Genomic DNA, 57,556 nt, shown 5'->3' on the forward strand with positions numbered 1-57,556 from the left:
AAAATGATCAAACAGAATAAAATAATAATAAACCATTAAACTAAGTCAAGAGTATTTAGTCCCTCCTCAAGGGCTATGTCTGATGCTGTAAAGAGCAATATTGCATAGGAACCTGGAATGTTAGGTCCATGAATCAAGGCAAATTGGAAGTGATCAAACAGGAGATGGCAAGAGTGAATGTCGACATTCTAGGAATCAGCGAACTAAGATGGACTGGAATGGGTGAATTTAACTCAGATGACCGTTACATCTACTACTGTGGGCAAGAATCCCTTAGAAGAAATGGAGTAGCCATCACAGTCAACAAACGAGTCCAAAATGCAGTACTTGGATGCAATCTCAAAAATGATAGAATGATCTCTGTTCGTTTCCAAGCAAACCATTCAATATCACGGTAATCCAAGTCTATGCCCCAACCAGTAACGCTGAAGGAGCTGAAGTTGAATGGTTCTATGAAGACCTACAAGACCTTCTAGAACTAACACCCAAAAAAGATGTCCTTTTCATTATAGGGGACTGGAATGCAAAAGTAGGAAGTCAAGAAACACCTGGCGTAACAGGCAAGTTTGGCCTTGGAGTACAGAATGAAGCAGGGCAAAGGCTAATAGAGTTTTGCCAAGAGAACGCACTGATAATAGCAAACACCCTATTCCAACAACACAAGAGAAGACTCTACACTTGGACATCACCAGATGGTCAACACCGAAATCAGATTGATTGTATTCTTTGCAGCGAAAGATGGAGAAGCTCTATACAGTCAGCAAAAACAAGACCGGGAGAAGACTGTGGCTTGGATCATGAACTGCTTATTGCCAAATTCAGACTTAAATTGAAGAAAGTAGGGAAAACCACTAGACCATTCGGGTATGACCTAGATCAAATCCCTTATGAGTATACAGTAGAAGTGACAAATAGATTTAAGGGACTAGACCTGATAGACAGAGTGCCTGATGAACTAGGGACAGAGGTTTGTGACATTGTACAGGAGACAGGGATCAAGAAAATCCCCAAGGAAAAGAAATGCAAAAAAGCAAAATGGCTGTCTGAGGAGGCCTTACAGATAGCTGGGAAGAGAAGAGAAGTGAAAAGCAAAGGCGAAAAGGAAAGATATTCCCATCTGAATGCAGAGTTCCAAAGAATAGCAAGGAGAGATAAGAAAGCCTTCCTCAGCGATCAGTGCAAAGAAATAGAGGAAAACAACAGATTGGGAAAGACTAGAGATCTCTTCAAGAAAATTAGAGATACCAAAGAAGCATTTCATGCAAAGATAGGCTCGATAAAGGACAGAAATGGTATGGACCTAACAGAAGCAGAAGATATTAAGAAGAGGTGGCAAGAATACACAGAAGAACTGTACAAAAAAGATCTTCACGACCCAGATAATCATGATGGTGTGATCACTCACCTAGAGCCAGACATCCTGGAATGTGAAGTCAAGTGGGCCTTAGAAAGCATCACTACGAACAAAGCTAGTGGAGCTGATGGAATTCCAGTTGAGCTATTTCAAATCCTGAAAGATGATGCTGTGAAAGTGCTGCACTCAATATGCCAGCAAATTTGGAAAACTCAGCAGTGGCCACAGGACTGGAAGAGGTCAGTCTTCGTTCCAATCCCAAAGAAAGGCAATGCCAAAGAATGCTCAAACTACCGCACAATTGCACTCATCTCACACGCTAGTAAAGTAATGCTCAAAATTCTCCAAGCCAGGCTTCAGCAATACGTGAACCGTGAACTTCCAGATGTTCAAGCTGGTTTTAGAAAAGGAAGAGGAACCAGAGATCAAATTGCCAATATCCGCTGGATCATCGAAAAAGCAAGAGAGTTCCAGAAAAACATCTATTTCTGCTTTATTGACTATGCCAAAGCCTTTGACTGTGTGGATCACAATAAACTGTGGAAAATTCTGAAAGAGATGAGAATACCAGACCATCTGACCTGTCTCTTGAGAAACCTGTATGCAGGTCAGGAAGCAACAGTTAGAACTGGACATGGAACAACAGACTGGTTCCAAATAGGAAAAGGAGTACGTCAAGGCTGTATATTGTCACCCTGCTTATTTAACTTATATGCAGAGTACATCATGAGAAACGCTGGGCTGGAAGAAACACAAGCTGGAATCAAGATTGCTGGGAGAAATATCAATAATCTCAGATATGCGGATGACACCACCCTTATGACAGAATGTGAAGAAGAACTAAAGAGCCTCTTGATGAAGGTGAAAGAGGAGAGTGAAAAAGTTGGCTTGAAGCTCAACGTTCAGAAAACTAAGATCATGGCATCTGGTCCCATCACTTCATGGCAAATAGATGGGGAAACAGTGGAAACAGTGTCAGACTTTATTTTTGGGGGCTCCAAAATCACTGCTGATGGTGATTGCAGCCATGAAATTAAAAGATGCTTACTCCTTGGAAGGAAGGTTATGGCCAACCTAGATAGCATATTTAAAAGCAGAGACATTACTTTGCCAACAAAAGTCCGTCTAGTCAAGGCTATGGTTTTTCCAGTGGTCATGTATGGATGTGAGAGTTGGACAGTGAAGAAAGCTGAGTGCCGCAGAATTGATGCTTTTGAACTGTGGTGTTGGAGAAGACTCTTGAGAGTCCCTTGGACCGCAAGGAGATCCAATCAATCCATCCTGGAAGAGATCAGTCCTGGGTGTTCATTGGAAGGTCTGATGTTGAGGCTGAAACTCCAATACTTTGGCCACCTCATGCGAAGAGTTGACTCATTGCAAAAGACCCTAATTCTGGGTAGGATTGGGGGCGGAAGGAGAAGGGGACGACAGAGGATGAGATGGTTGGATGGCATAACCGACTCGATGGACATGGGTTTGGGTAGACTCCGGGAGTTGGTGATGGACAGAGAGGACCTGGCATGCTGCAATTCATGGCGTCACAGACAGTCGGACACGACTGAGTGACTGAACTGAACTGAACAAGGGCTATGGACTTTCCTGGTGGCTCAGACGGTAAAGTGTCTTGCTTACAATGCGGGAGACCTGGGTTCGATCCCTGAGTCCGGATCCTCTGGAGAAGGAAATGGCAACGCACTCCAGTACTCTTGCCTGGAAAATCCCATGGAGGAGGAGCCTGGTAGGCTACAGTCCATGGGGTCTCAAAGAGTCGGACACGACTGAGCGACTTCACAAGGCCTATAGATAATACTGTGTCATATGCTTGGAGCTGTTTTGCGGACACCAAACCCCTAGGTGGGGGAAACTAACTACATGATGACCAGACTGTAGCCATAACATAAGCTGCTACATCTTACACAATTTCAGAAACTGGCCTCAAGGAAATGGGAAAAATCCAACCCTGAACCTGAAGATTAAGTGTACTTAAAACAATCAAGATGACACTGATCACACCACTGCATAAGCAACTTCAGGATGATTGTCAGAGCTGATGTACTGTTTCTGCACACAGCCCCCTCCCTCCACCTATACACTCTTAAAACTCCCCTTAAAACTCTTGCCCCCGATCGGCAGTTGGGAGATGACTTTTGGACATGCCATATGTACACATGAGCAGATGTGCAACTGGAAGTATTCAGGTATGTATACACACACACACATACACACACACAATGGAATATTACTCAGCCATCAAAAAGGATAAAGTTCTGCCATTTGCCGCAACATGGATGTACTCAGAGGGTATTATGCTTAGTGTGGGCTTCCCAAGTGGCTTAGTGAGTAAAGAATTCACCTGCAGTGCAGGAGACGTGGGTTTGATCCCTGGATCAGGAAGATCCCCTGGAGGAAGGCATGGCAACCCTCTCCAGTATTCTTGCCTGGAAAATTCCATGGACAGAGGAGCCTGGCGTGCTACAATCCATAGGGACACAAAGAATAGGATGTGGCTGAAGCAACTGAACATGTACACATGCACATGCTTAGTGAAGTAACTCAGATCGAGATACAAATAGTTGTACGTCATGTTAGTGTATGTTATCACTTGTATGTGGAATCTAAAAACAATTTTTAAAGGAATGTATATAACAAAATGGAAACGGACTCACAGACAGGACAAACTAGTGGTTACCAGTGGAGAGAGGGGAGAGAAGAAGGGCAATATAAGGGCAAGAGATTAAGAGATACAAACTAATATGCATATAGTAGATTAGCAACAAGGATATATTTTACAGTACATGGAAATATATCCATTATTTTGTAATAACTTTAAATGGAGTATAATCTACAAAAATATTGAACCACTATGCTATACACCTGGAGCTAACATAATATTATAAGTCAACTACATTTCAATTTTTAAGAACCCTGCCAGGGACTTCCCTGGTGGTCCAATGGTTAAGACTCTGTGCTCCCAGTGCAGGGAGCATGGGTTCTATCCCTGATCAGAAACTAAGATCCAGGTCAGTGCAGCCAAAAAAAAAAAAAAAAAAAAGGAAAAAAAAAAAATACCCTGCCAAAACCCCAGGTGTTTCACATTATATTTACTTCTGTCAGAATGCAAGTGCTCTAGACTGAAAGAGAAAAGTCCTTGTATACTTTGCCTCATTTTAATCCCCAGTTTTCAAGGTCAGATAGACACAAGGAAAGCTTTAAAAATACCTAGACAGAGTGGAGACAGTGTGCGCACATGAGTATGTGTAAGCATGCAAATGAGCATGCCATATGTACAGTGTACATATGTGCGATTGGGGGTATTCAGAAGTGTGAGTCTGCAAGTCTGTGTGTGGGGGTCTGGGTAGGTGAGCTGATGCGTGGATGAGTGTGAATGTGTTTCTGAGTGTTCCTTCGCCAGGGGTCTCCAGGTGGAAGGGGAACTGCTTCTGGGTTAGGTCAAGGTGACATCTGGCCTCAGCCCCAGATGTGGGAGTGGACTTCCAGTGGTTAGCCCCATTGCCTCATATCCATTCTTCTCCTCCAAAGGGCCTTGGAGAAGTAGAACTTCTCCGGGTGGAGCTGAGGGATGGGACTAGGGCAGAGGGAAGGTAGGTGTGGGGACCTAGGAATCTTGCCCCAAAAGGTGGGGTGCCATAGTATCGCCCATGAAAGCAAGAGATGGGAGGATGAGGTTCATCCAGGTGGACACATATATACAAACGGAAAGCTTGCTGTAAAGTTCCTGACCATCCTATTTTCAAAATTATTTTTATTGAATATAATTGACTCATGGTTTTGTGTAAGTTTACGATGTACAATATGTTGATTTGATACATTTTTCGACTGCAGCGTGACGATCCCCATGGAACTCAGGTCTCCTGCATTGCAGGCAGAATCTTTATCATCTGAACTACCAACAAGGCATTAGTTAACACCTCTACCATAAGTTGCTGACCATCTTCTTCTATTTCTGGGTCTGTGCGAATCTCTTCTTGTCCCTCCCAAGACCTCTGGGCTCCTAAGACTTTTTTTTTTTTTTTAAAGCTGTGACCGTTCTTTTTTTAAAACAAGGTCTTCTTTTTTAAAAAAATTTTGTTGGCTGCACTGGGTCTTCGCTGTTGTGCAGGTTCTCTGTGGCGAGTGGGGGCTACTCTCCAGTTGTGGTGGGAGGGCTTCTCATAGTGGTGGCTTCTCTTGTTGTGGGCTCCCATAGTTGTGGCTCCTGGGCTCCAGAGCACAGGCTCAATAGTTGTGGCACAGGGGCTTAACTGCCAGATCTTCCCGGATCAGGGATCCAACCTGTGTCTCCTGCATTGGCAGGTGGATTCCTAAGACTCCTGCTGAGCCGGGGTTGGGGTGAGGATGCCCCAAGGGTGGGGGGTTCCTAGATCTCTGAAAGCAGGAGGCCTACATTCTCCTTCCTCTCCTCCACCTCAACCCAGAGATTTCCTCATCTCCCCAGACACTTTCCGGTGGGTGGGGCTGTGTGAAGACAAATTTGCTGCCGGGGACCATAAAGACTGAGGAAATCTACATAAACCAGAAGGTCAAGATGCAGGCAGTAACCTTCAAAGACAAGAGACGGGGATCCTCAGGCAATAAAGAAGGTTAGGCATCTTGGGTGAGGAGGGGAGAGGTTGGGATGGGAAGAGTGAGGAGCTGACAGTGAGAGCTGGAGGGCTCCTCCCCCCCCAAAAAAATGTGTGTGTGTGTGTCACCCAAAGGCTCACACGCATTAAGATGAAGTTCAGAGTTCCCTACTCCTTATCTTTGCCCCGCGAAATCTGTTGTGTGGAGGATTCAGTAAACCAAAATGTCTGAGCTCCCTCTCCCATACTCACCCCTGCCCCAGAGCTCCGGGCAGGTTTCTTCAAGCCCTCTCAATGACTTGCCCACAGCTGCAGATGACCCTAACTATGAGAATATCACCTTTACCTTCAAAAACCAGAAGCAGCCAAAGGGCAGTCATTCACCACCCAAGAATAAAGGTAAGAAGCTGCTCCCCGCCCCCCAGCCCCCATCACACAGCCCTGGGAGAGGTCTGTGGGAGGGCACTGCAGGGACAAAGGGCAGTGTGTGAAGGTCAGGGTCAGTGGTGTGGGGGTGTGGTGGCGTCGAGGCTTTGTGTGACAGTGGTAGGGGGTAGCTGTGTAGGCAGTGATGAAGATGACAATGTGATTGTGTTGGTGGACGTGTTGGTGAAGGTCTGGGTGTCGGTGGTGCTGGTGGATCGGGACGGGATCATCTAGACAGAGCTGATGAAAGTATTGATGAGGTCCCGATGACCTGTTGATAGGGACAGTGCTGGCAAGGACAAGCATTGATGTTGGTGATGGGGATCATAAGAGGACATCATGGGGACAGTGCTAGGGACAACGGCTGGTGGTGCTGGCTGGGGTGCATGCTGGTGGCAGTGTTTTCAATGGCCACAGCTGCTGATGGTATTGAGAACAGTAGGTAGAGGTGAAGAGCTGTCAGTGGTGTTAGAGTCACTGCCGATGGGCTGAACAGTGGTGTTGGGCCCTGGAGATGAGGTGTCCTACCTCTCTCCCAGTGCCAGCCGAGTCCAGGCCACCCTCGGACACTGCCCAGGGACACCACTGGTTGCCTAAAGCCATGATGAGTCTGAATGCCTTCTTGATTCTGTCCTGCGTGGTCCTCTTAGCTGTGGTCTTCGTGAAGAGTGAGTGGTGTGTTTCTTTCTGTGGGAGGAGGAAGGGGCTGGGGGCAGTGTGCAGGGGTCCCCAAAGGCTGGGGAGGTCCAGTGTTGCTCCCGACTGCAGAACTCAGGTGATTTGAAAGTTTTTCTAAGGTTTTCTTGCCTTCCCCCTCCCCACATCCTGAACAGATTCCGAGATGTCCAGGGAGCTGGTGGTCTTGAAAGAGGCACTCTGGAATGGTGAGGGGAAGAGCTGGGTCGGGGTTGGGGGAGTAGGGGGAGCAAAGGTGACACTGACAATTCCAATCCACACCCTCAGTCTCCATTTCAGTGCAAAAGTACCAGGAAGAGCAGAAGACTCAGTTGGGCAACGTGAATCAGAGCATCATGGCAGCCAAGAGCAGCATCAACATGGTCATGAGGAAGATCCAGGAAGGGAACCCAAAACAGAGGCAGCTGGCCACAGGTGCCCTGGCAGACCTCCCTGGGGCGAATATGCCTCCATGCCCAGTATTGGGCTGGGTGCTGGGCAATCTGGGGAGGGGACAGCAGGGGTCCTGCCCTCCCCGAGCACAAAGTTTGGAGGGGTGATGGATGTCACCCCCCACAAACACACCCCGAGTCACTCAGGGAGTATATATATGCTGCTGGGAACTCCAAGTACTTTGGGATTGTGTGGCATCTTTTTTTGGGGTGGGGGTCGGGCAGGGAAAAGGCTTCCAATAAAGTTAAGAGTGTCCCACCTCAGCTTTTTCCTGTCTCCCCACCACTCCAGTCCCAAACATAGACGAAGTCAAGAAAATATTACAGGAAATCCTCAATATGCTGAAGATGTCAAAACCAAGTAAGCTGGGGCCAGGGGCGGCAAATGAGGGGATACCCCGGATTTGGCTCCAGTTTCTCTTCCAAGAATGGGATCTGTCTGATCTCGGGTCTCCATCCTTCACCCCCACTCCTACTCTGTAGGTCCCACACCTCAATGAGTGAGAAGATCTCACAGCCCTGGCTGCACCGTAGAGGAAAGACAGCACTTCTTAGTGAAGATGGAAAATGGGGACCTACGCTGGTCTGAAGCTGCCCTTCATCCCACATGTAGAAAATCACATGTCTTGCGAATGAGTGTTGCAGAGTTGCATGTGTGCATGTGCGTGCGTGTGTCAGGGTAAGCTCTTCAAGGAGGGTGGGTATTTCAATGTGTCCCACAGGAGGGTGTTATGGGTGAATGTTGATGGTGAATGTGGTGTGCTTCCGAGTCACTGTACATGGGCACACACGTGCGTGTTGTGGCGTGGTGTGAGTGTAATTCATGTCACCATGTGTGGCTGTGGGGACCACAAAGGCACATCACTCTAGGTGTGGGTGTCAGTGACACGTGTTGCAGACACCCATTTCACCGTCAGTGTAAACATATGCATGTGTCCTGCTGGGTGTTGTGTGATGCAGGTGTGAGGGGGTGTGGTGGTGGGTACAGGTATCACTGTAATTGTGGGTGAGTGTCCTGTCACGCTATGCTGGTGTGAACAGGTGCGTGTCAACAGGAGTGTGCCTGATTACACCACCAAGGGTGTTCAGAGGAGTACCCACATGTGTCCATTTGTTTCTGCACTCACATTTTGTGATTCATGATGATAAAGACCTAAGGGAAACCACATGGCTTTCCAATCTGTTTGGTGAGGCTGGGGGGCCTGGTGGGAGAGGGTCCGTAAGTGTGCAGACTTGGAGAATGGGAAAGGTGATGTGGGGAACACGTGGACCTGATGCCAGGAGCTCTGGGGGCAGGAGCAGGTGTGAGAACCAAGGCACCCAGTGGATCCCTGTGTGTCCATGAACCTGCACCCAGGGGTGACTGAATCCCTGCACCCCTAAGTGTTTGTGGACTGAGAGGTCCAATGCTCTTGGACCAAAACAGAAATGAAGGTTTTCTTCTGATAACAAGGAAAATATAGGGAACAATGAACAGACTAGAGAAGTAGCATAAACGACCCTGAAAGAGTTAATTAATCCTAGCTTTATTTTAAATGTTACTAATCTGTAGTGTCTGTAACTGTCCTTCACAAGATGAACCTCTAACACTCTGATTCTGTGAATTACATCAGGCACCTAACACTCTAATTCTGTGTGAATTACACCCTGTTCCTGGTGTCTTACACTCCCTTGTAGCAAATCACCGCTTGCAGCATTCTGCATTTCAGAAAGAAGGTCGCAGTTCAATAACCGGGAGAGCAACGGACCCAATTACTGGGTTGCCTCAGACTGTGTACTTCGTCGCTCAGTCGTGTCCGACTCTTTGCGACCCCATGGACTGTAGCGCTCTAGGCTCCTCTGTCCATGGGGATTCTCCAGGCAAGAATACTGGAGTGGGTTGACATGCCCTCCTCTAGGGCATCTTCACAACCCAAGGATTGAACCCAGGTCTCCGGCGTTGCAGGCGAATTCTTTACCTTCTGAGCCACCTGACACTAGCTCTGACTGTTTTGAAATAATGCAGGAAGAAGAAAAACGCAAGACCTTCGCCATTTTGATCCTTGCCACCAACCCGCACCCCCGAACTTCGAGCCCCGCCTATAAGACTTCTCCTGATTCCCCAGGGCGGGAGATGGAGTTGGGCAGGTGGGGAATGGTCTTGAGGCTCCAAGCAGCTGCGTTCCCTCTTTGCCTGGCAAAAAATAAAACTCCTCTTTTTTTCTCCTCCAAACGTAGTCTCCGTGCTTCTGTTAAACATCAGTGCATAGAGAATCAAGATATTGGCATTAATGTCTCCCTAAATGTGCATGGCCTCACGGATATATAACCCCCTGAGTACGGTACTGTGCTCCGGAATGTTATCTGTCCATAAAGCATGTATTCATGAGCGCACATGCCCCTAAGTGTACTATGCCCATGGCTCATGGGTGTACCGGAGAAGGCACTGGCGACCCACTCCAGTAGTCTTGCCTGGAAAATCTCATGGATGGAGGAGCCCGATGGGCTGCAGCCCATGGGATCACGAAGAGTCGGACACGACTGAGCGACTTCCCTTTCACTTTCCACTTTCATGCATTGGAGAAGGAAATGGCAACCCACTCCAGTGTTCTTGCCCGGAGAATCTCAAGGATGGCGGAGCCTGGTGGGCTGCCGTCTATGGGGTCGCACAGAGTCGGACACGACTGACGTGACTTAGCAGCATGGGTGTACCTCTCCTCAAAGAACTTGTGCCCACAGGCATGCACATGAATATGTTTGTCCGGAAGGTGAGCGTACATGTGACCCGAGACGAGCAGACGCACATGTGCCTGACACAGAAACCTGTGTTTATCATCAGACGTGCACTCCTGAGCAGGGGATGACCCATGGCCCTGTCCCCTTTGGGCCAACCAAGGCCAGCGAGGCCCCTGCCCGGGTACCTGAGCCCTTAAGTCGAGTTCCACGGATACGCGCGCCCCCCTGCGGCCGCTCTCCGGAATCGCCTCACGCGCCCGGCCCACACACCCGTCCCGTCACTGCGCCTGCGCACGCCCCCTTTTACGGCGCCGTAAAGCAGCTCGGCCAAATCGGCGGCCGTAGGTCCGGGTGAGACCCCGCCCGCCACGACCCTTCCCTGGCCCGGGCCGTGTCCATTTCCCGACCCCCTCCCCTCGGTCTTTGGGTCCTGGGCCAGGGTCTCGGTGTTCGCGATCCCCGGTCATCCTCCACCTCGTCCCATCCGCCGGGGGTGGGGGGCACGAGGAGGGTGGGCTCCTCCCGGGTCCCGTTGCCTGGTCCACACCCGCGCCGAGGTCACGGGATACCGGTCTTTCCGTCGCTTAGCTCACCAACCCCATGGCAGCCGGGTGGAGGAGTTTCTACGCTCTCCTTCCCATCTCGCGCGCTGGGCCCTCCCCATGTAGGCGGCTGCGCAGCGGGGCAGGGACGTCCTGGAGTTCCTAAAATGCCGTGGTGCTCTTTTCATCCTCCACACAGACCCAAGTTGGGGCCCTGTCTCAGCCTCCCCAGACCCTTCCGGCCTCTGCTCCCGTCCCTGCGTAGTGGCGGGTCAGGGCTCTCAGCTACCCCTCCTGACGTGTGTGTGTGTGTGTGTGTGTGTGTGTGTGTGTGTGTGTGTGTGTGTGTGTGTGTGTGTGTGTGTGTGTGTGTGTGTGTGTGTGTGTGTGTGTGTGTGTGTGTGTGTGTGTGTGTGTGTGTGTGTGTGTGTGTGTGTGTGTGTGTGTGTGTGTGTGTGTGTGTGTGTGTGTGTGTGTGTGTGTGTGTGTGTGTGTGTGTGTGTGTGTGTGTGTGTCTGTGTGTGTGTCTGTGTGTGTGTCTGTGTGTGTGTGTGTGTGTCTCAGAGCCCTTGACATCCCCCATCCGCGGCCACTCCCATCGCAGATCCACAGTGTGTTTGTCTCAGCGTCCCTAGGGATTTTTCCCCACAGGGTCTCTCCCGCCACCGATGGCTTCACGCCCTGGAGTGGGAGGATAACGGCGCCCCCTCCTGGCTCCGCTAACCCCCCGGGTCCGATAGTCAGCCCCCTCCGTCTTGTGCAGCTAGTTTTCAGGAAAGCGTGGGGTGGGGGTGGGGGCTCTCAGCACCTTCCTTGGTCGCCTCTCCAGTCTTTTTACCAACGCGGGTCCACTCCAAGAGGCATGCTTAGTGCCTGACAAATTCGGTGTGCCCGAGGGTGCGGGTTTAGAAGGGTTGCCAGCATTCTCTCCTGGCTCGCTCCATGTGCCTTGCTTGTTCCCCAAGGCCCCAAACCCTCCTGGCCCTGGGTCTCCCCACACCCCTTTACTTCTCTCTTCTGAATTCACCCTGGGAAGTCACTCCAGTTGCTGCTGGAGCGCCTGAGGTGGTGGAGGGATTGCTGCCGTGTCCTCTCACGACCCCTCACCCTCGTCCCCTCCCTGCCCTAGGCCTGACGCCCCGACCGCTCCCCACGCACAGGTCTTCTCGTTACTAGCACCGGCTTGAAGGGTTCAGGACAATGCTTTTAAAGCACAAAGATCGCCTGGAATTCATGGGTTGGGGTGGTTTCGACTGCCTCTTTCTGGGTATCTCTCCTCCCATCTTCCCTCTCCACCAGAGAATGAAAGTGTTACTTGCTCAGTCGTGTCATGACTCTGCGACCCCATGGATGGTAGCCAGCCAGGCTCCTCTGTCCATGGGATTCTCCAGGCAAGAATACTAGCGTGGGTTGCCATTCCTTTCTCTAGGGAATCTTCCCACCTCAGGGATCGAGCCCAGGTCTCCCACGTGCAGGCAGAGTCTTTACCATCTGAGCCACCAGGGAAGCCTTCCACTCGCCTCCCTCCCAAGCCCTCTCCTGGCCACGGGTATAAGCCTCATAAGGGAGGTATGCTTTATAAGCAGGCGGATTCTCCTTTTCTTCTCATCTCTTCCCACGTGGGAAATCAGCGATGGCATACACATGGGAGGTGGTTGGGAGGGGGTCCTCTTCCCGCCTCTGACACCCACGTTTCTTCTCCCTGCAGGGCGGCAGCATGGAGGCGCGCTTCACGCGTGGGAAGTCGGCGCTGCTGGAACGCGCGCTGGCCCGGCCACGCACCGAGGTGAGCCTGAGCGCCTTCGCCCTGCTCTTCTCCGAGCTGGTTCAGCACTGCCAGAGCCGCGTCTTCTCCGTGGCGGAGCTGCAGGCGCGCCTGGCCGCCCTGGGCCGCCAGGTGGGCGCCCGTGTCCTGGATGCGCTGGTGGCTCGCGAAAAGGGCGCCCGGCGTGAAACCAAGGTGCTGGGCGCCCTGCTGTTTGTTAAGGGCGCCGTGTGGAAGGCGCTCTTCGGCAAGGAGGCCGACAAGCTGGAACAGGCCAACGACGACGCCCGCACCTTCTACATCATCGAGCGCGAGCCGCTTATCAACACCTACATCTCCGTGCCCAAGGAGAACAGCACGCTCAACTGTGCCAGCTTCACTGCGGGCATCGTGGAGGCAGTGCTCACGCACAGCGGCTTCCCTGCCAAGGTCACGGCGCACTGGCACAAGGGCACCACACTGATGATCAAGTTCGAGGAGGCGGTCATAGCCCGAGACCGGGCCCTGGAGGGCCGCTGATCCCCCCAAAATAAAGGATGCAGATAGCCCCCTTCCCAAGCGTGTCTTGTGTCTTGTTTGAGGGCCTCGGAGATCCCCTCAACACCTTGACCGGGACTTCCCTAGCAATCCAGTGGTTGGGACTCAGCACTTTCACTATTGAGAGTGTGGTTGGGGAACTGAGGTCCTGCAAGCCACACAGGGCCCTGCCAAACAAAACAAACCCCACCATGACCCAGGCCCTTGCCTCAGGCTGCTGAGGGTGGCCGGAGGCCTAATACAATGGAGAAGTGGGGTGGGGGCAGATTTGACCTAGCTTGGGGGTTGGGGGAAGTGGGGTGGGACATGGGGGTGGGGCAGAGGGCAGAGAAACCAGGCATTGTGTCTGGCTCTTTGCGACCCCATGGACTATACAGTCCATGGAATTCTCCAGGCCAGAATACTGGAGTGGATAGCATTCTCCTTCTCCAGGGGATCTTCCCAACTCAGGGATCAACCCAGGTCTGCCTCATTGCAGGCGGATTCTTTACCAACTGAGCCACCAGGGAAACCCCCTGCTGGTTTGGCTGGGGTTGGGGAGAATGCTGGCACTTTCTGGAATCACAGCTGGAGGCCATCCATCTGCAGAAGAGGTGTGGGGAGGTGGGTATTAGGGTTTGGGCGGGGGTCAGGCTGAGGGAGATTGCTTTAAACCAGGGGCTGGCTTTACTTTTATGTAAAAGACTAGAGAGTGAACAGTTGCCGCCCTACCCCCAGCCTCTCTCTGGTTACTTTGCACCCATAGGGGTAGGCAGCAGTAGGTTGAGGAGTGGATGTAGCTGTGCATCTAGAAAACAAGCAGAAGGTAGTTGTTTGTCAACTACCCCCCCCCCACGTTTTTTTAGACCCTTGCTACTCCCAGTGTGGTCCTGGGCCTTGGTATCAGTATTTGAAACAAATTGGGTGTCATCTTGGGCTCTCAAGGGCTCCAGTACCATAGTCCTTTACATCTCAGTGAAGAAGAGAATTCAGTGAGTGGCGAAGTGATAGATAAGAAATGATAGATTAGAACAAGGCTTTACAAGCAGGCAGGTGAGAAATGCCACACCCTGAGAATCTAACTGGGGTACAGTTTTATAATCAAAGGAAAAGTGGGGAGGGAGAGAAGACCTCCTTTGTCTTTCTTGAGTAGACGTCATGCTCCTATCATCAGCTCCTTCTCCAGGTTGGGCAAGGGAGCTTTCTTGTCCCCACATGGTCAAGCTAGGGCTGCAAATTGTTGTTCTTGCGTGCCGAGAGCTTGTCCCAGGAATCACTAACTTCCTGAGCTCTCTGGGCAGGAGATGGGGCTCATGTCACCATTGTTTTATTGTTTTGGGTCATGTCCCGAGCTTCTGTTACACGGTTATGTTGCTAAGCAAGCCTGATTGGTTTTGTTGTTAAGCAAATCTGCTTTCTTGAGTAATCATTAATTTAGAGAGGTCTCCTATATTTTTCTACTTAAATCCCCTAGCAGGATTAGCTATCTAATAACCTACTTTTTCTGTTTGCATGCATGCATGCTCAGTCGCTTCAGTTGTGTCCAACTCTTTTGTGACCCTGTGGACTGTAGCCCCACCAGGCTCCAGAATCCTCCTGGGATTCTCCAGGCAAGAATACTGGAGTGGGTTGCCATGCCCTCCTCCAGGGGATCTTCCCAACCCAGGGATCGAACTCACCTCTCCTGCATCGCAGGTGGATTCTTCACTCACTGAGCCACCTGGGAAGCCCCTTTTCTCTGTCTCTATCACATATCTTGAGAGCCTGTCAGAAATGTAGACGCTCAGGCCTACTCCAGACTAACCACTAAGAGTCTGCATTTTAGCGAGGCCCCCAGGGGATTCCTGTGTGCACATTGGGACCCCTGCCCCCTCCCTCCACTCCCCAGAGTTTCCAGTTCTGCAGATCTGGGCCCCAGCTGGGGATTTGCATCTCTAACAAGTTCCCAGGAACTGCTGGTATTCTGGGGGCGGTGGGGAGGGGGGAAGGGGACACACTTTGAGAACCCTGGCCCTAGCAACTTGCTTCTCGAGGGGAAATGGGCAGGCTCACTGCAAAATCATCTGGGTGCTTAAAATAGTTTGCGGTTAATTTTGAACATGTGAGCCGTGCCCAGACACCCTTGTTCAAAAAGGACAATAATTACACTTCAGGTGAATTGTGCCCTTGTGTCCACTACCCTTGGTCCCTGATCACTCCTTCCTCCCCCCTCCCCCCACCCAAGGAAAGCCCTTCTGGACTTTTAGGGGGAAAATTTCTTCAAATTTTCACTTCCTCTCTCCCCCAGCCCCAAGACCTGAACAAGTGTCTTTTGAGAGGGAATCTCAGACGCTTTTGCTTGGGTCCCCCTCACAGCTTATGAGAAGGGTTTAAGGGCAGGGCGGGTGCAGCTTTTCCACTAACTGTTTGGAGGGAGATACGAGATGGAGAGATGGGGGTGGGGTGGGGGTGCCAGGCTTGGTCGGGGGCAGCTTCAGTCATCCCAGCAAGAGATGAGGCTCAGCACATTGCCAAGGAGATAATGGGTGTCAACAGGAGAAACAAAACAACCATGTGTAGCGCACAGATGATCAGGAAATGGCTATTGGGGCGGGGGGAGGGGAGGGGAGGCAGCCCTTGGCTGCTAGGAATGGGCTAGCTGGGGTAACAGCCTGAACCTGGGGGGAGGAGGCAGTGTCGGTGCCTGGAGGATGGCAAGGCAGAGGGTCTGGGAAGCCGGATTTCAGAGGGAGCTGCGGAAATCACCTTTGGGCTGAGCAACCCAAGGTCCTCAGGGACCCTAGAGAGAGAGGATTTCGGGCCCACTGGCACAGGGGCCAGATGGCAGCAGCGAGGGGCAGAAGGTGGGGATGGCAGGACAAGCTCCATTCAGAAGCCCAGCAATAAAGGATGCCCTAGAGCAGCGGTCCCCAGCCTTTTGGGCACCAGAGACCTGTTTCGTGGAAGACAATTTTTCCATGAATGGGGGATGGGAGAGAGGAGTTTGGGGATGATTCAAGCACATTAAATTTACTGTGCACTTTATGATTATTACACCAGCTCCACCTCAGATTATCAGGCATTAGATCTCAGAAGTTGGGGACCCCTGCCCTAGGGAAATAGGACAAGGGGGAAGGAGATACAGTTGGTCCCCATAGGATGCTGGAGAGCTCGGGAGCTGGGAGAGGAGGGCCCAGGGTCTTTTGCTCCCTGCAGAGGATAGATAGGGACTCGGGACAAAGGGAGAAGGTTTGGGACAAGCTGAAGGATTGTGGAGGTACCTGTTAAGGGCAAGGGGAGGATGCAGGGAACAAACTAGCAGCCACGGTCCTGCAGGTTCCCATCACAGGGGCTCTGACTTAGGATGCTCGGGACTGAAGCCTCCAGATGGAGGGGAGTGGAGTGAGGAGGATGAACCCAGCACCAATCCTTGGTGAGGCAGGTAGGCAGCATCCTTCGTTTCACAGCCCCCTGAAGCAGGTGCCGAGAGCAAGTCGCATGTCAATTTAATTCAACCGATATTTATTGAGCGCCTACTCTGTGCCAGGCTCTGGGGACACAGCTGAGAACAAAACAAAGGCCCCTGTTCACCTGAAACAGATCAGTAACTTACACAACCTGCTGAAAGGAGAAGAGGCTTTGGTGCAAAAACACAGTGGGGTAGAAGGGATGAGGAGTCAGGAGGGAGGTGGGAGGAGCATGTGCAAAGGCCCTGCGGTGGGAGTTAGCCTAAATGTTAAAGGAGCAGTGAGGGTGCTGGCGGGGGAGAACCTGGGGAGATACAGCCCGCGGGAGGGGTCCACATGATGAGAAAGAAGCCTGTGGGACTCCGGCTTTTTCCCTGAGCTGGAAGGAAACTTCTGGGGGTCTTAGGGCAGTGAAGAGGAAGACCTGGGTGAGCAAGGAGGGGGCCTGCACCAAGGCTGAAGCAGGAGGGGGTGAGAAGTGGGGAGATTCTGAATGTGGCTTGACTGGGGCCTTGGCTCTTTCTGATGGGTTTGGAAGAGGGTTGGTGAGAGAAAGAGGTGGCGAGGGTGACCCCCTGTTGACCTGAGCAGCCCGGAGGCAGAAGCCTGAGTTCCCCTGAGGAGAGGTTGGGTAGGAAGCTGTGCGCTGGCCCAGAGTTCCAAGGGAGGGTTTGGGGGAGAGAAAAATCTCGGGGTGGTGCCAGGGAGAGCGAACAGGTGAGTGGGGGTTCTAGCCCATGTTTCACTCAATGGGTCAGCTTTGTCCCCATCCTGTTCTGGGCCCCAGGGAACCCTCCACAGCCTCCAAATGTGTGGCTGGGGCTTAGCCTGGCCCTTGACTCTTAGGATTCTGGGTGGTCCTGGGTGGCACATTGTGGGTCTCTCCTCTTTCTCGAGTGGGCCCCAGAATCACATGAGCATATCTGGCTATTCCTTTTCTAGATGAGAAACTGGGGGTGGGCAGGTAAGATGCTTAATCAGGGGCAGTCTAAGATCCTGGTCTGCCTCCCTCCATGGCCCCCCAGAGGTGTGGGGCTGACCTTGGTCAAACCTGGGGTTGGTGCTGCCCCGGCCTCCCAGACCCTGCGTGGGGGTGGGGCCAGCAGCTGAGGACCCAAACAGGCCTTCAGGAGACCTGTCCACCTCTCCCACGAGCTTCTCCAGCCTTCTGTGTACTGGGCCCTATTCTGGACTGACAACTACGTTCACGGCAGTCCACTGCCTTGCCTTGCAATATTCCTGAGTGTCTAGGGGTGTTCTCTGCTCCATCAGACCCGAGTCTTCATCTTCAGGCCCTGTCTAGTAAATGCTTCTTATAATGAAGTAGGAAAAAAAAAAAAAAACAGAGCGGAGCTACCCATTGCACTTCAGTTCCTGGTACTCAGAGGTGGCCCCAGGCACCACATTCTACAACTCCCAGCATCCATGTTCCATGCCTGGAGACCAGAGCCAGCAAGGCCCCAAGGAGGGGGCATGAGGGGCCATCGTGGCCCCATTCTATTGATGCGGGTCGGTGGTGGGGGGAGCATTGGCTGCCTGAGCTGAGGTCTCTGTTCTCTGGGGCCAGAATATGGGTCTGTATCAGGAGAGGGCAAGCTGGGGATGGAGGAGGCATGCTGAGGTCTCAGGTGTTCCCTGCTGCTCCCTGGAAGGCTGGGCTGCCAGGTGCTGTGCCCCAAAGGGAAGGGGGCTTCTAGCCTCCAAACTGGAGGGCAGGGGATTCTCAGATTAGGAACTCCGAGCGCTTGAGGGCAGGGCAGTGGTGATGGCCTGCTGGGCTGAGAGGCAAGGGACGGGCCTTCGGGGATGTTGGTGGGGACATGGGAATGAGTCTACTGCTTCTGCTTGCTGGGGGTCCTCGGGGTCTTGCTGTGGGTCGGGCTGTTCCCGTGTTCAAGGTGGAGGAGTGACACAGAAAGGTGCAGCTGGAGGGTGGGCAGGGGCACCCAGGGCCGAGGTGGCAGACCAGTGCTCAGCACGTGGCCAGCCGGTCACACACCCAGCCGTGCAGTTCGCTGCCACAGAAGGCGTCATTCCACTTCCCAGAGCCCAGCATCATCACGCAGTTTTCACCCTGGCCCGCGTCGTTGGGCTCCCCCGGCTGCCAGTTGCTGGAGCAGAAGGCTTCAGGTCAGAGGATGAGGAAGGAGGAAGGGTCCCCTAGGCCCTCCCCACCCCATCACTGGATTCCCATCACAACTACCAGCAGCCTGGAGACACCACCGTCCCTCCCCCGAGTCTAGTCTGAATCCAAACCCTGACCATCTTGCTTGGGTTCCATCCAGAAGCTCCCCAAGGCATATACCCCCCCTAAAACCCTCCTCTCCCATCACAGAAAGGTTCCCCTCCCCTCCAAGGGGCCCCTCCTCTACAATCCCTCCCTCTTCACCTATAGTCCAGGGGCTGATTGTCCATCCAGATAAACTCCCCCTCAATGTCCAGGTCTCGAAGGCCAATCCAGGAGCCCTTCCAGTTGGCACGTTTGGTCAGGAAGTCCTGAGGAGGAGGATAGGGCTGGAGGGCTGGGGAGACGTGCCTGGGCTCCCCCACCCTCACCCCACAGGAGATCAGGGTGGGGATCTGCCGCCTCCCCTGCAGAACCCAGGCCCACCTGCTCCTCTGGGCTGTGGATGCTAACCAGCCGCCCGTGCAGATTTTCGCAGGCGTACCGGGCCTGGATCCATTTCTTGGAGCCCTCCCCAAAGTAGTAGCACTTCTTCTGGAAATAGATCCATGCCTCGGGGCACGTGTCGCACACAGAGCCTGGGGTGGAGGAGAGGCTGAGGGGGGCAGCTGTGGCAGGCACCGTGGTGGATGCGGTGGTAGTTGCTGTGGTGCTGGGCACCGTGGTGGAGGCTGTAGTGGATGTTGTTGTCGTGGGTACCAAGGTGGATGCTGTGTTGGGTACCGTGGAGAGTGCAATGGCGGGTGCCGTGGGTACCACAGGCAGGGTGGGTGGCAGCATCTCTCCTGGGGTCTGGGCTGAAAAGCAGATCAACCCCAAGGCCTAACAGAAAGTCTCCTTCTTCCCTGGAGCTCCCGTGTTGTACATGTGAGACCATCTCCACGACAGGAGCACCTCAGCCACCACCACCATCAGCACACCCTCCCCGCCACCACTGTCAGTAACACCGTGATCACCAGCACCCCCACCACAGGTACCCACGATGGCCAGCAGCATCTCTCCACCACCAACTCCACGGCCAGTGCCAGGCCAGCCACATCTTAGTCTCCAGTGCCAACGGCATGAGGAGGCCAAGACCGCCAGCATCACTTTCCCCACTACCATCCCCACCAACAGCGCCCCCCACAGTAGCCCTCACCACCATCACAGCCAGCACCCCCCAACCAGCACTCTTGGTGACTTTCTGGGAAACTGAGATGATTTTCTTCTAGTTGGTCAGGGGAGTCTGTGGTGGGGGTCGGGTAGGAGAAGATTGGAGGGCTGGGTCCTGATGATCTCCATCAGGGACCACCGCAGTCTTTCTTCCCTTGACCCAACCCCAAGGAAACTCTCAGCCACTGTCATCACCACCAGCACTCCCGGGGGGGGATTAAAACCACTCTTATTGGACTGACTCTCTGGTGATTTAAATTAGATTTTCTTAGAGTGAAGTTCTTGGAGGGCTCCATAGCTTGGGTGGAATTTTTCTAAGGAGCCGTGGGTCCACTGCACTCTGAGGAGCCCTGGAGAGACTTCCCACACATCGGACGGTAACCAGAAGTCAGCCCTCTGGGGGGAACAGCGTTAAAACAGACGAGGGCATCTCTGGCCCTTCAAGATAATTTTGGGGGATGATGCCCTGTCTCTGGGTCACATGATCGTGGAGAGACAGCCCCCGAGCTGGGCTCAGAACCCAGGCTATGGGGCCAGATTTTAGGGGAGGGAGTCAGGTCAAAACGAATGAGATCCAGGTTCCGGTGTTGGGGGAAGGGCACAGTGGGGTTTCTTGCTGGGATTCCCACAGCCACCCCAGGTCCCAGGGGACAACACTCCTCCACACAGAGCAGAGATCCTTCCTCTTCTCTGACCCAGCTGGGGCTTCCCAGAGGCCAAAAATCAAGGGTACAGAGGGGCGAGGGGGTGGGTCTTCAGGCAGGAACACCCAGGTTCCACCCCAGGTTACAGGCACAGTGATTGAACCCTTTCTGCACCTTGCTGGGACCAACCCTATGACCCTGGGGACTGCCGGCATCATCTCTCTCATTGTCACCCCTGGGAAGACCCCACTTCCCCTGGTCTGCACTACTGCAAGGTTACTCCCCCTTTTGCCCCCTGGGTGGGTCAGACAATCCTCTGGGAGGGCTGTGGCTGAGGGCCTCCTACCCACGACCCTCCCCTGAGTGGAGATGGGCAGAAGTGAGATCAGTAAAGAGAACCCATTTTTGGTGAATGCTCAATATCTTTACCTGGAGGAGGAAGCCCCCCACCCAGCTCAGTGGAGGGGAGCTGCTGGAATCAGGAAGGGTTTTCTCTAGTGGCCCCATGTCTGTCCAGCCACACGCACGAGCACACACCCATCCACACTGTCACGCCCACACCTCTACTGCAGGCTGGAGTAGGTCGCACCCGAGGTTTTGAGGTTTCATGCATGCACCGACGAGCCCCCTCCCCACCCCGCAGATGCTCATGCTCACCGTTGGACTCACGTAGCTCGATCCACAACTTTCCCACCTCCTCTTGGAGTCTTTCCAGTGAATCCAAGGCCTGACGCATCTCATTCAAGCCTTGAGTGGTTGGGTCAGGGGTAGAGGGGTAGGAGTCAAAGTATTTGTTTTTAATTTGCGGAGGGGCAGGGCACAGATCCAGGCATACCTCCCTGCCCCCTACCCCGCTGCTCCTCCCCAGCTGCTCACCGCGGGACTTCAGGTCACTCAGGTCAGCTCGAAGACCATCCAGGTTCCAGGAGAGCTCAGACTCTGATGAGGGTGGTGATAGGGGCAGGGCTGGTGTCAGGGATGATGTCTGTGAGCTCCACAGACCCCTCTTATCTCTAGAACCCAAGGCCCCACCCTACCCTGCCCTCAGCTCTCACCCTGAGATTCCATTCTCTTCTGTTCAGCTTGGATTCGTTCCATGTCCTGCATTATCTGGGCAGCTGGTTGCAGGGGAGGGGGCTCAGTGGTAAGCAAATTCTCAGACTCACCCGCAGTAGTCCCTTTCTGACACCTCCTGTCCCACTCCCCACCCCCCACCCTGCCCGTAGCATGGTCTCTTCGCCTGAGTCTTTAGAGTCACTCGCCCATTTTGCAACTCATGGAGGGTTGGAGACCTGTGTCCACATGTTCATCCATCCTCCTTAGACCCCAAGCTCAGCTTACTCACCCTGGGATTTCTGGGCCATCTGGTCACCCTTGTGTCTTTCCAAGTCCTTGGACACCTGAGAGACTGGAGCAGAGGGAGAGAAGACCTGTTGAGCTAGGAAGGCAGGTTGGTGAATCACCCCCACCCCCAACCCAAGTGCACAGACCCCTATCACATCATCTAGATGACCGCAGCCGTTGTTTAATTTAAAAGCAATTAAAAATTGTTCTTAATTCCGAGGACATCAGTACAAGCAGATCTGGTTATATTTCACTTGGCAGCTAACGCATGTTTTACAAGACAAAGGTCTGTGGTGACCCTGCTTTGATCAAGTCTATGGGTGCCATTTTCCCAGCTGCATTTGCTCCCTTCCCGTCTCAGTGTCACATTTGGTAACTCTCGCAATTTTTCAAACTTTTTCATTCTGGTTGTATTTGTTATGATGGTCTGTGATCAGTGATCTTTGATGTCACTCTGATAATGGTTTTAGGGCGCCAGGAACCACACCCATATATGGTGAACTTAATTGATGAATGTTGTGTGTGTTCTGACTGCTTCACTGACCAGCGGTTCCCCCATCTCTGTCCCTCTCTTGAGGCCTCCCCATTCCCTGAGACACAACAATACTGAAATGAAGTCGATGAATATCCCTACAGCGGCCTCCAAGTGTTCAAGTGAAAGGAAGAGTCACATGTCACTCACTTTAAATTAAAAGCTAGGAATGATGAAGTTTAGTGAGGAAGGCACCTGGAAGGCTGAAACAGACCGAAAGCTAAGCCTTTTGTGCCGAACAGTTAGCCGAGTGGTGAATGCAAAGGAAATGTTCATGGAGGAAATTAAGAATGCTACTCCAATAAAGACACGAATGATATGGAAGTGAAAACAGCCTTATAACTGATACTGAGAAAGTTTTCATGATCTGGAGAGAAGATCAAACCAGCCACAACATTTCATGAAGTCAAAGCCAAAGAAGCCTGAGCGCCGTAGAATTAATGCTTTTGAATTGTGGTGCTGGAAAAGACTTGAGAGTTCCTTGGATTGCAAGGAGGTCAAACCAGTCAATCCTAAAGGAAATCAACCCTAAATATTCATTGGAAGGACTGATGCTGAAGCTGAAGCTCCAATACTTTGGCCACCTGATGCAAACAGTTGACTCATTGTAAAAGACCCTGATTCTGGGAAAGATTGAGGGCAAGAGGAGAAGGGGGTTGGCAGAAGATGGAATGGTTGAGATGGCATCACCGACTCAATGGACTCGAATTTGAACAAAATCTGGGAAATAGTGAAGAACAGGGAAGTCTGGCGTGCTGCAGCCCATGAGGCTGCAAAGAGTCGGACATGACTTAGTGACTGAACAACAACAAAGCCTCATCTAGAGCAAGCCCCTAACTCTCTTCAGTTCTAAGACAGCTGAGAGAGGTGAGGAAGTTGCAGAAGAAAAGTGTTTTTGCAGAAGTTGGTTCATGAGGTTTAAGGAAAGAGGCCACCCCCATAGCATGAAAGAGCAAGGGGAAAGTAGCCAGTGCTGTTGTGGAAGCTTCAGCTAGTTCTCCAGAAGATCTAGCTAATTCATGAAGGTGGCTACACTAAACAAGACATTTTTGTTGTAGATGAAATAACCTTGTGTTGGAAGAAGATGCCCTCTTTCATAGCTAGAAAGAAAAGTCAATGCTTGGCATCAAAGCTTCAAAGGATGGAACTTCCCTGTGGTCCAGTGGTTAAGAATCAGCCTACCAAAGCAGGGGACATGAGTTCAATCCCTGGTCCAGGGAGATCCCACACGCCTCGGAGCAACAAAGCCTGTGCTCTGCAACCACTGAGCTTGCATTCCTTAGAGCCCGAGCCCCACGACAAGAGAAACGCCCATTCTCCACAAGCAGAGAAAGCCTGCATGCAGCAATGAAGACCCAGAGCAGCCAATAAATAAATAATTTAAAAAAAACCATCCAAGGATAGGTTGAATCTCTTGTTAGGGGCTAATGCAGCTGGTGGCTTTCAGTTGAAGCCAGTGCTCATTTAACATTCTGAAAATCCTGGGGCCGTTAAGAACTATGCTAAATCTACTCAGCTCATGCTCTATAAATGGAACAGCAAAGCCTGGATGACAGCACACCTGTTTACAACACGGTTTACTGGGTATTTTAAGCCCACTGTTGAGACCTACTGCTTAGAGATGAAGGTTCCTTTCAAAATATGACTGCTCATTGGCAATGCATCCGGTCACGCAAGAAATCTGATGGAGACAGACAAGGAGATTCATGTTGTTTTCATGTCTGCTAACCCAGCATCCACACCACGACCCATAGATCAAGACTTCAAGACTCATTCTTTAAGAAATGCATTTTGTAAGCCTAGAGCTGCCAGGCTTCCCTGGTGGCCCAGACAGTAAAGAATCCTCTGCTTGCAGGAGACATGGGTTCGATCCCCGAGGGTTGGGAAGATCCCCTAGAGGAGGGCATGGTAACCGACTCCAATATTCTTGCCTGGTGATCCTCATAGATTGGAGGCAGGAGGAGAAGGGGACAACAGAGGATGAGATGGCTGGATGGCATCATCGACTCGATGGACATGAGTTTGGGTAAACTCTAGGAGTTGGTGATGGACAGGGAGGCCTGGCGTGCTGCGATTCATGGGGTCGCAAAGAGTCAGACACGACTGGGCGACTGAACTGAACTGAACTGAACTGATCCTCATGGACAGAGGAGCCTGGCGGGCTACAAGCCAAGGGATCACAAAGAGTCAGACATGACTGAGCGACTATGCACATCGAGCTGCCACAGATAGTGATCCCACTGATGGATCCAGGCAAAGTCCATTGAAAACGTCCTGGAAAGGATTTGCCACTCCAAATGACATGAAGAACAAGTGTGATTCATAGGAAGAGGTCAAGCTATCAACGTTAACCAGAATTTGGGAGAAGTTGATTCCAACCCTCAAGAATGACTTTGAGGGGTTCAAGACTTCAATGGAAGAAGTCACTACAGATGCGAGGGGAACAGCGAGAGAACTCGAATTAGAAGGGGAACCTGAAGATGGGCTTCTCTGGTAGTTCAGATGGTAAAGAGTCTGCCTGCAATGAAGAAGAAGCAGGAGACCCAGGTTCGACCCCTGGGTTGGGAAGATCCCCTGAAGAAGGGAATGGCAACCATTCCAGTATTCTTACCTGGAGAATTCCATAGACAGAGGAGCTTGGCGAGCTACAGTCCATGGGGTTGCAAAGAGTTGGACACGACTGAGCGACAAACACTTTCACTGAAAATGGGACTAAATTGCTGCCATCTCAGAATAAAACCCTCCATCAACAAAAAAGATTATGACTCGCTGAAGACTCAGATGATGATCGGCAATTTTTTTAGCAAGAAGGTATTTTTACATTAAGGTATGTACACTTTTTTTAGACCTAATGTTACTACACATTTAACAGACCACAGTATCATGTAATCATATCTTCTATATATACTGAGAAACCAAAATATTCCTTTATTGTAACATTGGCTTTATTCTGGAACCAAACCCTTTATATGTCTGAGGTCTGCCAGTACTCAGGAAAGTGCAGGCAAGAGTCCAATGAATCTGCGTACCCTTCTGCCACCCAGAACGAAATGCAAAAGCAGCAGGCATTTCTCAAAAGCTCACTGGACTTGGTTCTGAGCTCTTCAAAAGTCTTAGTTGTTTTTTTTTTTTTTCCTGCCTCTGAGCACTAACATGATGCCTGTTTTACAGGTGTGGAAGCCGAGGCATGGAGCAGGTAGGTATCAGTTCCATCAGGCACAGCTCAGAGCCTCCCCTCCAAGAGTCTCTGGGTTTTCATCCCCCACCCCACCTCCTCGGGAGAGCATAGACTGACCCTTAGATCCTGGGAGAGACACTGGAGCCCAGACTTTGTCTCTCATCCCACACCAGTCAGTGGCAGAAGCAAGACAAGAGCCTGGTTTCTGCCCCTCTGCTCCCCCACGCCTCCCCCCTCAGCCCCTCCATACCATTCTGGGCAGTGGTCTCCTCCAGCTGTTTTAGATTTCGTGCATTTTCCCAGTCTGGGGCATGGGAGAGGGGGTAGATGAGGGAGAGGAGAGGAGAGAAAGGATATATTTCAGGTGTTCCCATCCATCCACACCCCGCCTGCCAGCTGGAGATGGAGGTTTGGGGTGGGAAGTGCCCCAAGGTGGGGAGATCAAGGAAATTGGGCTCCCCAGGATCTGAGAGTGGGGGTCTGGGAGGGAACATGAGATGGGGGTCTTGGGGGTTAGGGGTGTCCTCACGCCACAAGAGAAGCAGAGTCAGCAGCCCAGCCCATAGCGCTGTCGTCACCAGTGCCAGCAGGGCCAGCTGCGTTCCCCTCGAGCAGCACGGCCTCCGCCTTCTGGAAAATTTCGTGAATTCTGCCAGGAACAGGGGGAGCAACAGGGAGTGCAGGGTGAGGCTAGGCTCTGGGCTCGGCCGGACTTCCCATCACCCAGAGTCCTAGGAGCTCGTCCAGAGCCCACAGTGAAGCAGAGGGTCTCAGTCGACCCCCAACCTCCTCTGGACATTTTACCCACATGCTGCTTTCACGTCTGTCAGCAATTGCCACACACCCCCCATCTTTGTCCGTCTCTGCATCTCTGGGTCTGTCCCTCTGCCAGTCCAGCCCAAAGACGGCTGCTCCTTCTGCCCACACTCCAGCAGCCAGTAGGCCTGATGTGGTGCCAGGTCGCTGTCCAGAGCGATGGGTCTGGGGGCCAGGAGCTGAGATACCCCTCCTCCACAGACCTCCCTCCTCAACTGGATGATCTATGCCCCTTCTCCCTTGTATGGATTCAGTTACCTGTTCACCCCCAATGCTGGGTCCCCAGCACCATCTCAGGAAGACTGGGTCCTCCTTCCCCGGCCCCCCAGCCCCCCACCCCCAGCTCTCACCCCAATGCCTATTCCCTAAACACTGGGTCTCAGTTCTTCCCCAAATCCGAACTCTTCCCTCACCCCCTCCAGGCTCCCCCAGAACTCTACCTTGCTGCCCCGTTGCAGGCCGGGGTCCCCTCCCCTCAGCCCGGCTGTGAGGAGTCATTGTGTTGGATTCCACTCGTTCTGAGTCCCCTTCATATAGTTGTCGGTCTGTCGGGCTCCCCTGTGCCCCAGCTGGAGCTGGGGTTTTTTTTTTTTTTTTGGTCTTGAGGGTGTTGAGTCAGGGAAGGGAGTGGCCCTAAGCTTCCTTTGTCTGCCTGGCTCTGTACCACGAACCCCAGTCAGGGCTCACCTCCCTTCCTTTGCTGGGCTTTTGCTAAAAATTCACTCTTCTTTCCAAATAGGGACCTTGGAGCCCCGCTCCTCTCCTGGGTGGAAGATAGGAGGTCAGAGTTCTTGATTTGGCCAGGGTCAACTTCAGAGAGTTCTCTCACCTGAGTAGGAACTTTCCTCCATGGCAGTGCTGCTTGGATTCTCCCAGCGATGGGGTGCTCACTATCTGTCAAGGCAGCCCACTTGACAGGCACAGTGGTGGCAGTTCTGGCTGGGATCTGGGTTCTAACAGGGGGTGAGGGTTAGATGTCAGGCTCTAGTCACACAAGCCAGCACCTGGGACTTGAGGAGTGCATGACCATTGGCTGGTTTTGTTTAGTCTATGACTGGAAATCAATGCTGCAGTTAACTGGGGGATGCAACTGGTGTGGAGGGTGAGCAGCCTGAAGCCAGAGGTGGTCATCCAGGGGCCCATCACATGTGAGGCGCAGAGCAAGTGTTCCATCAGTGTGCACCTGAGTCATCTTGGCAAGTGGCTTAACCTCAAAACCAATTTCCTCATCCACCACATGACAAAATTAAGGTATTCTACTCCATAGGGTGGTCTGCTCTAGGTGAATGTGTGAAGTGCTTTGGGACATAGCAAGCACCGAAAATATCATCAGCTATTGTTACTGTTGCTGCTGGTGCAACCTCAGCCCAGGACTCAATCTTTCTGAGCCTCAGTTTTCCCCTCTGTAAAATGGGGGTGAAGATAGTACCTGACCCATGAGCCACTGCTGCTAAGTTGCTTCAGTCGTGTCTGACTCTGTGCAACCCTATAGACAGCAGCCCACCAGGCTCTGCTGTCCCTGGGATTCTCCAGGCAAGAATACTGGAGTGGGTTGCCGTTTCCTTCTCCAGTGCATGAAAGGGAAAAGTGAAAGTGAAGTCGCTCAGTCATCTGACTCTTAGTGACCCCATGGACTGTAGCGTACCAGGCTCCTCCGTCCATGGGATTTTCCAGGCAAGAGTACTAGAGTGGGGTGCCATTGCCTTCTCCACCCATGAGCCAGGGTAGGACTAAATGACATAACAGTGGACTTAAGGCTTGTGGCACAGCTGCACCCAGTGGGTCTTCAGGTCTTAAATATCTATATCAAGCATCTACTCTGTGCCAGTTCCTGCTGGGAAATGCAGACTCTGTCACCCAGGCCTCAGCTTCCTTCTCTTCCAATATGCCCAAGGCGTTTTTAAAAGTCTCTTGACTCTAAAGTACCTACTAGGTGCTGAAGAGCATGGGCTCTGCCGTCAGAGAAGCCTGGGGTCCACCAGCTGCCCTGCCTTGCTGGGTGACGATGGGCAAGTCGCTTCCCCTCTCTGAGTCTCAGAGAAACAGAGAAGGGGACAGTCAGGCTGTTACTCAAACTGGGTCTTTCGCCATCCTGGAGGAAGCCAAAGGGGTCACCATCCTGTGGCTGGACGTGCCTGAGCCCATGCTGACCAGACCTGGGGCTGAGTCCTGGCTTCTCCCTAGACAAACGACTCAGTTTGCCCATCCGTAAACTGGGGACAAGTGACAGCACTAGCTCCCCTGGAGGCAGCATTGGAGGTGCTGGTACACAGTAGGTGAACTAAGGGACCCAGAGGGGAAGGAATCTGCCCACATCACACCGCAGTGGGACTGGACCTAGAACCCAGGATAGGTGACCTCAGAACCTATTGGCTCCACCCCTGGGAGACATGACCTCCTGGTGTGTGTCTGCTGCTGATGGCTGGGATGACAGAGTCCTGATGCCAGCCCACCTTTCTAATACGAGCACTCTTTACCCTGCTTACAACCTTCCATAGCTCCCCAAGGTCCAGCACGATCAGACCCCCATGCACCCACCAAGCACATCTTTCTTGCTCAGTCATGCCAATCAGCTGGGTTTCACTTCCCTAAACCTGGTCCCTGCACACACCTGGCAATTCCATCCCCACCTGCCCCCCTGCCCACCATCCATTTCATAGGCAGTCCTCCTCCTGGCCATCCCTTGAGACTCAGTACAGAGGTCAGTTCTTCCAGGAAGACTTTACACTTTCCACAACCATCACACACACACACACTGTCACAGACGCAGAGGCACGGACACACAATCACATGTGTTGCGTACTCACATGAGTTTTGAGCGTGTAGCTGTCCTCCTGGTCAGTTGGGGCCAATGGGAGAGGCTGGCAGAAGCCACAGGCTGTGGTGAGTTTAAACCCAGAGAGACACTTTCTCCTGAAACTAGATTCACCCACTGCTTGTATTTTCACAGATCTAATTATGAGCTCACCACCCGGATAACCCCAGTCCACGCATGGCCTCCTCTGAAGCTCCCTGCCACTTGGCCAGGTCTCTGCTATGTTGAGATCCATCTCTCAGGTGAACAAACTGAGTTCTGAGGCACCAAGTCACCTTCCCAAAGTGCCAAAGGAGCTAAGTGATAGAGTCAGGATTCGAACCCAAAATGACTAAATCATCATGCTGGGAAGAGGGAGAGAGACACACAGAGAGAGATGGAGGGAGAGGAATGGAGAGAGAGGGATGGAGAGAGAGAGGGAGAGAGAGAGAGACATGGAGAGAGAGAAAGAGAGACAAAGAGATGGAGAGAGGGAGGGGGGAGAAAGAGGAAAATAAGGAAGGAGGGAGGGAAGGAGGAATGGAGGGAAGGATGAAAAAGAAACATATATGAGATAATGTGATAACCTTCCAGTCAAATACTGAGAGTTTTGTTATATGGTTTATTTTATTTTATTTTATTATTTTTTATATGGTTTATTTTAGTAGCAACCCACGTTGGGCACATCCTCTGTGTCTTAGATGCATTAACAAATGTAATGTTCCTGACCAACCACCTTATGAGGCAGACAATTTTGTTGCCAATGCTGTCTTACGGATGAAAGATGGGAAGCACAGAGAGGGTAAGTAACTTTCCAAGATCACACAGCTCACAAATGGCAGAGCGAGGATTTGAGCCCAGGTGGTGTGGGTCCTGAGTCTGCAGCCTTCCCCACCATGCACCTAGCCTTGTACTGACAGGGAACTTCCTGACACCTCATGCACCCCGCTCTTCCTCCCTGAAATGTGTCTCCTGATCCTTAACCCAGGGATTCTCAGTGGGGAAACATCCTGTGCTGAACTCCTGGTTGGGCCGCCTTTCCGCCCCAGGCCTGATGCTCTCCCTCTCAGAAAGATGTCCACCTGTGCCCACTGTGTTCCACTTCCCAACCAGGACTAGGCCAGGCTGTCCACCAAGCAGGAAGGGGCTGGCTGGAATGTCCTTGGACAGCGGACTGCAAGACACCAAGCACTGCGTTTGCTCATCTGTCACACTCTATCCCCGGCTTGGGGATGGGTAGCCTTCAGCGCCTGTCTACTGAACGAATGACTCTGGTGGCCTGAGACTGCTCATACTGGGCTCCCAAATATCCCTTGCAACCTTGATCAGGGCTAATTGTGGGGGCCTGAACCCTTGGCATGGTTTGCCGAGTGACAGAGGAGAAACACTTTAAGTTGGGGAGAGAGTTATCAGCTGGGCGTCAGAGAGAGGTCACAAGGAGCCAGTAGGTGGACAAAGATGGCAGGAAGCCTGGGGAGTGGGGACCCCGAGGAACTTCCATGTGGGCCAGGTGGCAATGCGGACAATGGTGGGGGCTGTCACCTCATCCAGGAACCAGAGGAGGTGGCCGGGGGCAGTGGGTTTGTAGATGGAGAGAAGCAGGTAGGTTTGAGATGAGATGGCCTTGGTGATGGGAAAGAGATGGGGACGGGTGCTCAGAAGATGCTATGGAAAATGACCAGTCTCGGCAGGAGTGTCTGGGTGGACAGCTGGGCAGTGAGCACAACGGAAGAGGAGGAGAAAGTTTGGGAACAAGTCCTGCTGGGCTGTGGCTAAGCCTCAGGACGGAGCTCCGGATACAGGCTGGGGTTGGAGTAGAGGCTAGTGATGGAGTCTGGCGGTTTCCAGCTTCTGATAGCTCTGCAGGTGGATGCACCCAGCCCCAATCTCTACTGGTGCCCACTGGTCCTCCGTGTTCTAACTCGGGCTCGAGGGCTCACTGCAGTGCTGGGTCCCCGCCAAGACTCAATTTAGACAAGAGGATGTTTGAAGGGCACGCCCCCCACCTCTGGAGGCGGGGCGGGGTGCGGGGCGCGAAGCGAGGGACCGTGTCACAGACAGCCTGCTCCCTCTTCCCTTCAGCGGTGTCAACCCACGTCTCTCACTGACGTTAGGGGATAAACAGGAAACCACGCGGATGTGGGCTGTGACCCGAAGGTGTCGGTTCTCTTTTCAGGGTCGGCATCCCTATACCGCTGCTAGTCACTCCTGGATCTGGACTTCTTAGGAACTGGTCAGAGATTAGGCAATGACCGTAAACAATTCTCAGGCGGGATCCCAGCCGCAACGGGGACCCCCCGGACCTCGATTCGTCCCCCACGAGGCTCCCATCCCCAACACTAACTGGTCCTCAGTGCGGCGCCCACGCAGAATCTCAGCACCAGGGACAGGGCCCGACACTCAAAGCAGCTGTGACGAAGGAAGGAACCTCGCGACCTTGACCCGGACCCCGTCCTGGCACAGCTCAGGGCTCACCCCACCTGTCCAGTTTTTTCCTGATGTTGCGAGGAGGGGCAAGGAAAGGGTGTGTGAGTGTGTGGTGGGGGAGGCAAGTAGGTGTGTCAAATTCAGGAGGACTTCCAGGCAGAGGTGTCTTTAAAGTTGGGCTTCTCATTCTCTGCACTGGTTGACGTTGGACCCAGATGATTCCTCGTCGTGGGGAGCGGTCTTGTGCATTATCGGATATTTAGCAAAGTCCCTGGTCTCTGCTCTGGTCTTCCCAGGTGGCTCGGTGTTAATCTTCCTCCCAATGCAGGAGACGCGGTTTCGATCCCTGGGTTGGGAAGATCCACTGGAGGAGGAAATGGCAACCCACTCCAGGATTCTTGCCTAGGAAATCCCATGGACAGAGGAGTGTGCCGGGCTACAGTCCATGAGGTCGCAAAGAGTTGGAAACGACTTAGCAACTGAGCATGCGCACTGGCCTCCGCTCGCTGCTTGCCTAGCACCTCCCCTCTCCCTTCCAAAAATGTCCAGGCAACTCCAGATGACCCCTGAGGGGTACAGAATCACCCACAGTTGAGGACTACTGCTTCGAAGCAGATTTCCAGTGGAGAAGTACTGGCTTCAGGCTTTTCCTATTTCCCTCTGTCTCCCATCTCTCTCTCTCCATCCACTGTGGACAGATAAACTCTGACCTCTTTTATTCATTCAACAGTCAGTCACTGAGCACCTACTGTGTGCCACATTGCAGACAAGATTAAGTCCCAGCTCTCTTGAGAGAGGAAAACAAAGATTTTCGGTTTTAATTCTGTATATACAATATACACAAATGTTATATTGCTTATATTACACATACAAATATATTTGACACAAAATGTATCATTTAATCATTTTCAGTGGCATTAAGTCCATTGTTGGGATGCAAATATCCTCACCATCCATCCCAGAATGTTTTCACCTTCCCAAACTGAAACTCTGTCCCCCTTACACACTAACTCCCCTCCCCCAGCCCCGGCCCCACCATTCTACTTCCTGTCTCTATGGATCTGACTACTCTAGGGACCTCCTAGAAGTGGAATCAATCAGTATTTTTCTTTTAGCCTCTGGCTCATTTCACTGAGTGGAGGGTCCCCAAGGTTCATCCCTGCTGCAGCACAAAAACAAAGTTTAAAATTCATCAATCCACAGAACAATTTCAGGTGGTGGAGAGCAGGGTGGAGGCTACCCGGAGGAAGAGCTGGTTTAGACTGGAGGACTCAGAAACCCGGGGGCAAGGGAGGGGGCATCGGAGGAGACCACCCTGGAGAAGCAGATCCTGCTGCTGGACTTTTGTCTAGATGTTTCATGCTGCCAGTTGCTCCCTGGGGCTTTGCAGCCTCAAAGTCATGAGTGGATGCTCTCACAGTCAGGGGAAACCCACACCATCCTTTCCCAGAGGCCCCAGGTCCCAGAGAGGGGCAGGGGCCCTGCAGCCTCCCCTGACCTTGGCCGTGTAACTTACGCACACACCCCATAGGTCTCAGTTTTCCCTATGGAGGAGGGCACTGGACTCCTGGAAGCCCTGGGGCGCCAGTCAGCTCCTCCCTGGCAGGACCACAGGTCTCGTCATAGCCTCTTGCAGGCCCCCAGCGCTGTGGGGAAGTAGGAATTCTGAAGAACTGGGGTTGGTCCCAAGTGACTCACTGGGGTGAGGGATGTGGGGTATAGGGGCCCCCAACAATGCGGACACACAGAGACATGAAGTGTTGCAACACCATCACTTGCAACGTCACACAGGCACACCACAGACCAACAGTCACTACGCAAATAAACCACAAACACCCACACAACACACACACACACAGACACAACACAAAAACAAAACAGAATGACCGTCACTACACAAATGAACCAAACACACCCACACAACACACACACACAGACACAACACAAAAACAAACAGACCAACAGTCACTACACAAGTGAACCAAACACACTCACACAACACACACACATACAGACACAACACGAAAACAAAACACATGTACAAAGACTCACACACATTGACAAACAACACAATCCAACCACAGATACCTACACAACACAAAACAACATATGTACCACAGACACAACCTAGAAGCATCTATACAACACACACACAAAGATACAGACCACAGGACACCACCAAACCACACACACACACAACACATACACATAGATACAATCAGACACAAATACACAGAAATGCATAGAGGTACACACAACACACACACACCCAGTGTAAACACACAGAAAGAGACACCACGCAATGGAACTACAGATACAAGATAAACACCCAGTGAGCACACAGAGACACACACATGTTATCACACACACATAAACACAAACACACATATAAATGCACTGAAACATACACACAAACACCCAGACATACAGAAACACACAACACAGATATGCACCACACACACACAGGTACACAGTCACACACACACACACACACGCACGCATGCACGCGCGCGTGTGCCCTCTGCTGATCTTCTGCGGAACTGTTTCCATAGAGGGTTTGATGGACAGAAGCAGGCCCCTTCAGCAGCAGCCCTTCTGCTAGTCTCAGCCCTCCTCCCTGCTGCAGGGCTCAGTTTACCCTCAGGACCTCTCCCTCCACCTGTGTACCACCATCTGGCTTCGATCACTCCCCATCCTTTCTACTTCCACCATCTCTCTGTTTAGCCCTGTGCTTCTCTTGTGAATCATTTGTTCATGTGATAAAAACACTCATGAACAATCAATCTAAGAAAGAAATGGAAAATTAGATTAGAGCCAACCTGAGGATGATAACCCAGGAGACAGTCTCTCATCTTTGAGGGCTGTTTGAAAGAAATAAAAGGGGATGCTGGTATAGATGTGATTTTGGAGAAGAGGGGTTCATACAATTGAGCATTCATCTTTTTAAATTCTTTTTAATTTTTACTTTTGGTCATGCCATGTGGTATGTGGCATCTTAGTTCCTTGACCAGGGATCAAACTTGCAACCCCTGCATTAGAAGTCTGGAATCTTAACTACTGGACCACTAGGGGAGTCCCTCACCTTTTAAAAAAATTTCATTGAAGTGTAGTTGATTTACAATGTTGTGTTGATTTCTGCTGTACAGCACAATGACTCAGTTATACATATTTTTTTCCGATTTCATATTTGAGCACTCACCTTGATAGAAGGTTGCTGCTATTCACAAGAAACAGATATCTTCCTCAATGGTTTTAGTGCTTCCCTAAGGATGGGAAAATACAAGGAACTGAGTTCATAAAATTGTCTCCTGAACTGTCTAACTATCTGATGGCCAGTTCTGTCAATTTTCCTAGAGCACAAAGTGCCTCGTTCTGATTTTCACTCTGGGTTTCTTGCCGTAGGTCAGCGACTGCAGTGAATAATGACTTGATTCTTGTAGAACTAGAGAGTGCGCAGTATTCTTTGTTTTACAATCCCCTCCCTTTTGGTCTTTATTTTGACCGAGTTCGGGCAGTATTTTGTGACCAGTTTGTCCCCTGGTGCTAGAAATGCTCATCCCAGGGTCTCCAGGAAGATCCCCTGGAAGAGGGCATGGCAACCCACTCCAGTATTCTTGCCTGGATAATCCCCACAGACAGAGGAGCCTGGTGGCCTAGTCCATGCGGTTGCAAAGAGTCAGATACGACTGAAGCAACTAAGCACACACACACAGATCAGGCAAGGATTTCATGATAGAGCCACTCAATGTGCTATTAGTGGACTGTTAACAGTGGCCAAAAGGGACTTCCCTAGTAGTCCAGTGGTTAAGACTCCACTTGGCAATACAGGGGACACGGGTTCGATCCCTGGTCTGGGAACTAAGATCTCACGTGCCATGGGGCAACTAAGCCCACTCACCACAACTACTGAGCCCGCATGACACAACAATAAATCTTAAAAATTTAAAAAGAATTAAAAATGATTTTCTTTATTTTGGGCTATGTTGGGTCTTTGTTGCTGCATGGACTTTTCTCTAGTTGCAGAGATCGGGGGCTGCTCTGTCATTGTGGTGCACAAGCTTCTCAATGTGGTAGCTTCTCTTGTGGACTGTGGGTGTGTAGGTTTCAATAGTTGTGACTCAAAGACTCAGTAGTTGTGGCTCCTGGGCCCTAGAGCACAGGTTCAATAGTTGTGGTGCACAGGCTTAGCTGCTCTGCGGCATGTGGGATCTTCCCAGATCAGGGATCGAATCTGTGTCTTCTGCATTGGCAGGTGGATTCTTTACCACTGAGCCACCAGCGAAACTCCTTAAAAATATTTTTTAAAAGACCAAACAAACAGCAGCCAAAAGCCCCTGCACCACCTGTCTTACTAGCCTGTTATGGTCCAGGAAATTGTTCCCTCTTGTTGCTTCTTCCCCTAGCTAGAGTTACACTATTACAGTCATTGATCTTATAGGACTGTACATTTAATCAAGTCTTTCAAGTCATCTGAAAGTGAAAATAAAGTCTCTCAGTCGTGTCCGACTCCTTGCAACCCCATGGACTGTAGCCTACCAGACTCCTCTGTCCATGGGATTTTCCAGGCAAGAGTACTGGAGTGGATTGCCATTTCCTTCTCCAGGGGATCTTTCCAACCCAGGGATCGAACCCGGGTCTCCCACATTGTAGGCAGACGCTTTACCGTCTAAGCCACCAGGGAAGCCCTTTCAAGTCATCTAATCATGTTTAAATTTACCTGAGGCTTGATTACACATTTGGTAATGCAAGAAACAATCATCTGGTAAAATAGGCAGACTACAAGTTGTGTAGCTAGTGGCATTAATAAGGTCATAAGTAAGTATTTAAGCTAAATACTTAGGTATTTAAGTATTTATCCACTAGGTACATTATCCATGTAATGGATACATAATCAATGTAATGGATAAAGTATTATCCATTAGGTACGACCCAGGTTCACCCCAGGTCATCTGACCAGTCTGTTCTGCATCCATCTCTACCTTGAAGGAAAATGATTTATTGGCATTGTACATAAAGTTCACTGGAGGTGTCTGTGCCTACATGGCGAGTGGTCATCATGACCCCTTTCAGACTGTGGAAGGGATGTTGCCGTCTAAGGACTTATGGGGACTGGTGCAGGAGGCGAATACTGATCTTTATGGTGAAGCAGGTTATTTCTACCTTTGAGGGGGTCTGGTTCACACATAATGCCGGTGCCCAATGCACACAAGAGGGTGAAGGAGGAGGCCAAAGAGCAGAGGAAAAGTTTTATGTTTAAATTTGTCTTGTTTTGCCCTAAAATGTGAATTTTTATTTCATTGCTGTCATGCACTCATTCATTCATTCACTCATTCATTCATTCATTCAGTGAGACGCTGGACACCATAATGGGGCCCTTAGGACTGATGTCATGAACAAACTGGACAAATGTCTCTGCCCTTGAAACTGATGTTCTAGCAGGGGAGACAGACAAATGTCAGAGGGTGATGAACGCCAGGAAGAGTCATAAAGGAGACAGGAGGAGGGGTGTCAGAGGAGCTGTTTATTTATTTATTATAATTTTATTTATTTATTTTATTTTTGACAGTACTGGGTCTTCATTGCTGTTCAGGCTTTTCTCCAGTTGTGGCGAATGGAAGCTACTCTCTAGTTGTGGTGAATGGGCTTCTCATTGCGGTGGCTTCTCTAGTTGAAGAGCCAGAGCGCGAGGGCTTCAGAGTTGCAGCATGTGGGCTCGGTAGTTGCAGCTCCCTGGCTCTAGAGCACAGACTCAATAGTTGTGGTGCACGGGCTTATTTGCTCCATGGCATGTGAGATCTTCCTGGACCAGGGATCAAACCCATGTCTCCTCCGTTGTCAGGTGGATTCTTCACCACTGAGCCACCAGGGAAACCCCGGAGCTGTTTAAATAGTGATCAGGAAGGCTCTCAGGGTGGGTAATGGTTGGGCTGGGATCCCTGCAGGAAATAAGAATCCCCAGCTTCATGGATGGCGGAGGGGTTCCCAGCAGAGGGAACAGCATGTGCAAAGGCCAAAGAAGAGCCCACACAGCCCTGTGAAGCTGCCATCTTCCCCTTCTGCCCATGCCTGGGGATCCCCAGGGCTGGATGGTGTAGGGTGTGTTGGAGCAAATCAAGTCGGCTGGTGTGATGAGCAAAGTGAGCCCAGATGCTGCCCCTGACCTGGGCTGAGCACAGCATTGCCCACCATCACCTGCTCCTCTCCGCCCCCATCATCCACATTCCTTATCTTTTCATTGTCTGTCTCTCCTCCTGTGGGCGTGCGTGTTTGCTTGGTCACTTCAGTCGTGTCCAACTCTTTGTGACCCCATGGAATGCAGCCCCCCAGACCCCTCTGTCCATGGGATTATTCCAGCAAGAATACCAGAGTGGGTTGCCATTTTCTCCTCCAAGGTCTCTCCTCTTCCATGACCTCAACCCTAATCACCATCCTCCCCCCTGGAAAATGGCAGTAGCCCCCCCTCTGGCAGCCACATGACCATATCTCCCCACTGCTTCCAGCCACTGCTCCCTATGCTCCCCTGCCTGGAGTTCAAGGGCTTTAACCTGCTCTGGCCCCATCTCTCCCCACTCGCACTCCCTAGGCACACACTTACACCTCAGGGCCTTTGCACTGGCAGCTCCTATTCCTGCGGTGTCAAGCTGGTCTGCAGTGATGGTTTGCAGGGAGCTTCCCTGCCTGCAGAGGCCAGGCAAGGGGCCTCCTCTGAGTCCCTGCAGTCCGTTGTATCCCTCTTACCCCAGTCCTCCTGCAATACATGAGCTCTCCTAGGATCCAGAGCTCTTTGAGGGTGGAACCTGGGCACCCTTCCTGGAGGCGCCCTGAGCTCACAGCCACACAGCCCCTCCTCACCCGGGGGTGGGGGGTGGGAGACAGGTCAGCAAGAAGAGGGCAGGCCTGAGTGGCATGGGGAGGGGCTGGCTCTGCATTTTTACCTCCTGGAGCCTCGGGGTCTGGAGCTGGGTTTGTTTTTTTGTTGTTGTTGGGAGGGTAGGGAAGGGTTGGTGAGGGGCTCAGGGTGAGGGGGACACAGAGCTTGATTTGTCCACATCCTTCCTCTGGAGAGACTCCCAAGCCCCAGGCCCACTCCCTTCAGCCCCTCCAGGCCCCAGCACGCTCCCTGGGACCAGGGGGCTGAGTCAGCCCATCCTGGGAATCCTGAGAGCATTCCAGGGCTTGTACTGGGAAATTCAGGGATTTCTCTGGGACATTACCCATGGTTCTCAGAGAGGATGGGAATTGTGTGGGGACCAGACCAGACAAGAGATAGTTCCCAGATGCCTAGAGATACAGAAATCTCTAGGCAGCTGAGAAAACAGAAAACCCCAGGCTCCACCATCAGGGACCCAGGCCCCTTGCCTTTAGGAGATCCAGGATTCCACAACCCTCGTCCTGACTTTCAGGAACCCAGAAATCTAGGCCCCCAGGCCCTTAGGAACCTTGTCTAGCATGGTGAGTTCTTTCCACTCCCATCTGGAGGTTCTGCAGGCTAGTTCCCTTGATCTGTCAGTAGAAGTGCTGTCCTCTGCTGGATACACCTGGTCACTGCGCCCTCCCACTAGGTGACTCCCCACAGCCCACAGCTGCTGAAAGAAGGCCTTGAAGTCCTAGCTCCACCCCCTCCCCTGCGGACCTCAGTTTCTTCATCTGTAAAGTGGGGATATGCACAATGCCCCCACTTAGGTTTTCGTGTGCTTAAGTCCTTCTGTGCAGTAAAAAAAAAAAGGTGTCTTCCGCCGCATAGAGAGAAGTCCGCCATAAATGGGAGCCCTGTTAGCGTTATTTCCTGAAACACGGTGCTGTTGCGTATCTCCCATTATTAATAGTTCTCCTCCCCGACACGCACACTCAAAGCGCAAAGGCTTTTGGAGGAAAACCTAAACTCCCCACAGCCAGCAGGACCCTGTGTGGCTAGCATCTTTCCCGTCTGCACTGCTCCCACTTTGTTCAGCTCCAGCCACACCCGCACGCTTTTCTTTTTGAGCCTTTTGGCTGGTCGTTCCTCATCCTCCAGGTCTCTACTCTCCGAGGTAAGTGGTCCCAGCTACACCGGTCCCTAGCCTCTCAGCCCTTCAATGGTCTTTTAGTCTTAAAGAGACGTGAGAGTTGGACCATAAAAAAGACTGAGCGCTGCAGAATTGATGCTTTCAAACTGTGGTGCTTGAGAGTCCCTTGGACTGCAGGGATATCAAACCAGTCAATCCTAAAGGAAATCAACCCTGGATATTCATTGGAGGCACTGATGCTGAAGCTGACGCTCCAATATTTTGGCCACCTGATGTGAAGAGCTGACTCATTGGAAAAGACCCTGATGCTGAGAAAGATTGCATGCAAGAGGAGAAGGGGGCAACAGAGGATGAGATGGTTGGATGGCAACACCGACTCAATGAACATGAGTTGGAGCAAGCTCCAAGAGATCGTGAAGGACAGGGGAGACTGGCGGGCTACAGTCCATGGGATTTCGAAGAGTTGGATATGACTCAGCGAGTGAAAAACAACAACACCCCAGCCCCTGAAACATGTGAATGAGTCTGGTTTGCTTGTTCCTTGCATGATGCCCTGTTGGAACATGAGTTCCAGGAGGAGAGGTGTTGTGCCTGTTGCCATCACAGGGTCCCCAGCCTGTGGCTCAGGGCTAGGCACACAGTGGGTGCTTTACAGGCATCGCCTCTGCACGAGTTTCTTATGACTGCTGCGAGGAATTACTGTAAACCGGTTGGTTTTAAACAACATGTATTGTTGTGCAGTTCTGGAGGTCAGTGCCTAACACAGGTCTCACTGGCTAAAATCAAGGCATTCACAGAAGGGTCCTCCCTCTTTTGGCTACGTGGTGGGGCCTGTGGGATCTTAGTACCCGCTGACCCCCCCGACCCCCTGCCAAGGATGGAACCCGTGGCCCCTCTGCAGTGGAAGCACACAGCCCTAAACACTGAACCACTAGGGAAGTCCTGCCTTTTTGACATTCTAGAAGGAATCCATTCTCTTACCTTTTCCAGCTTCTAGAGCGCCCCACCCACCCACCACATTCCTTGACTTGTGGTCCCTCCCTCCATCTTTGAACCAAACAGTGTAGCATCTTTCCACATTCTCTGACTCTGCCTTGGTGGTCACACCTCCTTCTCTGACTCTGATCCTCCTGCTGTTCTCAATCATGTCTGACTCTTTCCGACCCCATGGACTGTAGCTCAACACAATCCTCTGTGTGTGGGATTCTCCAGGCAAGAATACTGGAGAGGGTTTCTGTTTGCTCCTCCAGGAGCTCTTCCTGACCCAGGGATCAAACCTCCGTCTCCTGGGACTCCTGCATTGGCAGGCAGATTCCTTACCTACTGAGCCACCTGGGAAGCCCCTCTGATCCTCCTGCTTTTCTCTTATAAAGGCTCTTGTGATGACATTGGGCCCATCTAGGTCATCCACGATCATCTCCCCAACTTCAGATCTTTAACTTAATCTCACCTCAAAGTCCCTTTCACTCTGTAAGTTTCCCTATTCAGAAGTTTCAGAGACTAGGATGGGGACATCTTTGGGGGCCATTGTTCAACGGACCACAATACCCAAGGAGATGAGTGTTTTTATTATTGTTCCCACTTGACAGATGCCAAAACTGAGGCTCAGGGAGGCAGTGTCATTGCCTAGGCTCACCCTGCGAGTGAGAGGCAAGCAGTGTGGCCTTTCTGCCTGTGTCTGGGAAATCCATCCATTTGAGCCATCTGTGAGTGGGTGTGGGGACATAGGAGAGGCAAGAGTTGGGCGGGGGGCAAGGTGAGGGGGATGGGGAAGGGGCTGCCAAGGGGGCCAGAGGAGCATGTGTTTTCTCCTAGCCTGGGGGCTTCCCCGGACACCCCAGCCAATCTGGTAAGATGCCCTGGGGATTCCTGGGGGTTTCCTGGAATTTCAGGGAGTGAGATGGGAAAGGACAGGCTGTTCTGTCCCAAGGTCACTTCCTTGGAAAGGGGGGTGATGGATAAGGCTGTTCATGCAGGAAACTCTGGCTGGGCTCCAAGGTCACCTCTAACTTGCTGACTCGGCCTGGGAGAGTGAGGTCGTGTGTTTGCACAGGGGTTGTTGGTGGGGACACCTACTGGGAAAGGATAAGAAGGTGGCCACAAGGGTTCTCTTCTGCCCCAAACTCCCTGCTTCCCAGCACAAGCCCTACTTCATCCTTAGGCTAGAAGGGCAAGGAGCGGGGGACTGTGTTTCCAGAATGTTCCACCTCCAATCTCCCCAAGTGGACTCACCACCTTCTATCTCACCTCACCATCTTCTCCTCTCCTGGCCAGACTGTGAGCCCCAGGAAGGCAGCAGCCACAGCCTGACCCCCAACATTTCATTATGACCATTCCCAAGCATACAGAAAGCTTGAGTTTTAGTAAGAAAACCCATCCTTAGATCCTACAATCAACATTGTCTCTATTTGCTTGATTATCTGCCTCTTCTAGAGCTTCACATAAATGGATTCATAGAGTCTATACTATTGATATTTTGTGGGTGGCTGCTTCTGCTCAGCCCGAGATTTTTTAGATTTCTTCATGTCCCTTGCTGCTGACCTCTTGTTTTCCACTGTAACTCCAGTGCCTGATGTATTATAAGTGCACAAGAAATGTTTCTGGGTGAGAAAATGATTGCATTAAATGAATGAACAAAATTGCTCCTTGTTCACGGAGACTAGCTCCAGCTTCTCTCTGGGGCCAACCTCCTCCTTGGTCTGCTGAAGCGTCATCTATTGTCATCCCCAGAAGACCTCCCTTTGTGGTGCAGTCAACCACCCTTCTATCTGTCTCTGGGTGAGTGGGTGAGTGCCATTATAAATAGCAGAGACCCCCTCCCCCAATGCCTGCTTCCCAGCCCCCCAGTCTCATCTTCCTGTGAAAACACTTGTTATCAGGCACGTGTAAACCCATGATTCTTGCCTTCCCACAATATCAGCTTCAGTTTCTGCCCTCACTTCCAGCCCTCCTGCTTTTCTCTAGGTAAGCCCCTCCACCTGATTCTAGAACTGCTGAAGACTCTGTTGGGTCAAAAATACCCTCAGGCTTCCCTGGTGGTCCAGTGGTTAAGACACCATGTGCAAAGTGCAGGGGACACGGGTTTGATGCCTGGTTCAAGAAGATCCCCCACATGCTGCGAGGCAACTAAGCCCCTGTGCGCCACAACTACTGGGCCTGTGCTCTAGAGCGTGGGAGCCACAAGTACTGAAGCCCGTATGCCCTAGAGCCTGTGCTCTGCAACAAGAAGTCTCTGAGATAGAAGCCCAAGCACCTCAATGAAGAGTAGCCCCTGCTTGCCATAACTAGAGAAGCCTGTGTGCAGCAGTGAAGACCCAGCACAACCAAAAATCAAATAAATAAATCTTAAAAAAAAAATCCCCCCTCCCAGCTCCACAGGCTCGAGACATTGCTGAGCACTGGGGGTGCAGAAATGGTGTAACCACTTTGGAAAACTGTTTGGCAGTTTCTTATAAAGTTAATCCTCACCTCCTATCTGACCCACTCCCAGGTATTTGCCCAAGAGAAGTGAAAACTTAAATCCATAAAAAGATTGTTCATAGCAGCTTCATTCATAGTCTCATATTGGAAACAAGGCAAACATCTGTCAAAAGGTGACTGGATACACAGAAAGCAGTCCAGCCAGCCAATAGTAAATGATCTGGCAATGAAAAGAAACAAACTTCAGGGATTTCCCTGGTGGTCCAGTGGTTAAGAGTCTAGCATGCAATGCAGGGGATGCAGGTTCAATCCCTCATCAGGGAACTAAGACCCCACATGCTTCAGGGCATCTGAGCCTATGAGCTGCAAGTAGAGTCCCAACACCAAGCCCAACTAAGACCCGTTGAAGCCAAAAATAAGTAAATATTTATTTTTAAAAAAAGAAAAAGAAACAAATTACAGCACTCTACACTGTATGACTCGGTTTATATGGCATTTGAGGAAAGACAAATCTAGTCAGTGCTGATGGAAAGCAGGTCATGGTGGCCTGGGGGAAGGTAGGGGATGAGGACTGACTGGGAGGGGACAAGAAGGAATTTTAGGGGCTGATGGAGATGTTCTATATCTGCAGTACAATGGTGGCTACACAGTTGTATACAGTCCTTAAAACTTGTTAACTTGCAAATAAGTGCATTTAAAATAAAAACTTTGGAGGAATTCCCTGGTGGTCCAGTGATTGGGATTCCTCATTTCCATTGCAGGGAGCATGAATTCAATCCCTGATTGGGGAACTAGGATCCTACAAGTTGAGCAGCTTGGTAAAAAAAAATAATAATAAAAGTGAAAATAAAAATTTTGAAATCGTGGAAAAATACACATAAGATAAAATTCACCATGTTAACCACTATTTTTTGCATTTTCAGCCTTTTATTAAAAACATTATGAAATGTTTCATAGAATTTTATGAAATGTATTATATGTAGGACGAATATATTTTGTGATGAAAAAGAGCTACCTCCATCTGAACATTTCTTCTTCCCTTGTAATCATACCACATTAACCATTTTTAGGTGGACACTTCAGGAGTGTTAAGTATATTCACACTGGGGACTTCCCTGGTGGGCCAGTAGTTAGGCCTCTGTGGTTAGAAGACCGAAGATCCCCAGTGCTGCCAAAAAAAGTATATTCACATTGTTCTGTAATGGATCTTCAGAATTGTTTCTCTTGCAAAACTGAAACTCTGTATCCATTAAGCAGCAGTATTTGTCCTTTGTGAGTGGTTTATTTCACACAGCATACTGTTATAGTATGTGTCAGAATTTCCTTCCTTTTTCAAGGCTGAATAATATTCCATTGTATGGATGAGCTTGTTTGGTTTATCCATTCATCCATGGATGCACACTTGGGTTGCTTCTACCTGTTGGCTATTGTGAATAATGCTGCTATAAACATGGGTATGCAAATATCTTTTCAAGACCCTGCTTTCAGGACTTTGCTGGTGGTTCAGCGGTTACGAATCTGCCTGCCAATACAGGAGACATGGGTTCGATCCATGGCCTGGGAAGATTCTACATGCTGTGAAGCAATTGAGCCCTTGCACCACAACTACTGAAGCCTGTGAGTCCTAGAGCCTGTTCTCTGCAACAAGAGAAGCCACCACAATAAGAAGCCCATGCACCGTAACTAGAGAAAGCCTGTGTGCAGCAACTAAGACCTAGCCCAGCCAAAACTTTTTTTAAAGAACCCACTTTCAATTTCTTTGAATATCTACCCAGAAGTGAAATTGCTGGGTCATATGGAGTTTCTGGAGGGACTCTGATCCTGGTGACCTTGATTTCATCCCAGTGAAATGAATTTTGACCTCCACAAGTGTAAAATAGCTGTATATTGTTTCAAGCCACCAAGCTGGTGGACATTTGTTACAGCAGCAGTAGGAACACATACACTCTCCCTAGCTGACTATCCAGAAATCTGTCAGTCTGACCAACAGTCTGCTAGGTACGATATCTGTCCAGAAGTTCAGACAGCTCCTGGGCAAGGTCAGTGCTTTGCTCTGGGCTCCAGTTTAGAGGATTCAGAGACAGGTTGGGGGGTTTCCTGGTTACAACACTGAAAGATTCCACCTGGTCAGGGAGTTTCGGTGCTGATCCCTCCTCTTCCTGTTCAGTGGATGCTCTCAGGGCTGGGCAGCTTGGTTCTGGACTCAGCTTTGCATCGAACTAAATGCTGCTAGCCTGTCACTCCCCTTGGTTGGACAGTTGGACCTGTCTCCACTGGAAAACCTGGGAAAGCCTCCAGGTCCCCAGGATGGGAGTGCTGGGTAAATTCAGATCAAAAGTCCCCAGTTGATAAATTCAGGCTGTGTGCTCCTCACATTCCCCCACTCCGAAATGGGCTCAGCGACACCCTCTACTTGCCAACACCCTCTGTCTGCAAAGCCCTCCCTTCCCAGGTCCATTGCCAGAGTTGAAATCCCATTGTTCTTCCAAAGTCCATCTTTTCTGGGTGTATTTCCTGAACTCCCCACAGGACCTGGGGTGCCCGAGACAGAAGGAGTCTGCTCATCAGATCCAAGCTGCCCCTCTTCCGTCTCTGTGTCAGGGCCTTGTGTCAGGCTACCTGTAATCTCAACAGGGTGACAGTCTCCTCAGGGAACTGGGCCAGCACTGCAGCATCTCAGCAGAGTCCCTTTTCTGGGGACACAGGGGACTCCTCCATGCATTCCTCAATCTAGTCACTGGTCACATTGTCCCAGGGTGTAAGGACAGGGTCTGACTCACTCCTGTGTCCCCAGGGCTCTACAAACCCCCTGGCCCAATGCAGCTTAAACACTGGGTTTGGGGTGGGGGGAAAATCATCGGCCCCTGGAGGCTCCCCAGGTGGCTCTAGGGGTAAAGAATCTGCCTGCCAATGCAGGAGACACAGGAGATGCAGGCTCAATCCCTGGGTGGGGAAGATTCCCTGAAGAAGGAAATGGCAACCATTCCAGTATTTTTGCCTGGGAAATCCCATGACAGAGGAACCTGGCGGGCCACAGTTCATGGAGTGGGAAAGAGTCGGTCACACATACCTGCACATGGGCCCCTGAGGTCAGGGTCACTCACATGAGTTACATCAGAGTCTCTGAGATAAAGCTTAGATCAGAGGCAGGAGCCAAGATTGATTTTCTCATTTATTGATGCTCCCTAGGGCTGCCAAGAAGGTTCACAAAATCCCCTATCTTTGAGACAGCTCACCTGGGGTAAAAATGCAAACAAATCAAACAGCTCCATCCCCGAGTCGCCGGGCTTTGGTTAGGGAGGGCGATGGGGGTCAGATCACGGGTCCAAGGAGCTCAGATTTTGGAGCGGGAGCAGACTTGGTGAGGTCCACGGGTGAGGGGTTGCAGTGAGGTTGGAGCGAAAGTCTCCCCATGCAGTTACCGGCTTGGGCTGTGGGTGGCGACATGGTTATTGCTAGAGTTGGGTGGGGAGAGGATTCACGGTGGTGGGCGGAGCCAGGAAGGTGAGCGGCTCAGGTGATTGGACAAGCGCCAGCGGGCGCGGCTCTGGGCCAGGGGCAAGGTCAGCAGCCGAGCCTCTTCTCACAGATCCAGTTGTCGTTCTCGTTGTCACACGGCGCGTCGTTCCACATCCCCGTGCGGAGCATCATGATACAATCCTCGCGCCCCATAGAGTCGTTGGGCTCCCCCCGATTCCAGTGGCTGCAGTGATTTGGCACGGAAGCGGGGGGTGTTGCTGAAAAGCTAGGCCTTTCCGGGTTCTAGCCTGTTTATTACTTGGGTCTAACCCTCACATCCTGAGAATTACCCTGAATGCACCTTGGTGTATAACTTTCTCCCAGAATTTAACCTTAGTCAGTTCCTGGGGTCTGGCCCGTCTAAGGAGACCCTAGGATCTATCTGGCCGAAGCACCTTCCCTAGGATCCGAACGGTCAGCCTCCCCAGGTCCCCTCTCTCACCTGAAGCTGAGGGCGACTCCGTCCACCCACTGGTAGCCCTGGATCCTGCGCACCGTGCGCACCGCCCTGAGGCCCAGCCAATAACCGCGGCCACGCGTATTCCGACTCAGGAAACCCTGGGCAGTGGGGAAGACTGAGCCGGCGGCGTCCCTCCTGACCCGCCCCCTACCACCCCAGGCCACGTCCCCTCGGCCAAACTCTTTCCGCCCTCTCCCCTCTCCCCGCTCCCCGGCAGCCTTGGCTTCGCACCTGCTCTTCCAGGCCTCCGACTATCGCCAGGTGCGCGCCGGAGCTCTCGCAGTGCTGCTGTGCCTCCACCCACGTGGCCCGCAGCGTGGAGAAGAAGTAACAGGAGCCCTGGAACGGCAGCCACGACTCGGGGCACTCCTCGCAGGAGCCTGCAGCGTAGCGAGGGGTCAAAGAGGTGATTTGCTCCCAAGTGGAGCAGACAGTGGATTGGAGAGGGGGATGTTGGACAACCCCCCCACCCCGGGCCCAGGGTTGGAACCACCGAGACCAGACCAAGGTCAAAGGGCGGGGCCAGGCGGATCAGGGAACCCCGGGCAGGGTCCACTGATCCTCTCCCCTCGCTGCCCTCCCCGCTTGCTCACTGTTCCCAAGCCGGGCTTGCTCCAGTGCCCGGAAGAGCTCAGTGCGAATGTTCTCACGGTCCCTACCGGCTTCAGCCAGGCTCCGGGTCACTGAGAGGGAGAAGATTATAGCTAGGGTCAGGATCAAGGGTAAGATCATGATTACTTAAGGTCAGCATCCACGTCCGTGGTCAGTGCCAAGGTCACGAGTGACATCACTGTCAAGGACTGTTAGAGCTGGGTAGGGTGCCCGTTGTGGTTGGGGTTAGGACTTGCAGTTAAGGTTAGAGTCTACAGGTCAGGGTCAGGATGGGGGACACGATTTGGGTCAATAGTCAAGATCACAGGATAGGTGTGTGTGGGGGGGTCACAGAAGCGTCCAGAGTGAATCAAGTTTCGGGTAACAGCCGGGGTGAGGGCTCAGGGGGTATGGTCCCGCCCTTACCGCGCTCGCTCAGTTCTTTTAGGGCACTCTCCTGCTGCAACAACTGCGACCTTGCCTCTCCAAGCTCCTTGCTGACTGTTTGCAGCTGTGCCTGCGTCCCCAGGCCTGGGGAGAGGGTGAGGTGATGGGAGCCGGACACCCGAGGTCAGCCCGCCCAGCCCCCACGCGCCGCAAGCCCCGCTCCCACTCGTCTCCTCCAATCCCGGCCACAAGTCCCGCCCCCTCGCCCCGCGCCCACCACCACCGTCTCACTCACAACAGCTATTGCACGCTCGGACCTCTTCCTTCACGATACCCAGCACCGCCATCTGTTTGGAGGCTGGAACGATCCCACGCCCGCCCGCACACACGCCAGGTCACCCTCGGGGACTCCCAGGACCCCACCCAACTGCAGGGCCAGCCCCGCGGACTGTGGGATCCCCGCGCTCCCGCCCACTACTCCGACACCGGGGTCCGAGACACTTCTGCCCCCGAACTCTGGCAACAGCCTCTGTTCTCTCCGTACCGTTTGTGCTCAGCAGGTCTTGGTGGTCAAGCAGCGCCCCGCGCTCGGTGGACGCTGCGGAGAGAGGAGGAATCGAAAACCCTCCCCTCTGCCCTTGGGAGTGCGGGGGCCCGGGTCATGGGGTGCACAGAAGGGGGCAGACAAACGTGCAGCGCACGTGATGCGCACACACACCGATAGAGGACAGGCACATGCACGGCGCACAGGCTGGCACAGGTGGGTGCTCGCACTCAGACCCAGGCAGAGATTCCAGATCTGGCTGGTGTGCCCTGGGGCGCAGAAAACGTCTATGTTCTCGGGGGGTGGGGGGTGGGGTGGGGGGTGGTGCACACGCCATTTCCCATCATCCAGTCACTCACCCTTGGAAAACAGGACGCTGAGAATGAGGGCCCACAGGACTGTGATGACCATGAGAGCCAAGACCAGGAAGAGGGGTCTCTGTCCCCAGCGTCCCAAATGCCCTGGGATAACACAGACGGACTCCTGAGCTCCTCCCTGGATCCTTGGGCTCTGAGGACTGAGCCCCAGTCACTTGGGTTTCTCCCAGGTAACTGAGATTCAGAGAGGTGCAGTAACTTGCCTGTGGTCACACAGCCCCTAAGCGGCAGAGTAGGAATTTGAAACCAGGTCCAGCTGACTCTAGGATCTGTGGTGTCTTTCCTGCACCCACTACATAAGCTCTCTTGGCTGATACTCTTCCTTCCCCCATGTGTGCGTGCATGTGTGCCAAATCCCTTCACTCTTGTCTGACTCTTTGCAACCCTATGGATGGTAGCGCACCAGGCTCCTCTGTCCATGAGATTCTCCAGACAAGAATACTGGAGTGGGTTGCCATGCCCTCCTCCAGGGGATCTTCCCAACCTAGGGATGGAATGAACCCGCATCTCTTACGTCTCCTGCATTGGCAGGGGTATTCTTTACCACTACCGCCACCTGGGAAGCCCCTCCCTTCCCCATCAAACCCCAAACCACTGGCCAGAGAGGGACCCAAGGGGACCTCTGAGGCAGCCCCGTTGCTCATACCTCCAGGGACCTCTTCCTGCCTGCCGTCCCACTTGCTGTACCCAGCGGTGTCCATGGTAAGCAGGCACCTAGCTCTGGGAGTAGATACAAAAGTAGCCCCATCCCTCCCCCCACCCTACCCACCCTCTTCCTTCCTTCCCATCTTCCTGGTCTCAATTCCTGATACCGAGAACCACGGACCAATCACAGAGATGGACCCTTTCTGGGCTGGGCTGGGCTAGGCTGGAGTAAGGGAGGGGTAGGGAGGGGAAGTAGGGAGTTGAAGGGGGGGGTGAAGGGGTAGAAGAAGTGGGGAGGGAGGGGTAGGGAGTGAAGTGTGTGCATGCATGTGTGTTTGTGTGTGTGCACATCCGGCCTCCTGGGCCTGGTTGCAGCAGCAGCATCTCCAGGCTGCTCATCTCGGCCGGACCATCACCAAGTACACACTCCAGCGACACTGCCCAGAGTCTGCTGGGGCTTCGCTTTCCACCCCAGTCTGCATCTCTTAGAGGTCTGGCACCAATCTTCCTTCAGAGAGAGACAGGTTGAACCCAGTCAAGTTCAAGGCCGCTCCCTTCTGGTCCCTGAGAAAGCCCCTTCAGGTGTGCCCCCCACTCTACCCCCACCCCCCAGCCCACCCCGTGCCAGCTGCTCATCCCTTTTCAGCTCCACTGCAGGTGCCAGCTAGAAGTTGCACCTGACCTGAGCTTCATTCAGTCCTCTTCGGCCAGAAGGGAGAACATTGTTAAGGGGCAGTCAGCTAAGCTTCTGGACTCTACGATTGGGTGTGTATGTATAGGGTGTCCATATGCAACTTCTAGAAGCCTCTGTTTTTCTCCTCTGTGTAAAGGGGGACAATGACAAGGCCTCCCTCCAAGGAATGCTGTGATAAAGAAATGAAGTAATATGTGGCAAGCCTTGACACCATCCCCAGGCACAAAACCCTCCAAATGTCACTCATTCTTTCAACTAATATTGGACGCCTACCACGTGCCAAGGAACTGAAGCTATGTCAATGCCCCAAAGAAGCAAATTCCTTTTCCCTTGGAGTTAACATTCCAGTAGGAGCTTCCCTGATAGCTCAGTCGGTAAAGAATCCGCCTGCAATTCGGGAGACCTGGGTTCAGTTCCTGGGTAGGGAAGATACTATGGAGAAGGGATAGGCTACCTACTCCAGTGTTCTTGGGCTTCCCTTGTGGTTCAGCTGGTAAACAATCTGCCTGCAATGGGGGAGACCTGGGTTCAATCCCTGGGTTGGGAAGATCCCCTGGAGAAGGGAAAGGCTACCCACTACACTATTCTGGCCTGGAGAATTCCATGGACAGTCCATGGGGTCTCAAAGAGTTGGACACAACTGAGCAACTTACACTTTTCATTTCCAGGAGGTGGGAATAGCCAACAATGAATATAATAAAAAGATAAGCTGAATAGCATAGAGGCTCTAAACTCCAAGCAATTATTCTCCCCCACTGATATGAACCAATGTCAGGAGACATTTGTGGTTGTCACAGTTGGTGAGGGTGCTCCTGGCATCTAGTGAGTGGAGGCCAAAGATAGGGCTCAACATCCTACAATGCACAGGACAGGCCCCCACAGCAAAGACTGATTGGCCCCCAGTGTTCAGATGCTGAGGGTAAGGACTCTAATATTGTGTTTTAAAAAGTCACAAGTAGGACTTCCCTGTTGGTACAGTGGATGGGAATCCACCAGCCAATGCAGGAGACCTGGGTTTGATCCCTGGTTCAGGAAGATTCCACATGCCAAGGAGTAATGAAACCCATGTGCCACAACTACCAAGCCCGAATGCTGCAACTACTGAAGTCCGCACACCCTAGAGCCAGTCCTTGTCAGCAAGAGAAGCCACTGCAATGAAAAGCCTGCGCACAGCAACTAGAGAGCTGCCCCCCACTCGCTTCAACTAGAGAAAAGCCCATGCAGCAACCAAGACCCAGCGCAGCCAAAAATGAACAAAGAAATTAACTTTAAAACATTTTTTTAGAAGTCACAAGCACACTGAACTTATTTACAAAACAGGAACAGGCTTCATAGCCTTAAAGGACAATCTTATGATTACCAGAACGGAAGGGTGGGGGAAGGGATAGTTAGGGGATTTGCGATTATTTACACACTGCTATATTTAAAATAGTTAACTAACGAGACCTACTGTACACCACAGGGAACTCTGTAACAACCTAACTGGGGAAAGAATTTGTGAAAGAATAGATTTATGTACATGTATAACTGGATCACTTTTCTGTAAGACTGAAACTAACACAACATTGTGAATCAACTGTACTCCACTATAAAATAAAAAAGTAGTTAAAAATAAAATATAAAACAAACAACAAAAAAGTCACAAGTGCTACAAAAGAAAAGGAAGATCAATCAAGTTGGACAAGGAGCCCTGGAGTGCCAGGCTGGAGCAGTGACCAGCAAGTAAGGTGGCCTGGGTGGGCCTCACTGAAAAGGAAAAAAAAAAATTTTTTTTTTTGGTAAGGAGCACTTTCTGCATTTTAGCCCCCCACCTCAGGCAAAGAGTTGACTCATTGGAAAGGACCCTGATGCTGGGAAGGATTGGGGCCGGGAGGAGGAGGGGACAACAAAGGATGAGATGGCTGGATGGTATCACCGACTCGATGGACATGAGTTTGGGTAAACTCCGGGAGTTGGTGATGGACAAGGAGGCGTGCTGCGATTCATGGAGTCGCAAAGAGTCGGACACGACTGAGCAACTGAACTGAATAGATGCATTTACACACTCCACCTTCTCACATCCTCTCAACAACCCTCAGAAATAACAAACCTTATCCACCTTGTGTTTAAAATTGTTATTTGATTCCTATTCTCTCACCTTGTCTCAGGCAGGAATGAGAGAGAATTACATGATCAAATAAAATGAAGAGACGAGAATTATTTTTTTTAAGGAAGACAGTCATTAGTGTAACTTGGAGTCATGTGTTCTGCACCAATTCCCAAAGGTCCCCAGTGAGATTCAGCCCCAGGTGCTCACAGCAGTACCTGTACCTGAGCACATCCTATACTAGCATTTTCCCTCCCTTCCCTCTCCTATCCTCACATTCCTCCAGGGGCTTCTGGAATCACCTCCCAGGTAAACTACAAGTCCTCTAATCCTTAGGCTCTGCTTCTGGGGTGACCCAAAGACTCCCTGGCTGTTTCAAGAGACCTGCAGAGTAACACGTTCAGCTTGGCAGGGTTCCATAAGAGGTAGCTGCTTTTATTTTTGCTGTTGATATTGTTATTATAATCTTTCTATGACTAGCCATCCAAGATCAACAGAAATGCCATGCTATGCTAAGTCGCTTCAGTCGTGTCCGACTCTGTGCGACCCCATAGACGGCAGCTCACCAGGCTCCGCCGTCCCTAGGATTCTCCAGGCAAGAATACTGGAGTGGGTTGCCATTTCCTTCTCCAATGCATGAGAGTGAAAAGTGAAAGTGAAGTTGCTCAGTCGTGTCCGACTCTTAGCGACCCCATGGACTGTAGCCTACCAGGCTCCTCCGTCCATGGGATTTTCCAGGCAAGAGTACTGGAGTGGGATGCCATTGCCTTCTCCGATCAACTGAAAACTCTCGTTAAATAGATTACCCATGTTCAGGGAGAGAAAAGGTCTTAGAAATGTTGATTTTAACCTGTTTTCTTGTTTTTGTTGTGTAGTGGCTAATTCGTATCCGACTCTTTGAGACCCCATGTATTGCAGCACACCAGGCTTCTCTGTTCCCCATTATGCCCCAGAGTTTGCTCAAATTCATGTCCATTGAGTCGGTGATACTACCTAATCATTTCAGCCTCTGCTGCGCCCTTCTCCTTTTGCCTTCAATCTTTCCCAGCATCAAAGTCTTTTCCAAGGAGTCAGCTCTTTGTATCAGGTGGCCAAAGTATCAGAGTTTCAGCTTCAGCATCAGTCCCTTCAATAAATATTCAGGGTTGATTTCCTTTAGCACTGACTGGTTTGATCTTCTTGCAGCCCAAGGGACCCTGCAAGAGCTTCTCCAGCACCACAATTTGAAAGCATTCTTGGTGATAACTAAAAGGAGGATTATCAGAGTGATGATAATACTGGATTGCTGGGTCTTCTGTGATGGCTCAAGTGGTAAGGAATCTACCTGACAACCCAGGAGACACGAGTTCAAGTCCTGGTCTGGGAAGATCCCACATGCTGCACAACTACTCGGCCAGTGCACCACAACTATTGAGTCCATGCTCCACAAGGAAAGAGTAACTCCCACTTGCCACAGCTAGAGAAAGCATACACAGCAAAGAAGACCCAGCACAGCCAAAAATAAGTGAATAAATAATTAAAAAAAAAAAACAATTTCTACTTCACAGGAAGGAATCACAAGTTCAGATAGGAAACATAGTTCACCCAGGATTTAGCCAAAACGCGTCTGAGCCCTAATCCAAAGCCATGTTCCTCCTGCAGCACAGCCAATTCTCTTAGTTACTGTGCAAGACTGAAACATCCGCACCAAATCTTACCTGTTTCCTACACAAAACCCTGCATTGTGACTTGGTTACTCCTCTCAAGTGGAATCAATTTCCTCTCAGTCAGAAAATAGATCACCCGCGTGACTTGCTTTGACCAATGGGTGTGCAGAAGCGCCACCACGTGAACTCAGAGTCCGGGGGCTCCGTTGTGTTTTGCGGCTTCCAGCCACGTGCTCCTGGCGTGCTGCGGGCCTCGTGGTTAGAGAGCCTGACTTTGGCGGGTGAGAATGAGAGGCCACGTGGAGGAGAAGGCAGTCCCCACGGCGTCCAGCAAGAAAAATCCTCTTGGCTCCTCCAGCCAGTCCAACTGTCACCCCAGTGCAACAACCCAACTGATTCTAGGCAAGACCAGGAAAGGAGTTACCCCGTAAACCCGTGGAATTGTGAAAAATAACAAATCAGTTTTAAGCCCCAAGAAGTAGGGTGATTTATCTCGCATAGACGGCAAATGAATGTGTGCCATGTATTGTAGTGTCACAGAGCAGTAGGTACATACACTATTCTATACTATTCCACCAAGGAATGAAGGGAAGATGAAGTAGGGTAAGCAGATAGCGATTTGGGGCAGCTGTTTTAGTACAGGCAGGAAAGGGTCTTCTGAAAATGCAACATGTCTTTGGAAAGTGGTTTGACAGTTCGTACATCAGCGAAATATAGTATTACCATGTGACCCAGCTGTTTCCAAGAAAAATGAAAACATACATCCACATAAAAACTTTCGCATGAATGATCGTAACAGCATGATTCATAGTAACCAAAAAGTGGAACTAAGCCAACTGTCCATCAACTGATAAGTGAATAAACACAGTGGGGTACATTTAAACAATGAAATGTCACAGCCATAAAAAGAATGAAATCTTAATACATGCTATGATTCAAAAACATTATGCTAAATGAAAGAAGCCAGATATAAAAGACCATATATTATATGACTCCACGTGTAAGAAATATCCAGAACAGGCAATTCTATGGAGGCAAAAAATAGATTGGCAGTTGCCTAAGGCTAGGAGTGGGGCTTCCCAGGTGGCTCAGTGGTAAAGAATGTGCCTGTCAATGCAGGAGACTCAGGTTCGATCCCTGGGTGGGGAAGATCTCCTGACAAATGAAATGGCAACCCATTCTAGTATTCTTGCCTGGGAAATCCCATAGACAGAGGAGCCTGGTGGGCTACAGTCCATAGGGTTGGAAAGAGTTGGACACAACTTAGCAACTAAACAACAACAAAGGCTAGGAGTGATTGGGGGGGAAGTGGAGGGTGATGGTTATAGAGTATGGGTCTTATTTTTAGGGATTATGAAAAGTTCTTACATTGGTTATGGCGATGGATGCACAATTTTGTGAATATAATAAAAGCCATTGCATCGCAAGAGTGAATTGTATGGTACGTGAACAATATTTCAATTAAGCCAGGAAGAGAGAGAGAGGAAAGAGTTAGGAAGGCAGGGAGGGAGGAAAGACACGAGGAAAGAAGGAAGGAAGGCAGGGGCAACATTTAAGCACAGATCCAAAAGAAACAAGAGAATAGCCTCAACATATTTGAGGAAGCACATTTCAACCAAAGGGAAGAGCAGGTGCAAAATCTTCGATATTTACTCTCATTTATTTAACAAACATTCATTTAACACCTCCTAAGTGCCAGACACAGTCTGAGGAGCTATAGATGTCAAAAAGAAGCAGCTGCAATTTCTGCCCTCATAGAAGTCACACATTTTCAAGAATTCCAATTACTATGTTACTAGAACAAAATGTTCCATAAACTCATTTCATTTTCTAATCAATGACTTTCTCTCCTACTTTCCTAATTCACAAGCTCAGATTTTTCCCTCCTTTCTCTTGAATTGTCCAAGAATCTTTAGTGACCCTAAAATCCAAAGAGGAGGAGGCTGAGCAGAAAGGCTTCCACCCCAAATGGAGACTGTGACTTTTTCAGCCCACTCTTGCAGTTCCTTTCCAAACCACGTAGTGGCGCTATTGAAGACCGGTCTCTATGGGCTGATCAATGAGATGGGCAGCCTTCTGGATTCAGGTACCCAGAAGCCAAAGCTGTCTCTTTGCACTTACTCTCACCAAGGGAGGTGTGGGCTGAGATGCAGACCGATACCCACCATGCCAGGAACTCATTATCTTAAGCTTCACCCAAACTCTTTGAATAGGTATTTAATGACTGCCTACTCTGGCCTCTCGTGAACTCCTTTAACAAATATTTCTTGAGAGCCTACCGTGTACCATGCCCTGTGGAAGGCCAAGTCATGGCAAATAAGACAGCCAACCCCAGCTCAGTTGGATCTAAATCTAAATATTTGGAAAGCAAAACATTGGGGGAAATATCCAGGTAGAAAGTATTTCTTAGTCAAAATATTGAGAAGACAAAAGAATGATTAATAAATTAAGTTATTTTAATCTATTATTTATCTATTTATTTTTTATCTATTTATTATTTATTTGGCTTAAAATTTTTTAATTCTTTTTTAAAATTTTTATCTATTTATTATTTATTTGGCTGTGTCTGTTCTTAGTTGTGGCATATGGATCTTCATTGTATCACGTGGGATCCCTTGTTGCAGCGCACAGACTCTCTAGTTGTGGAGTGAGGGCTCAGCAGTTGCTCCTGGGCACGTGGGACCTTAGTTCCCAGACCAGAAATCAAACAGAAGTCCCCTGCCTTGGGAGGCGGATTCTTAACCACTGGACCACCAGGGAAGTCCCTAAACTACATTTTCAGAAATTCAACTTTTATTTGGGTCATGTTCCTTAAGAAGCTGTGTTCCCCAGATCTTTCAGTATATTACCATATAAGCACACACAGTGGGGTTTTAAAAAATTATTTTAATTGCTGTTCTATTTGTGTTGTACTTTTATATCCATTCCAGGCTTACCTTAGATATACCCCATGGGCTAGTCTGATTCTAAAAAATTGTACTATTTTTGGTTTAAAGACATGGTATTATTTACTAGCTGAGTCAAACTTCCTGGGTTTTAATCCCAAATACACCCTTTACGAGATGTATTGGGTTGGCCAAAAAGTTCCTTCGGTTTTAAAAGTAAAGCTAAAAGACCGTTTTATATTTTTACCAAGAACTTTATTGAACAACATAGTCACCACTTTGTTTCACTACCTCTGGCCATTTTTCAGGCAACTTCATAATTCTATCTTCCCCAAACTTATCTTTTTTGGCAAAGAACTGTTCCAGGTGCCTTTTACAATCTTCCAGGGAATTGAAATTTTTCCATTAAGAAAGTTTTGTAAAAATTGAACTAAATGGACATCTGAAGGTTCAATGTCTGCTGAATATGGCAGATGAATCAGAAATTCCCAGTCAAGTGCTTATAGTTTTTGCCTGGTCATCAAAGAAACATGTGGTGTTGCGTTATCCTGATGGAAGATTATGGGGTTTCTGTTGGCTAATTCCTGATGCTTTTCACAGAATGCTACTTTCAGCTGGTCTAGTTGGGAGAAGTAGTTGTTGGAATTAATCATTTGGTTTTCCAAAAGGAGCTCATATAAAGGACTCCCTTCCAATCCCATCATATACACGTCCTCACCTTTGGATGAAGACTGGCCTTTGCTGAAATTG

General features: G+C 50.9%; 4 protein-coding genes across 13 annotated transcripts; 2 read left to right on the forward strand and 2 right to left on the reverse strand.

The window, feature by feature from the left end:
* Positions 1-5,814: 5,814 nt before the first annotated feature.
* MCEMP1 (mast cell expressed membrane protein 1) lies at positions 5,815-9,702 on the forward strand. The gene is made up of 7 exons (XM_081503140.1): positions 5,815-5,955; positions 6,247-6,336; positions 6,903-7,031; positions 7,197-7,247; positions 7,327-7,473; positions 7,783-7,851; positions 7,974-9,702. The coding sequence occupies exons 1-7, from the start codon at positions 5,901-5,903 to the stop codon at positions 7,988-7,990; spliced, it is 558 nt and encodes a 185-aa protein (XP_081359266.1). The 5' UTR covers positions 5,815-5,900; the 3' UTR covers positions 7,991-9,702.
* An 808-nt stretch (positions 9,703-10,510) lies between these two features.
* Positions 10,511-13,065, forward strand: TRAPPC5 (trafficking protein particle complex subunit 5). Of its 6 annotated transcripts, XM_081498659.1 has the most exons (4): positions 10,511-10,556; positions 10,947-11,048; positions 12,177-12,316; positions 12,456-13,065. In XM_081498659.1, the coding sequence occupies exon 4, from the start codon at positions 12,465-12,467 to the stop codon at positions 13,029-13,031; it is 567 nt and encodes a 188-aa protein (XP_081354785.1). In that variant the 5' UTR covers positions 10,511-10,556; positions 10,947-11,048; positions 12,177-12,316; positions 12,456-12,464; the 3' UTR covers positions 13,032-13,065. The 6 variants fall into 6 exon arrangements, with proteins under 6 accessions (XP_081354785.1, XP_081354786.1, XP_081354783.1 ...); XM_081498660.1 differs by lacking the exon at positions 10,947-11,048 and having other exon boundaries at positions 10,511-10,869; positions 12,047-12,316; XM_081498657.1 differs by lacking the exon at positions 10,947-11,048.
* Positions 13,066-16,517: 3,452 nt separating this feature from the next.
* Positions 16,518-29,279, reverse strand: FCER2 (Fc epsilon receptor II). Of its 4 annotated transcripts, none has more exons than XM_081496746.1 (11): positions 29,133-29,279; positions 27,155-27,278; positions 26,039-26,158; positions 25,760-25,813; positions 21,801-21,863; positions 21,511-21,573; positions 21,332-21,394; positions 21,113-21,202; positions 19,086-19,237; positions 18,864-18,970; positions 16,518-18,585 (listed from the first exon to the last, which is right to left on the reverse strand). In XM_081496746.1, the coding sequence occupies exons 2-11, from the start codon at positions 27,174-27,176 to the stop codon at positions 18,447-18,449; spliced, it is 873 nt and encodes a 290-aa protein (XP_081352872.1). In that variant the 5' UTR covers positions 27,177-27,278; positions 29,133-29,279; the 3' UTR covers positions 16,518-18,446. The 4 variants fall into 4 exon arrangements, with proteins under 4 accessions (XP_081352872.1, XP_081352870.1, XP_081352871.1 ...); XM_081496744.1 differs by having other exon boundaries at positions 19,086-19,456; positions 29,133-29,256; XM_081496745.1 differs by lacking the exons at positions 27,155-27,278; positions 29,133-29,279 and adding an exon at positions 26,766-26,892.
* A 16,852-nt stretch (positions 29,280-46,131) lies between these two features.
* Positions 46,132-54,043, reverse strand: CLEC4G (C-type lectin domain family 4 member G). 2 transcript variants are annotated; one of them, XM_081499209.1, is made up of 11 exons: positions 53,973-54,024; positions 50,178-50,358; positions 49,497-50,003; positions 48,833-48,934; positions 48,474-48,527; positions 48,225-48,287; positions 47,969-48,073; positions 47,545-47,634; positions 47,183-47,331; positions 46,934-47,049; positions 46,132-46,675 (listed from the first exon to the last, which is right to left on the reverse strand). In XM_081499209.1, the coding sequence occupies exons 3-11, from the start codon at positions 49,549-49,551 to the stop codon at positions 46,537-46,539; spliced, it is 873 nt and encodes a 290-aa protein (XP_081355335.1). In that variant the 5' UTR covers positions 49,552-50,003; positions 50,178-50,358; positions 53,973-54,024; the 3' UTR covers positions 46,132-46,536. The 2 variants fall into 2 exon arrangements, with proteins under 2 accessions (XP_081355335.1, XP_081355336.1); XM_081499210.1 differs by lacking the exons at positions 49,497-50,003; positions 50,178-50,358 and having other exon boundaries at positions 53,973-54,043.
* Positions 54,044-57,556: the final 3,513 nt, after the last annotated feature.

This window comes from Giraffa tippelskirchi, chromosome 6, assembly GCF_054371585.1.
Source record: "Giraffa tippelskirchi isolate mGirTip1 chromosome 6, T2T-mGirTip1v1.2.pri, whole genome shotgun sequence".
NCBI classification, from domain to species: domain Eukaryota; kingdom Metazoa; phylum Chordata; class Mammalia; order Artiodactyla; family Giraffidae; genus Giraffa; species Giraffa tippelskirchi.

Bases quoted from the DNA above. Each gene is read 5' to 3' on its own strand.
- MCEMP1 (XM_081503140.1), top strand. From the start codon at position 5,901: ATGCAGGCAGTAACCTTCAAAGACAAGAGACGGGGATCCTCAGGCAAT. The intron at 6,337-6,902 runs GTAAGAAGCTGC...CCTCTCTCCCAG, and splicing joins TTCACCACCCAAGAATAAAG to TGCCAGCCGAGTCCAGGCCA. The intron at 7,474-7,782 runs GTGCCCTGGCAG...CCACCACTCCAG, and splicing joins ACAGAGGCAGCTGGCCACAG to TCCCAAACATAGACGAAGTC.
- TRAPPC5 (XM_081498660.1), top strand. From the start codon at position 12,465: ATGGAGGCGCGCTTCACGCGTGGGAAGTCGGCGCTGCTGGAACGCGCG.
- FCER2 (XM_081496743.1), bottom strand. From the start codon at position 26,823: ATGACTCCTCACAGCCGGGCTGAGGGGAGGGGACCCCGGCCTGCAACG. The intron at 25,814-26,038 runs GTGAGGACACCC...CCCATGCCCCAG, and splicing joins GACTCTGCTTCTCTTGTGGC to ACTGGGAAAATGCACGAAAT. The intron at 18,971-19,085 runs GTGGGCCTGGGT...CCTCCTCCTCAG, and splicing joins TCCACAGCCCAGAGGAGCAG to GACTTCCTGACCAAACGTGC.
- CLEC4G (XM_081499209.1), bottom strand. From the start codon at position 49,551: ATGGACACCGCTGGGTACAGCAAGTGGGACGGCAGGCAGGAAGAGGTC. The intron at 48,074-48,224 runs GTGAGTGAGACG...CCCTCTCCCCAG, and splicing joins CCGAGCGTGCAATAGCTGTT to GCCTGGGGACGCAGGCACAG. The intron at 47,050-47,182 runs GTGCGAAGCCAA...CCCACTGCCCAG, and splicing joins TCGGAGGCCTGGAAGAGCAG to GGTTTCCTGAGTCGGAATAC.